Raw genomic sequence first — 60,948 nt, 5'->3', positions numbered from 1 at the left:
GAGAAGTTTCCGTCGCTGATTTCTTCAGTTTAACAAGAAACTTGATTTTAACTCGTTGTTCACTTTTGCAGTCAGACATTTTCGGGCCGAGGGTAAAAACACGTCTGCAGAAAAACACTCGTCCACTGCTACTCCGTGAAGCAAACAAGTTGAAACTTGCATCACTGGTAGAGGACAGATCAGGGTCGAATATGGTCTGCTTATTTCGCCCTCACCATAATTGTTTGCCTATTTACAACATCAGTCTCGTTATTTTTGTGGCAGACCTCGTATATAAGCTGCTCTTTAGTACAGTACAGTCAGACTTCGATAAGGTATTCCACGAGAAGTGTCAACATCAACATGTCCAGTAAGGGACCAGTGATAGTAATTGGAGCTGGACTTAGTGGTAAGGTTTTAGGGAAGTGTATCCTGGTAGCTTTTCTATTTGCAATATAACCCAACATTAAACATAGAATGTATTTTACCCAGACTGGGAGAATAGAATCATTAAACCGTGTTGTTGTTTTCAGTTGCAGCTCATATTGTTTAAGATCTGAGTTCCATAATGGATAAAGGCAGGCACGTGATTTTACCATTTCTAGTCAATGGTATCACCACCTTATCGAAGGCAATCTGCCGGGTGAGGAGGCTTGCGTGCTCAAATGACCCTTAGGACTATGCCGGCCGGAGCTTCGGCTCATGGTAGGGTCACCCAAGCCGGACAGGTCTAAGGAGATGCGCTAGACTAAGAGTGATACCCTGGTCCTCCAGGTTGGGGGTTGGGTGTAGGGCTAACAACCTTTCACCTTTAAAAAAATATGTGTTACGAAAAAATCAACCAAGCCTCGGATCAGGACTGACTCTTTGGCACGACCACGGCAATTGAAAAAGGACATGAGATTTGGTACTTGGAACATTAGGAGCCTCTAAAATCAGTGAGTAGGGAATTAGAGAATTATAAGTTAGAATTAGTGGCATTGCAGGAAGTGCGATGGGAGGGGGAGGGCACGATCCCAGTGGCCAATTTTACATTTTTCTATGGAAAGGGGAATGACAATCATCAGTTAGGGACGGGTTTTTTGTTCATAGCAGAATTAGAGCAGCAGTTAAGAGAGTAGAAATTGTTAGTGACCGGTTGTCTTACGTAATTTTGGAAGGACGTTGGTGCGACATAATTGTCCTTAATGTTCATGCCCCAAATGAGGACAAAAGCGATGATATCAAAGATAGCTTTTATGAAGAATTGGAATCAGTATTTGATACATTTGGCAAGTATCACATGAAAATTCTGCTAGGAGATTTCAATGCCAAAATTGGGAGGGAGGATATCTTCAAACCCACAATAGGCAGCGAGAGTCTCCATGCACTTAGTAATGATAACGGTGTTAGAGCAGTAACCTTCGCTACGTCAAAAGATTTAAATGTAAAAAGTACAAAATTTCCACACCGTAATATTCATAAATACACTTGGACTTCCCCAGATGGGAACACACACAATCAAATAGATCATGTTTTAGTAGATAAGAGAAGGCAGACAAATGTAATTGATGTGAGATCATTCAGAGGAGCAGATTGTGACACTGATCATTATCTGGTGGTAGCAAAAGTGAGGGAGCGACTTTCAGTAATTAGACGAACTAAGCAAAATTTTGACACAGAAAGATTTGATTTGAAAAAATTAAGTGAGGGAGAGGCGAAGGAACTATATCAAGTTGAAATTTCGAATAGGTTTCAAATTTTAGAGACAAATGAAGATAAAGAAAGTGTGGACATCAACAGGGAGTGGGAAAATGTCAGTAACTGCATCAAAATTTCAGCAAAAGAGAAACTAGGATACTACAGGAGAAAGCAAAATAAACCGTGGTTTGATGAAGAATGTTCAAAATTAATAGATCGAAGGAAGCAAACAAAATTTTAATGGTTGCTGGACCCAAACAAAACAAATGCGGATAATCTATGTAACGTGAGACGTGAGGCTAGTAGAACCTTTAGGACTAAGAAAAGGGAATACCTGAAGGGCAAAATTGCTGAACTTGAGACAAATAATAAGGAAAAAAACATCAGAGACCTGTACAGAGGCATTAATAACTTTAAGAAAGGATATCAACCCCAGACTAATTTGGTAAAGGATGATAGTGGCAATTTGCTTGCAGATCCAATAAAAATTGTGAATAGGTGGAAAAATTTCTTTAGCGAGCTCTTAAATGTTCATAATACTGGTGATATTAGACAGATTAAAATGCATACAGCTGAACTGTTGGTGCCAGAACCTAGCTTAGATGAAGTGGAACTAGCCATTGGGAAGTTGAAAAGTTATAAATCTCCAGGAATTGATCAGATTCCGGCCGAATTAATTAAAGCAGGTGGCAAAGGGTTGCATATGAGGATCCATAAGCTTATTCAGTTAATTAGGGACAAGGAAGAGATGCCACAACAATGGAAGGAATCCATAATTATTCCTATTCATAAGAAGGAGGACAAGACTGAGTGTGGTAATTACCGAGGAATTTCGCTGCTATCAACCTCATACAAAATTTTATCAAAATTCTTCTGGCGAAATTAACCTCATATGTGAATGAAATTATTGGGGATCATCAGTGTGGGTTCAGACGAAACAGATTAACGATTGATCAGATCTTTTGCATTCGTCAGATACTAGAGAAAAAATGGGAGTTCGGTGGGACTGTACATCAATTATTTATAGATTTCAAAAAAGCCTATGACTCTGTGAAGAGAGAAGTGTTATATAATATTCTTATTGAATTTGGTATACCAAAGAAGCTAGTGAGTCTAACAAAAATGAGCTTAAATGAAACCTGTAGCAAAATTCGAGTAGGTAAATATGTATCCGAGACATTCTTCATCAAGAACGGTCTGAAACAAGGAGATGCTTTGTCTCCCTTGCTCTTTAACTTTGCGCTAGAATACGCCATCAGGAAAGTCCAAGAAAGGCAGGAGGGTTTGCAATTGAATGGGACACATCAGCTATTGGCATATGCTGATGATGAACAAAGAGGAACGCAGAAGTTTTACTAGAGGCTGGTAGACAAGTGGGGCTAGAAGTAAATTCAGAAAAAACTAAGTACATGTTAGTATCTCGTCATCAGAAGACATGCGGGCAAAATTATCTTAGAGTAGCTAATAAGTCCTTTGAAAGGGTTACAAAGTTCAAATATCTGGGAACAACAATAACAAATCAAAATGACACTCATGAGGAAGTTAGGAGGAGATTAAATTCTGGAAATGCTGGCTACTTCTCAGTTCAAAATATTTTGTCTTCCCGTCTGATTTCTAAGAACCTGAAAATTAAAGTTTACAAAACAATAATCTTGATTGTTGTTTTGTATGGGTGAGAAACATGGTCTCTCACTCTGAGGGAGGAACACAGATTGCAGGTGTTTGAGAATCGGGTGTTGAGGAGGATATTTGGGCCTAAGAGGGAAGAAGATGGGGCGTGGAGAAAACTGCATAATGATGAGCTTAAGAATATGTACTCCTCCCCCAGTATTGTTAGGGTGATTAAGTCGAGAAGAATAAGGTGGGCTGGGCATGTAGCGCGCATGGATGGGACAAAAGGTGTGTACCAGGTACTGGTTGGGAAACCTGAAGGGAAGAGAACTCTGGGGAGACCTAGACGTAGATGGGAGGATAATGTCAGGCGGGATCTATGGGAGATGGAGTTGAAGGAAACTGGATTTCGTTGGCCCAGGACAGGGTCCGGTGGAGGGCTTTGGTTAAATCGGTGAAGAACCTTCGGGTTCGGTAAGCCATCTAGTTAGTTATAATTTATTTATTAATATTTCACGAAAAGTATAACTGTCTGTAGTCTGTACTAAGAAAGAAGGGAAATTTTTTATATTTTTTTCATTGGGCATTTTATATAAACAATCAAAATAAATGACAAATTAAATGTCTGGAATGAGAGTGATTTGCTTGGGACAAGTATAACCTTAGTGTTACTAGGACTGAGGTCTCGTAATACCTTAAAATAGTTTGCGGATGCTTCCCTCTGTATTCCTTCCATTTCATTTACAATCATCTTCAATATCTCAATCTGTGCTTCATAACCTCAGTAGTTGATACTGGACAAAAACTAAGTGATCTAAGAGACCTGAGTTTGAATATGGCTGTCTTCTGGGTTGTTGCAAGGTATAGTCTGGTAGAAGTTTACGAACGGTTCAGAGGTCCTTGCTGCCTCTATCATCAGGGCAATGAGTAAGCCACGCACTTCGAAACAGAGTTACGGGAAGAGCTTGGCCTAAGCAGTGGGGACTGGCCTGGGATACAATACGAGCGAGGGCATGCCACAGTCTGCCCAGCAGGAGGGATTAGGCTATGACAGAGAAAGAGAGGTCCGAAAATGCGACCCTTATCAGGGCACCTCTGGGTCCGGCCGGTAGTTCACCAGACAAATGGGACGTGTGGGAGGAGAATGGAGAGTGAAAATAAGGACTGGCCACTGCTGAATATTACCTGGAAATGCTGTATTTGTTCCTCCGTATGCCCTTTGAGAGTGGGTGAAGGGCTTTCATGACCAGGTCAGGTGAAGTCCTTCCTCCTTGTTCAAGTTGTTTGGATGTAGCTCGATCTTGATGGCCTTGCCGATCATCCGGTCCATGTATCTGGATTTGGTGGACAGGATAGTGGTGTCTTGTATTTGAATACGTTGGCCCAGGTTGACACTGTGTTTGGACATGGCAGATTTGTTTGGTTTCTTCAGCCAGATATGGTGCTGGTGTTCCTCGAGTGGTCTCTTAGGAGCGGCTGCTCTGCCCAATGTAGACTTTACCACATATACATACATTTATTAATTTTTTTCACAAGTAAATATTACCTACCTAACTAATATTACGGAAAATAATATATACTTCCCCATCACTCATGAGTAACCATAAAAAGGATTGTGATATTTCTTGGTATTAAAAGATGATTATGTTACATTAAAACTGAGCAAAACTTGTGTTTTACAAGTCATCAAACATAATGTGTATCAGGTTTAAGTTCCGCAAAACTGCTTAATGAGCGTGGCGTGGAGGTGGTGGTGCTGGAAGCCAATGACAGGGTGGGTGGTCGTACTCTGACACAAACACCATCAGCAGAGGCAGGAGACCCACATTATGGTTGGGTTGACCTTGGAGCCTCTTATGTTGGTCCCACTCAAAATCATGTCCTGCGATTGTGCAGGGAACTGGACTGTGAGACATATCTTTGCCGAGATAACCATGACAGCATATATTTTAGCAAGGTAACTAATGTAGCCTATTATATGTTATGGTTTCGTAGTCACACAGGATCATTTTTATGAGTATAAGTAATATTTTAATTTCTTATTTAAAATAGAGTTGATACCAGCTTTCTTTCTAAACAAATGCTATATTCTGCAAATGTTGGTTCATACTTTAAGGTTTGTGTGCTGCGCAATAAAGAAAATGAAACTATAGCACCTAAAACCAAATTTCAGCGATCAATTTTTGTGTATTTTTTTCACAAAGTACTTAAATTAATACATCATGTTTGTGTTTTATCTGAAAACAACCCAGGAGATTGTGATAAAATTTGATACTTTGGGTGAGAAGTCCACACAAATTTTTCATGCAAATTTATTGGTGCAAAAGTGGTCAAATATTTAACCAATATTTCATGTGCTTCACATACAAAATTGTATTAAAAGTTACAGACAGAATTTCTAGGCTGATATAATGGAAATAATACTGCACCTTTAGTAGGAGAAACACATATAATAGAAACAGTTAATTGAAAGTTAACAAATACAACAGCTCCTTATAATTGGTAAAAATTTGTATCAATGCAACCCACAAAATGAACTTTAAAAACGTGTTTTAATTTAGTCCCGCAAAAATCTGTTTATTTTAGGGAAAAAAATCTTGTTACTCAAATTTATGGCCCACATTCTGGTGGAGTAGCCCATTAGCAGCATGGGATCTACATTCTACTATTCGTAAGCTAGATAACATGGCACTCCAGGTACCTGTTGATTGTCCCTGGCGAGCTCCTCATGCTGTTGAATGGGATAATATCACATTAAAGGAGTTTCTGAAGAAACATTGCTGGACTAGGTAAGGAGACATTCCTGGAAAAATTTTCTGACTAGTGAATTTTAAAATTCTATATAAAGCAGTGTATCGAGGTGGGGTATGTGAACCATGTGTCTAAATAGTTTTTGTGCTGTGTGACAGCTTGCTGAATTGTGCTTTTATTAACTAAATGCCAAAACTTAATCAGGCTATGAACATCCAAAGGGGAGATATAATTCTTTTATGATAAGATTTAACAAAGAAATTTGTATAAAAATCTTATTAAAAGACATTAAAATGGATGTATAAACTTAAAGTGACACCTGTCATTTAAACACTATTTTTAATAATTTTTAAAATAAGATGAGATTATATCAATTCCATAGCAGAGATAACATTTTTTATAAGCCACCTAGAAATGTATCACCAATTTCTTCACTTATTTTTTGAATTTTATTAATGAATATATAATCTTTTGTCTGTTCATACTGACTGGTTTGCACTGTGACAGGGATGCAAGAGAATTTCTTGAAGGTATGGCTGTTACTAACAACACTGCTGAAGATCATGAGATGTCGTTACTATTCTTTTTGTGGTATTTACATCAGGCACAAGGTGTGAATCATATTTGGAAGGTTAGGGGTGGTGCACAGGAATGTAAAATTATTGGTGGTTCTCAGCAACTTAGCATCAAGATGGCAAAAAATCTTGGAGGTATACAGTTAATTTTCATTCCTTTAGTGAGTAGAATAAAGTGTTTCCTTAGTTATGGCTGATTGAAAATTTTATTTTTCATTTTTCAGATCGAATTCATCTGAAAAATGCAGTGGTACAAATAATTCACATGAACTATGGTGTGATGGTCAAAACACTGGATGGAACTGTTTTCAATGGCTCACATGTAATAATGGCTATTCCTCCATTTGCACATGTAAGTAACGTTTACAGCAGTAATTTATTTATCTGAAAATCCAGAAGCTGAGGGTGCAAATTAAGTGGGTTCCCCCCAGTGCAGTGTGTTGTTAGGACTAAAGGAGATAAAACCATCCATTAATATAGGAGACTGAATTTGTTCTCAGTATTCTAGGAGCATAAACAAGGATGTTTCTCCCATTGGAGTTACATTATGTAAACTGTAGATCATCTTGAATATATTCATGTAAAGGTATAGGTTGTTGTTGTTGTTGTTTCTCGGCTCTACAACCCTGTTGTGGGTTTTCGTCGCCTCCTTTCCGGAGGTTTCTTGGTCTTGGTCATGAAGTAGTGAGTGACCAGCCCACTGACTCTGCACAATTTCTACTCAATCCTGATTTGACTGCCAGAGCCATCTAGCAGTTAATCAGGAGACTTGTGTGAGGAAGGTGGTCGCTGAATTTTGCTTAAGAAACATCTTGTATGATACTCGTAAGGTTCTTTTGCATGCCGTATATCTACGACATGGGAACGCCGACTTTACTTGCCCTCTGAAGGAAGTTGTGCAACCGATTATTACCACCCTTAAAATTCCATTGACCTCAGCCAGGAATGAACCCACGAACATTGGGTCCAGTGGCGAGCACGCTAACCACTAGTCCACCAAGTGTGACAAAAGTTAAAAGTAAATGTAAATATAAAGTTGTCTCTGATGCTTAACCAAGCACCATATCAGACATACATATGTGGGAGTAGACATAAAGGTCCGTGTTTTATCTCAGCACTAGAAGTAGGTGAGAGATCAGCTTCAGCTTTCTGGAGGAATATGGTTCTTCGTATTCCTTCTTTGCACATGAAGGGTCCTCTAAAACAGTTATGTATCAGAGCAATGAGATTGTTCACACAAATTCTGTTCTGTTGGAAGGGAATTGGCTACATTATAAGTCTCTTTGAAAAATATAGCAGATGTAATAAACATAATCCTTTCAGAACCCCTGTACAGGGAATTTACAACTTTTATTTAATCTGTATATTGATTTTACACTACATCCATTCCCTACAAATCATTTAAAAGACATTTGGTGGCTCGACACACAAATATACACACAGAGGTAGAAGATAGAAGTGTCTGTTCAACTTTATCCTGGTTATATGCACTTATTTATTCATTTTTCCCTAAATGTATTAATTTTATTTCTGAGACCAACTGTATTATGCTATGTAACCAAGAACTTGAATTAGTTTCACATATTTTCTATTACATTTGTCTGTTTGCCATTTAACAAATGGCACTTAAATTGTTTAACATTCAAAATGTTAATTTTAATAATAATTAATTAATCATATTGACTTGTATATTTGCATAATTCACAGAAGTAAACTATTATTTCAATGTAGGATATGAGATTTTCATGGCAGTGAGTCTGAAGATGGCTGTCTTCTGGGCTGTCGTGCCATGTAGTCTGGTAGAAGTTTACCATCGTTCCAGAGGTCCTTGCTGCCTCCATCATCAGGGGCGATCGAATGACTTCATGTACTGATCTTTCTTTCAGCTCAAAATAAATTTTGATCCTCCACTGCCATCACTACGTCACGGACTAATTCAACGATGTCCTATGGGAATTGTTCTCAAATGCACTGTATTCTACAAGAGAGAATTCTGGGTAGAAAAAGGTGAAAGGATTAGCATACTTTAATGCATTATGATGAAACCATATTTCTGTGGACTCACATATGCATTGTTTATATTCTTGAACTAATATGCATGCTGTTGTTTATATGCTGATAAGGTTTAATTTATATCTATTTATATATATTTTTCATAAACGAGGAGGTTGTCAGGTGGTCACATTAATCTCACCAGAATATTTCTAATAATTTACAAATGACATCGAAAATTTGCAGAAATGAATATTCCTTTACTCTTACTTGAAGCTTAAAAATAGTTAAATCAGTCATGAAAAAATTGCTTAACACACAATCTGTAATAGACTAAAATTGTTCCTTCTTAAACCAGCACTGATTATCTTTTTTTAAAGGTAACCAAAGTGAGATTTGATCATTTGACTACCTGCACACAAGTCCATGAGATAAATTGCATGTTGCTTTTGGAATGTAACATTAAATACCTGAATATGATGTTAATACATTTTTAGAACATTAAATGTGTGAGCTATTGTTCTGATTTTTATTATTCATTGGAGATCAACTTACTGTTATCTAAATATGATCCACTTGCTTATATATATGTTTATTTCTTCATAATGTTTTCTGCTGCACGTCTAGGCCAAATTAATATTTTAATATCATTACGTATGTAGAGAAATATAAGTTAGTGTCCATAAAAAGGTCTTGAATAGTGACAAGGATTGAACCCACAAGTATTTTATATATTTAAATAAAGATATGCCCCACTTAATGGTACCTGCACCTTGTCGTGGTGGTGGGGCTTGAGTACCTCAGTGACCCCAAGAGCTACTGGTAGGGCCTCCCTAGCCAGATTGGTCGAGGGGGAGAGGTCAGACTAAGACAGGTACCCTGGTCCTCCAGGTTGGGAGTTGGTCGCAAGGCTAACAACCTTGCACCGTAAAAAGGAAGACGTTTTGAAACCCCAATCAAAGCCTCGGACAGACGGACCTAACAGAGGACTGAATGGAAGAGGAGAATTGAGGAGGCCATGGACCGAATATGTACCGGAGAGCCATAGAAGAAGAAGAAGAAATAACCATAGGATTATGTGTAACTGGAAAAGACCATGTCAAATTCATGGTCTTTCACTATCAGGCTTAATGTTAAGACACCTGCAGTTAATGTTAGGGATTTTTTTTTATAATGCAGTCTTTCTGAAATCAGTAGCAACTGCAGTTCAGAATTATACTTTGTGGATAACAGAAGTAAGCAGTAACATGAAACCTTTCCAACTTCTTCTGTGGGTATTGTTATCTGTTTAGGATATAATGGATTTGTGTCCTGTATGGATGGATTTGAGGTTGTTGGTAATGTCCATGAGGACCGAAAACCAGGTATATCTCTCTATGGACTGACTTGCTTCATTTATGGAAAGCATGCCATCCAACTTAAAGACATGGAACAGTCTGCTCGCAGAGATTCCATCTGCCATTCCCTTGCCAATTTTTATGACAGTCAAGAAGCTCTTGAGGTATGTGTGTTAACCAGACAAATATGAAAATATTTAGTAAAAATAATGCGCTGTTAAAGAGAACTCATCTTTTATTCTTTAATTGCAACTGTATCATACCTGAGGGTATCCAATGTTCTTGGCAGTGGCAACCCTGAGACAATTCAGTTGCCATTCTGTATATTATAATGAGGTGGCAGCCATATAATAACGTGGTTATTTGTTGATTTTTATTCTTACTGTGCTGCTGTTCATTCTTCCCATCTGTGAACATCAAATTCAGTGGGCTCTCTAAACTTTATTTGCCATCAAGGTGATGTTAAGATGTTTAAATGCTGCCATTAAAAATCTTCCTCTTCAATATGTGTTAATTATATATGATAATAACTTTGTGAGGACTACTCACTAATTTATTTTAAAATTCAGATATCTAAGTATATTTTTTGGGCTTTATCACCAAGTATTAACCTGAGAGAAAATTGTCCTTTACAAAAATTGTAAGGATCTATAAGATACAAATGTTATGGTTTATATTAACTTCCTGCTATTGCCCTGCTATAAAGCTCATCTATAAATTATTCAGGCTCTATTTTTGTTACTAATAAAGTGTGTTTTATTGCATTGTTGGTTCCAGTCAGTATATTATGTGGATAAGTTGTGGTTAGAAGAACCGTATATTGGTGGCGGTTACTCTAGCTACTGTCCACCAGGTGTCCTCACTAGATATGGGCCAGCAATACGAGAACCAATTGGAAACAGAATTTATATTGCTGGTACCGAGACTGCATTAGAGTGGACTGGCTACATGAATGGAGCTATCGAGGCAGGAGAGAGAGCTGCCAGAGAAGTATGTGGCTTATTTTGATGGTTTTATTAATATAATTTTAAACAAAGGAAATATTTTATTTATAAGTAATTTAGCCAAATTCAGTGTATAATGTATAGGCTGTTATATATAAATTCACAAAATATTTGGATGTATAATGTATTTAACACCATTTCTGCAAAATAATTATGGTTCTGCATGTCAATTTAATACCAAAACTTGATTGTTTGTTTTAGCTGGATTCTGAAATTTCTGTTCCCCAAGGATTTTGAATTGTTACAGGAAATGACATTGCAGTTCTAGTTACTTTCACTCCATTGAAGACTTTGACCCTGTCCTATGTAATTTAATGTGAAAAGTAAAGTAAAATAAAGGTGTCTCGCTACACGCTATGTACATTTGGGGGGGGGGGGGGGTGGAGTTATAGTTCCAACTCTTTCTTTACCTCGGCACTAGATGAGGGTGAATGGACAACATTACACCCTGGACATGCTTTACCCCCGGGAAAGGACCCCAGTATCCTCTGCCCCCGCCAGAGATCAAAACCCAGTCATCCAGCCCATAGCTAGTCACTATACTGACTGAGCTCTCCCGGTTCCTAATTTAATGTGAAAGTAAAATAATAAAATATCTATTAACATTTACAAATATACATTGCAGTTTCTATGATATTTTACTGTCCTCTTTCATGACCATAATACCCAGAGAAAGTGGAATACCTTTCTATTTCATACCTGTTCATGTCATAGTAACACTGATTTTATGTTTCTCACTTGACAGGTACTGCATGCACAAGGAAAAATCTCAAAGAGCGACATTTGGGTGAAAGAACCAGAATTCTCTGGAGTACCGTTAAGACCTCTGCAGCCATCATGTTTGGAGATATGTCAACTCAACTTTGAAACAATGTTGACAGTTACTGCCCTAATTATTGGTCTGCTTGTAGCACTATTAGAATGGATACAAAGTACCATATACTCTAGATAAATTCTTTGAGGTTGGATATGAATAATGGACACACATATTGTACTGAAGATGCAGCTTTCAAACTAACAGACAATGTGCTAAAATCTGTTAACCAAAAAATGCATGTTGGATGAATTTTCTGTGATTTAGCTAAAGCTTTTGACTGTGTAAATCATGAAATTTTGTTTTGATAAATTGCAAGGAATAGCAGCGCAATGGTTCAGATCCTATTTAACAGATAGAAAACAAAAGGTCAAAGTAAAAGCACTTAAAAACAAACAAATTTTTTTCTCAAACTGGGGAACAATAAAATATGGAGTTCCCCAAGGGTCAATTTTAGGGCCCTTGCTTTTTATAATATACATAAATGACCTGCTTCCAACAATAAAAACAATAAATACTTTAACAGACCCCATAACATTTGCTGATGACACAAGTGTCATAATTTCTAATAAAAATTTTGATGATTTCTTTTCAACATCAAACATAGTTCTGTCTCATATGAGTAAATGGTTTACTGCTAACAAGCTGGCCCTGAATCTAGATAAAACGAATATAATAAAATTTATAACAAATAACTCACCACAGCTTGCTTTAAGTATTGGTTATAATGGGAAGTATATAGAAGAGTCAAAAAACACAAAATTCTTGAGTTTGCAAATTGATAATCACCTAAATTGGACTAATCATATTGATATAATGATACCTAAGTTAAGTGGCGCATGTTATGCAGTTAGATCTCTGTTGCATGTCAGCAACACTGACACACTCAGATCAGTATATTTTGCCTATTTTCACTCTTTAATGAATTATGGAATAATTTTTTTGGGAAATTCATCAAACAATAAAAAAATATTCACTTTACAAAAGAAAATTATTAGATTATTGGCTGGTGTCAAACCTAGAAATTCATGTAGGAGTCTATTTAGGAGATTACAGATCTTAGCTCTTTCCTGTTAACACATATTCTCATTAATGAACTTTACTGTAAATAACCAAGAACTCTTTCAAACTAATTCTGCTGTACACAGTGTCAACACAAAGAATAAAAATCAGCTTCATAGACCAATTGCCAACCTCTCATGCTTTCAGAAGGGTGCATATTATGCAGGGATCAAAATTTTCAACAGTCTACCATCAAATCTCACAAGTCTTGTGAATAAGAAGGAGCAATTTAAGGTAGCATTAAAAAGATTAAATTACACACTCCTCTTAGTCTGTCAATGAATTTATGTTGTTTACAAATAAATGATAAATTTCTCTTGTGTGTAATGGGTAGATCTATTTGTGGCTTATCATATCTCTAGGTGAATACTTTGTTTTGTATTATGTGAAATTTATATAATAGTACGAGTTGTACTTTATAATATGTATTGTATTATTATTATTATTATTATTATTTTTATTATGACTTTTTCCACATTCTGTCGTTATCTGACTGTCTTATGGATCCACGGAATGTAAATAAATTATTATTATTATTATCCAAACAAACTTGATCACAAAATGAATCTAATGTGCCAGGTGCTATATGTAAAAATTACTGTGTGAAAATTTGTCAGCTTGTACTGATCTGTGTGTATCTTAACACTGTAACAGTTACAACCATAACTGAGAAGTGTGTCAGTACATCCATTTACTTAACAGAACGAGGGTTTATATCTTTTTTATTCTCTCTGGCCATACCACGAGAGTCAAGAGAAATTGACATACTTCAGAGGTATGAATTCGTCTCTTCCGTTCCTTACAAAGCTGCAATTCAGTCGGTTCTAGCTGAAGCTAATCTGAATCTGAAGTTCTTCAGCAAAAAATGTGAAGTACAAGTGGAGATTTCAAGTTCATTTTCCACTTTGATGAAATTCAAAAATGGACTACAAAATTCTTGTTGTAGTTTCCTAAGGGTATTATTGTACTTACTGGGAGTGTTAGACATGTGTATTTATTGTAGAACAGGAAAATATATGAATTTATCTTCCTCAACCGGATTTGAGAACAACGGGTAATGTCTTTTGACAGCCTGCACCATTTTATACAACTCATGATTATGGAGTTCGTTTCTTGCTTAGTTGGTCCACATTGGCACAAAGGAAAGTGAGATTAGTATTGAAACTTTCATCTTTCAGTTGTAGGAATATTTCTTCTTTTTATTGTGTGTCCATATTTTTTCAAGTAAATTCTGTAATCTCTTTATGACTGTATCAAACCTCATCAGTCAAGAACTGGAGTTCTATGGTGCATTATTATATTGGGAGTTCATATCTTCTAGCAGGGATATGAAATATGTGTGATTGAAAAATTTGCTATTAGAAAATTCACATGTTTTACACCTGTTCATATTACATGATGCCTAATCAAACTGCTTTGCAGTGTAACTGCGGGTAAACTGTATGTAAAAATAAATATTCTTCCTTCTACATCTTTAAAACCCTGAACTACCTACTTCTCATTTCTTTTTCATAATAATTTTATAAAGGGAGCATTTATCAATTGTCGTACCTATAAACTGAGTACAATAACTTCCGAGGTATCTCTCTTTTGTAAACATCATAAAAAATTTCATCGAATATTCTTCTGACGCCATTTATGAATGAAACTATCGGAGACGATGAATGTGGATTCCGCCGTAAAAGGTCAACTATTGATGAGATCTTTAGCGTTCGATAAATATTAGAGAAAAAGTGGGAATATAATGGGTCAGTACACCAAATATTTGTGGACTTTAGGAAGGCATATGACTCAAAAGAGAGGAACTGTATGGCATTTTGATTGAGTCTGGTATACCAAAGAAACTTATAAGGTCAAATACGATGTGTATGAATGGAGTATCTAGTAGATTTCTTATAGCTAACCTTCTGTCGGATCCCTTCCCAGTGCACAATGGCATAAAACAGGAGGATGCTTTATCCTCAATGCTTTTTAATTTTGCTCTAGAACATGTAGTCAGGAAGGTAAGATGGAATCAGGAAGGGCACGAATTGAATGGTTTGCACCAGGTACTTGCCTATGCTGATGACGTAAATTCGCTGGGGGAGGGTGTGGGTACCATAGCCAAGAATGCAGGAACTCTCCTGTAGACTAACAAGGAAATAGGCCTAGAAGTAAATGCAGACAAAACTTAATACATGGGCGTAATACGGGATGAACTTCACCTACAACATAATTTGAAAATGTTTTTTTAAAAAATTATATATCTGCTGAACAACAATAACAAATAGAAATGACGTCCATGATGAAATTAAGAGTACGAGGTGCGATCGGAAAGTTTCAAGACTGTGTCAATAGAGGGCGAACCGGATGTAGTACGAGCTTCAGCCGCTAGGGGGTGCAGCCTACATTCATAGTGAATCAGTGTGCCAGCCGGCATCATCGAATTAGCATTTGTTTCTTAGTTACAGGCGTTTTGGTAGTGCATTACACCGACCCTCCTGCGATTTCGGAATGGCGTGTGCATCAAATTTTGCCAAAGACTCGCCAAAACTGCTACGGAAACCTATGAAATGCTAAAGCAAGCATTTGGGAAGTCCGCAATGGGTCGTGCACAAACGTTTGTGTGGCATTCACGTTTTAAAAATGGCCGAACCTCTGTCGATGATGACGAGCGTTCTGGACGACCATCTTCGAGCACAACGCCCGAAAATGTTACGAAGATTCGGCAGGCCATTCAGGAAGATCGACGTCGTAACATCAACGAGTTGTGCGACATTGTTGGGATAGGCTATAGGTCCTGTAAGCTGATTCTAAAGGAAGAACTCCACATGCGACGTATCCTGTCTGAGGACCAGAAGCAGAATCGACTTCTCGTTTGTCAGGAGCTGAAGGATCATGCAAGAACCGACCCCAACTTCATTTCGAAGCTCCGTGTGACTTCTTCCTCTTCCCAGAGATGAAAATTCAGTTAAAGGGAAGGCGATTTGAGACGATAGAAGAGATTCAGGGAGAATTGCAGATGGTGCTTGACAGGCTGACAAAAAAGATTTCCAGGGATGCTTCCAGGCTTGGCAGCGGCGCTGGGATCGTTGTGTTCACTTCCAGGGGAAATACTTCGAGGGTGATGGATGAATTTAATACCTGAGATAAGTGTACGGGTTTTTATACGCGTAGTCTGGAAACATTTCGATCGCACTTCGTAGAATATACTCGGGGAACGTTTAATTTTTTTTGAATTCAAAATCTTTTATAATCTCGTTTGCTATCCAAAATCATTAGAGATTGAGATAACCTGTTCTTCATGTTACTTCTCCTTTCTGTTATAATGGGCTGATTGCTTGTTCTTTCCGGTCAAAGAGAATCCCTCCACCTCTTCGAGGGTCTACCTACGTCTTTCTTTCCTTGTGGCGACTTATCCCTTACAATTTTGTGGATTCTTTGTGGATCCATTCTGCTGATATGGTCGTTCCAGTATCTTCTATCATCCACGTGGTTACTGGCTGTACGTCACACACTTCTCTAATCTCCTCGCTGCCGCCTCTGTATTTAAAATCTTCCCTACTATCGTTCTCAAACTTTTCATTTCGATGGTTTCTAATATCTGTCTAGATTTGGCTGTTTCACATCTATTTTCAGCAGCATATGTCAAAGTTGATCGTACGACCCTTCGTTATCATTAATTCTTCTCTTGGGTAAACGACACACGAGACTCTTATCCTGGGTTTACATTAAGATCGCCTCAGCTGTGTTTTTAGGTCCCTATTGCTGGTGATTGTTAATTTAATTTCTCCGCTCGATACTGGCAGATGATGCAAATTTGTTTGTGAACAGAGTAAAGCGAATAGACGTATGCGTCCGTGATAACCGATTAATATTTTATAATGGAGCAATTCGAAAACGAACTCACGACTAACAACTGACGAATGGCAACTCGACTGGGCTAGGAAGAAGTTTGTCTCTCAAATATATCAATTTCTCTCACTCATTCCGAAATCTGAAATTTTGTAACGCCATTGGTTCGACTTCCCGGTTAGTTTTGTGATTGGTGGACTGATTTAAATTTAAGCCAAAATAACTTTTCTCTGAGTGGTCGGTTCTATACCCGAGCCAACTTTGATAGTTTGCATGGCGTGGTGACGCTAGGTCACTTAAGCCTACTTTTGCATAAACCCGACCACCTAGGGGGTGAAATACTCCAATGGCCTGTCAAAGTATCCGGTTAAAAGAGTTTTGAACTTCTCAAATGTGGATTTTTCGAAAGGACAGCTGACAGTGACAAATGTAGGTCTTTGATCCGCTGACAATTCGCGACATGTGCGGGTGTGAATGTATTGAAAACGGAAACATTGTTTCATATTTGTTTGGTTGTCTTAGTCAGAGCTCGTCCTCCTGACTAGACGATTACAACTGCTTGTATCCAAAACACTATCGTGTCATATCACGTCATTGAAGCAACCTGATATTCGGGATACTTTCATAACCTAAGTTTGTATCTTTTGCTGTTCACTCCCAGAGAGTTAAAATTAAATACTTCTTCGATTACGTTTCTTTCGACTTCAAGTTTACATCTAACGGGCCCCTTTACTGATTGCCATACACTTCGTCTTTTCAGTTAAAATAATCGTCTTTTACTGCTAACGTTTTTGATTACAAGCGCGAAAGAGTCTTTGTAAATCATCTTCTGATTTTGCTATTAGAACCGCGTAATCAACGTAGCATATTATCGTTATTTCATCTCTTTGCATTTTATATCCTCTACCCTTTTTAACTTCGTTTATGATTTCATCCACATTTAAACTATAAATTGCAGGGGGATTATCGAGTCTATTTGTCTAATTCCCTTATTTACTTTAATTGAACCCCGACATTCTCCGTTTACTGATATTTTAATTTGATTGTTCTTGTATATATCACTGTTTTGTGAGGTACTTATTTATGTCTAGGAAGTTGTAATACGTCCGGTAACATAATTCTATCGAACGCTTGTCAAAGAAACACAAGAATACAGTGTAACCGGAAGGACCTTGTTTCTGTTGTTCTTGATATCTAATATGTTTGCGAGTGTGTACTCGAGTTGTTCTGTTAATGAGGGCTGCGTGGGCAAACCGTGGTGGAGTTTCTCACGATCACTCCCTTCAAGGAAGGAGGCAATTTCTATTGGGCAGTCTCTTGAAGGAAGGAGACCAGTTTTATATTATTATAGAGTCTCTTCAGGTAGAGAGACCTGATTTACTATTATTATTACTGCTATTATTATTATTATCCCATTTATTCACCACTTTATGGGGTATGTACTTTCATGTACCCGAGCAAGGCCGTGGTCTAGGCAACACGGAGTTTTCCTCCGTGGCATCCCAACAATTACTAAATTCACACACAGAATAAGGCAATGGCAAAACACTTCTGGATCATCAGCCAAGAACGTATATAAACAGGTCCCCGTTCGAGAAAAGGATGGAAGGATCCTGTTCATATGGACCTGTCGTCAGACAGAACACTAAATAAATATAAACCCGACACAGACCTTGTCCCTAAGGTACATAGGGCAGCAGCTATTTCCGGGATACATTTTGTTTTTAGCAAGTGTTACATGTATTATATAATTTTTTTTTATGACAGCGTCTTTCGAATGATGTTTAAAGTTTCCAAAATGGCGGTCTTCTGCAGTTCCCTGATGTCGTGTTCGCCCGGGATGTTGGCCAAATATTTCCTGAGCGACCTGCAGACAGTTCCTGTTGCCCCTGTAACTATTGGGATTACTTTTGCTTGAACTTTCCACATTCTCTGTATTTCTCTGAGAAGGTTCTTGTATTTCAAGATCTTCTCCGGTTCCTCCTTAATCACATTCCTGTCAGTCGGCGTTGCTATGTCAATTAAGAGGCAAGTTCCGTTTTTGTTTCAGATTATAATATCTGGTTTATTATTTGGAATATTTCTATCTGTTCTGACTTGTTGGTTCCACAAAATAGTTATTTGGCTATCTTCACTTGTCTCCACTGTCTTCGGGATCTGTTCACACCAGTTCTTCTCTTCTAGCTTTCCCCAGCGTTCCTGCATATGTTAAAATGTGACTGAGTACACACACGATCATGTCGTATATACTGCTCTTTTGCCAGCACGGGGCATCCGGACATAACGTGATCTCTCGTATCATCAAATTGCTGACATAGTCTGCATTTGCTGTCTTTATCTGTTTTCAGTATTTTTGTTGCGTAATATTTTGTGTTTAGTGCCTGGTCTTGTGCTGCAATAATCTGCCTTTCAGTTTCCCCTTTCAGATCTCCTCTCGTTAACCACAGAAACGTGACTTCTTTGCTTATAATTTGTTACTCGTTTTGCGTTCGATCCCCGTTAGCGACCTTAAGTCCACCCTGAGCTAGATGGAGCAAACAAACTTAAAGTGTGGTGGACGGTTGTAACAGGCTTATTAAATTCCAATAATTTTTCTTATCTTGATTTAAAATTAAAACAGTCTATAGAATCTTAGGTCGTTATAAGTGTTTCGAAGGAAACTGTCGTGTTTGTATCAACTAATTTCAGTAAGAGCTTACATAATCCTTGAGTTGTAATTTACCCGCGGGCTAGCAATATCGATTTAGTAATTACTTGTTTATTTTATCAGTCAAATTGTAACGTCAACTTTATGTACTTTGCCTCTCCTCCTTCCCCTCGCCATTAATTTTCTTCATCCCTTCTCCCCCCACCCTAACCCTAATGTTCATTTCCGATTCAGCTCCATACCTCGGGGCATTTGACATTCAGGTCCTTGCGAGTTCGTGTCCATCTCAATCGGCCCAAAAATTTTGTGAAATTTTTGCCGCACTGGTAAGTAAGTCTGGCCGTTCCGCGATACTTGTAGATATTGACACTGTACAGGTTGCCTCATCGTCTGAATGACCGTCTTCAAGGTCACTGGTGTGACCGAAGGGCAGCTGCTTTGAGTTACTTATCTGTAATGACAGCATTTGACGCGTTCACTTCGGCCATATCTTGTTTTCTGGAATAATTTCTTTTCTTTTTCTGTCATGTATGTTACTATCAGTGAGATATTCTTCTTTTGGGTCTGGCGTTGAGATTTAATATTTTATTGAATGTCGGCCCTTTATTGATTCATGATTTTGGCTTTCCACTCCGGGAACTTTAATTTCATTACTGTGTTACGCGCTGAGCCAGTCGTGATTATATTTATATTCTTCATTTTACAAATAACAGGTCGATAATATTTTATTGTTTTAATTTCTGAGGTGACTTCTGAAAGACCACATATGGACGCATTTTTCAAGTGAAATGCGCACTTTTTCATTTTGAACCTTATCACTCTACGGACGTCATATCAGTTACTTTTTATTATTTGTGTAATTATGCATGGCATGGTGATCATAACTATTGAACGTGGGATAAAAAACATTTTCTGCTATTTCATTAAACAATCTCTGCATTCACATTATAAATTACAACATTCAAGAGAAGCATCACACAGTGGTGACAGCTGTCGGCCGAGATTGAATTCAGTATTATCTCGACTATAAATCAAACATATTTATTACACTCTGAAGAACTGTGACAGAACGTGAGCACGGGAAATGATGGAGAGATTTTCATATGACAAGATTTGGTGTGTCGCTGGTCGAGCTTTATCCTTGTACATGTGCAGGAATAAGGCACAGAAGGTTTTACGTACTGGATCGTTGAACAAGTCGTCTAGACGCGATTCGGCGTCCTTGCCTTTCTTGCTTCGGACCAGGAGGTAGACGCTGCTGAGATGCGGGCACGACCGGAGCAGTTTCTCCACCAGAACTTTGCCCATGAACCCCGTTTCACCCGTGATCAGAACACTGGCGCCCCGGTAGAACTCCTGGATCGTGGCGCCTCGCACTCCGATACTTTCCATGTCTGACACTGCAACACATTTAAGGCAAATTTTGTTCGATTTTATTTATATCCAATGCTTCAAATTAATTAAAACATAAATTTGAGGCTTCCTGAGCGGTGAGAATGTGGTTCGAGGTTTCATGTGTTTTGACGCCTTGCAATTTGTATGTGATTACCAAATTCATGGAGGTGGGGATAGCCTCTAAGGGGAATTCAGTTATACATTGCAGATGGAAGCGACATGTTCCTCCATTGTTGACAAATTTCGAAACTACATGGAAGGTACAGATGTCAACAAATTTTGAACTCGAAACTTTCCCATGGATTAAACATTAACCCTTTGCGGTTCTAAAATTTTGCATAACGTTTAGTATATTATAATATAAAATAAGCAAACAAACAACTATTAAAACTATAAAAAAGACATTATTGCCATACGCGTTTCAATCTCAAGAGGTCATCATCAGTGGCATCAAAATAAATTAATTAATTTAATCAAATGGTTTAAACTGGATTTAGAAATAAATAAGGAGTTTCAGAAAAGTATTTCAAAAGATAGTGCACTAGATGTTATTCACAGAATAGAACTATGCTCTTAGCTATTGATCCGATGGTTCGGTAGCCGTAGAAGTTCTGCGGCGATGTGTGGTTGCGTCGTCCTTACTTGTGAACACGATTCTAGACACTTGTCAGAATAAGAAGAATTTTCTCTCCTGCCTCCTTTCACTATTACAAGTGTAATACATTTGGAAGTACCTGAGGTAAAGTTGGTAATCGGCTTCCTAAGATGTTGGTAGTATTTCGTCGGATTGGCGGATAAGTTGAAATAGCTAAGTATTTCAAATGTAGAAGATTCTCAGTTTGTGGATACTAATATGAATATTTTTATTAATCTCAAGACAAGATAAATTAAAGTTGTATAGTAGGTTACTCAAAGTCACGCTATACTTTATGACCACCTTCTGATGATGTGCCTTGGGGTCATGAAGTTTATATATGATATCAAATAAGGTGGGGTGAATGATCAATAGTCACGAGGTGTGTCATTCTCCTTATGAGAACGACCCCACTCATGAGTGATCTCATTACAGGAAATCATAAAGGAAAGTTGTTCCATCACCACAAGAGGCACATACATAAGCTGTGAGCAATAGCATTGCCAGACCTAACATTAGCAACTACAACAAACAAATGTGAAGACGCTTTCATATTATATCTGCTTAATATTGTAACGTGGGTCGGCGTTTCTACCTGGATTGTCAACCCTGATTTATTCACGTAAAATTAAATCAGTTACAGAGGTGTGCACATACTGTCATCTCTCTACAGCGACAACAAAACACTTCGTGACTCTGTTCTCTGCACACACACACACACACACACACACTCTGTCCTCCGAGTCTATGTGGTCCCTCGAGTTCGGCGCTCTTCACAATCTTCGCTTACAGATCGGCCCGTTGCACCCCACTGGACACACGCTGGCTCCTCGACCGCCACGGCCCATGTACCCGGTGCCTGTTCACGCAGCCGACCTGTCCTTACCCAGCGTCGGCCCGTAGCACCCCAGTGGACACACTCTGGCTCCTCGGCCGCCACGGTCCACGTACCCGGTGCCTGCTCAAGGAGCCGACCTGTCCTTACTCAGCGCTACAACAGACCTAACGCTGGCTCCATTCTCTCGGCTCTCACGGCACACTTCTTTTACGCCCGATTCACAGCTCTGTTCTTTCCGCACTCCCTTTCCAAAAACTCTACTCTCAACACTCTCTCTTTCCAACCATACAACAATGTCATTAAACAGACACAACAATTATAAACGAATACACCAATTCGAAAAGTAACAATGTCTATAAATAGACACAACAATGCCAAATACGACAATGCGGAATACAACAATGTCTAAAAACGATTACAACAATGCCAAACCAAATAATGTTAATAAACAGACAACTAAACTGTTTATTGACATTGTTATGCTGCTCTCAAGGCAACACGTCACAATATCAATACGTGGAATTGGGATCTCTGTCGCACAAGGTTCACAAAGTATTTCTAGGACAACTAGGATAGAACTCGTGCAAAAGCGGCTTGAATGATAATACTGACTCAGTTTTCCAGAACCAGTTTCGCTCCAGATTATGTAAAAATGCAATAAATGCATGGCGGACTCGGTCCGATATTGGACCGCAAAGGGTTAATGGTCTGTGTCTGCTGCACTTGTTTTATTTGCGGTGAATACTACATAACTGGATTTATAACACGTGGAAATTTTTATTGTTATAGTTACAGTATTTTTTCCATGACAAAGGTTTGTGGTTAACTAGCCCGTGATGAGGCTAGAGTTTTTGTTTAATAAACAAAATGATGATATTAGCAGCAAATCATTGAAATGAACAGCTGGTTCCATTTCTTTCCACAGTTCATTTGCCTTTTGTGGGATATGTAATACGTCTTCTTTCAGTAATGTGTGTCATTGTCGTCCTCAACTCGTATGTCGCCTGTCAATATATATATAAGCTGCTCTTTAGTACAGTACAGTCAGACTTCGATAAGGTATTCCACGAGAAGTGTCAACATCAACATGTCCAGTAAGGGACCAGTGATAATAATTGGAGCTGGACTTAGTGGTAAGGTTTTACGGAAGTGTATCCTGGTAGCTTTTCTATTTGCAATATAACCCAACATTAAACATAGAATGTATTTTAGCCAGACTGGAAGAATAGAATCATTAAACCGTGTTGTTGTTATCAGTTGCAGCTCATATTGTTTAAGATCTCAGTTCCATAATGGATAAAGGCAGGCACGTGATTTTGCCATTTCTAGTCAATTAACATCAGAGTTATCCAGTACTCATCCCCAATTGAGATGAAAATCATTAGACTCACATTATTTAATAGTACTGCAATATCTTTAAAAGTTATTAAGTATATTCATGTTAATTGCTGCATGTTGTATGTGGTATGTCTGTCAGACTTGTGTTTACGAGGTGCGATCGGAAAGTTTCAAGACTGTGTCAATAGAGGGCGAACTGGATGTAGTACTAGCTTCTGTCGCTAGGGCGTGCGGCCTACATTCATAGTGAATCAGTGTGCCAGCCGGCATCATCGAATTAGCATTTGTTTCTTAGTTACGGGCTTTTTTTTAGTGCATTACACCGACCCTCGTGCGATTTCGGAATGGCGTGTGCATCAAATTTTGCCAAAGACTCGCCAAAACTGCTACGGAAACCTATGAAATGCTAAAACAAGCATTTGGGGGGTCCGCAATGGGTCGTGCACAAACTTTTGTGTGGCATTCACGTTTTAAAAATGGCCGAACCTCTGTCGATGATGACGAGCGTTCTGGACGACCTTCTTCGAGCACAACGCCCGAAAATGTTACAAATATTCGGCAGGCCATTCACGAAGATCGACGTCGTACCATCAACGACTTGTGCGACATTGTTGGGATAGGCTATGGGACCTGTCAGCTGATTCTAAAGGAAGAACTCCACATGCGACGCATCCTGTCGGAGGAACAGAAGCAGAATCGACTTCTCGTTTGTCAGGAGCTGAAAGATCTTGCAAGAACCGACCCCAACTTCCTTTCTAAGCTCCGTGTGACTTCTTCCTCTTCCCAAAGATGAAAATTCAGCTAAAGGGAAGGAGATTTGAGACGATAGAAGAGATTCAGGCAGAATCGCAGATGGTGCTTGACAGGCTGACAAAGAAAGATTTCCAGGGATGCTTCCAGGCTTGGCAGCGGCGCTGGGATCGTTGTTTTCACTCCCAGGGGAACTACTTCGAGGGTGATGGATGAATTTAATACCTGAGATAAGTGTACGGGTTTTTATACGCGCAGTCTGGAAACCTTTCGATCGCACCTCGTACTTCATGAGAGTTTAAATTTTAGCGCAAGACGCATAGTGGAAGAAACCAATATTAAACATTCATTTAAATTTTACTGTTAATTAAATCTGGTCTGACTAAGACATTGTTCTATTTAAATTTTAAGTTCAAAATAAATTGTCCTAAAAATAATCAGGCAGGATGGGGTTTAAAAAAATCCAAATATCATTAAGTTGTAACCGTCCACTGGTCGTAACCACGTCTCAGGGTGGGTGTTCAGTTGTTTCCCCTTCCAAGGGCCATATATGGTTGCTGGGTCCTAGCTCGTCGGAGGGTGGACTCTTATTTCGGGTAGTGTTAACGGCTTGGTTCATACCAGTCAATAATAATTAGGAAGTCACCACTATTTATTGACACTCGTTCATAATTAAGTTACAGATGTAAATGATAAGTTTATAAGATATCTTAGTCAACCTATTAATCACTTGCGTGCTTTCTGTACCTTCGGTATAGAGACTCGAACCAAGAATGATATAACATTAATTTCCATTGGTGTAAGTGTCCGGGTTCGGTGTGAAGAACCACCCCTTTCTCATGAAAGAGAGAGACTTACAATATCCGCACAACCCGGTTTCCCACGCTTGCTCATAAATGCAACTCTTTATCGATAATAAACAGAATTTACATGCGAGATCGAAGATTAAGTAAATCCTTAAATATGTTTTCTGCTCACGTAACGTAAAGCCTACCTTTAGCACTTGGGGCGGAAGTCCACTACCGTTTCAAACAAGTGGTGCTAAAATCCCAAGTAGTTATCAACACAATAAACATTTTGAGAAGTGTGATGCAGAAGCATGTGTTAAATTGAACAATTCGTGAGGTAACTAATGGTGAAATACAAAAGTGTTAAGCGTAGGCCTTCTGGCGACGTACCGGCTCATCCGGCATTTAAATCGAAAGTGGAGTTTTCGCCGTACATTCTCGCCCGGCTGTAAGCCTAATTTCAAAAGCCCATAATTATGTAAAGAATAACTAATTCTTAATGATGTTTGCAGTGTTCTCTCGTGAAAAAATTGTTCTTTCTATTCATGTAGTGGCAACGTCGCATTTCTTTGATCTGAGCTGGCAACTGTACGTATGATTGCGTGACCTTATGGTTTCTAAATATTGAATTCAACACTTTGTGTGTTTGTTTGTGAATAGACGATAAGCTTCGATGGAGTGTCAGAATAGGTTCAAATGTCAGCCATATCTCCTGTAACGAAAGAGAGGGGAACAGAGTCGAATGAGAGAGAGAAAAAAATCTGAAGTGATTGCAAAGGCTGCCCAATATAACAACGGTACTTATGCAGTGATCATGTATCGGTGTGTCCCAAATAACAAACTTTTAGGACCCCTATACTCTGAAGTATATCAGCAAAGGTATTAGTAAGAAAAGACGGCTGTGATTGTTTATGTGTGATGCATGCAGCTGACCTTCAGGCAGGTAGCTGACTTCTACTGTCCATAACTATGGAACGAATAACGCCTGCGCGATGACCTTGGTCTCTAACTGACGATGTTCCAACCCTGTTGCATCCCCTGGAGCAAGTGCCTGGGAGTCTAAATGTAAATGCGTGACATCTCAGTCACAATGGACCGGCCGTCGATCAGTCGTGTTTTGACAGACGCGGAGCAAATCCTGGTGCTAGATGAAGTTTTAGAAGATGAATCTTCAAGTTAATTTTCTTCTGAGTCTGAAAGTGTAGTAGACATTGACTACACTCAGTTGGTAACAACTGAACGTAATAATTCAGATAGTGACAGTGACAGTGGTAGTGCCGAGAGGGCTGAAGTGGGTGTTGTGTCCAGCAGGTTTGTGTGGAGTGACATACACTCATTTACTGCTTCAAGAGAAGCATTTTGCAATACATCTGGTCCCCAGTTCGACACTGCTGGACTAGATATCGTGAGTTCATTCGAAAACATTTTCGATATAGCTCTAGTACAGCTCATTGTAGATGAAACCAACAGATATGCTCAGCAGGAAATTTCTAAAAGTACCCATCCTCTCACATTTCGCTCTAGGATTAGGAAGTGGCAAGATGTCACAGTAGACGAAATTTACTTGGTTTTGGCTGTATTTATGGCGATGGGCATTATACAAAAGCCTACGCTTGCATCATACTATGCTAAGAGCCGGCTGCTGTTCACTCCCTTTTTTCTGAGACTTTACCTCTGGAAAGACTAGAGGTAATTACCAAATTTATGCATTTTGCAGACAACAGTAAGCAAAATGAATATCAAGGACCTTCCAAACTTTTAAAAATTTATCCAGTCATTCGTCACCTGAATAACAAGTTTCAAAATCTGTATCTTCCATCCCAGAACATTGCGATAGACGAGTCCTTGACTTTATCGAAAGGTCGTTTGTCTTTCAAACAATACATACCCCTCAAAGCTGCCAAATTTGGCATAAAAACGTATGAACTCTGCGAGTCTAGCTCTGGCTATGTGTGGTCTTTTCTCGTGTATACTGGAAAAGACATGGAACTGACGAATCAGTTTGTGACTGCAGAAACAAACAAAACTGCGGCAATTGTAGTCAAACTGCTAGAACAACTTCTTGGTCGTGGACACACAGTGTGGATGGACAATTTCTACAATTCTCCGGATTTGGCACGTTTCATAAAGTCCAAGAGAACAGACTGTGTTGGAACTTTACGTGCCAACAGGAAGAATGTCCCTCCTGCAGTGAAGAATAAGAAATTGAACAAAGGAGAGCACTGTGGCCAACACTCTGGAGATGTAGCAGTTCTCGCGTGGCAAGACAAGAAGAGAGTCACCATGATATCTACATACCACAAAGATGATATGCGTGTGACTGTCAACAGAGCCAAGCAAGAAGAGAAAAAGCCTCTGGTAGTTCTTGACTACAATAAACACATGCATGGAGTTGATCTGAAGAAACGATGCTCCAGCCGTACTTGCTGGAACGAAAACGAGGAACAAAGTGGTACATGAAACTATTCAAAAGATTGCTCAATGTATCAATACATAATGCCATGGTCATGTATCGGTCTGTTCCAAGTAACAAGAAAATAGACACCTTGAAATTCAGAATTCTTCTAGCCCAAGGCCTCGTAGAAAAACACGGTCCCAGTGTTCCGCGTCCTTTATCCGTCCGTCCGCCACTTGAGCCCCCACCTAAGAGACTCTCAGAACGACATTTCCAGGAGCGTATACCACCCACAGGCAAAAAGGCAAAACCTCAAAGGAGATGTGTGGTGTGTACGAAACACGGGAAGAGGAGAGACTCTCAATATTGGTGTATTGAGTGTGAGGCAGCGTTGTGTGTAGATGGGTGTTTCAAGATGTACCACACCAAACCCAACTTCTAATCCACCTGCTTCCATTGCTCACACACAGGGTGCTCATGTTATAAGGTAAGATTATAAAACCATCTATTAAGAGGATTTCAGTGAAATTTCATTATTGTCTCATATAGTTTAAAAGTTATGATAAAAAAGTGTTTTAGAGCAAAATTTAAATGGACATCGAAACAAAATTACCGCTGTACGAGCTCAACTGCGGTATTAAAATCTCCAGGAGAACGGGTTAATAAATCGATATAAATAATACATGTCCTTATAGAGAGATATGATTAAATATACAGAATTAATTAACGAAAACTAAACTAATGTCCGATGAGCGGTTACAAAGTATTAGTCTAATTTGTACACTATAATTTATTTATTAATATTTTATGAAACGTATAACTGTCTGTTGTCTGTACTAAGGAAGAAGGGAAATTTTTTATACTTTTTTCATTGGGCATTTTATATAAACAATCAAAATAAATGACAAATTAAATGTCTGGAATGAGAGTGATTTGCTTGGGACAAGTATAACCTTGGTGTTACTAGGACTGAGGTCTCATAATACCTTAAAATAGTTTGCGGATGCTTCCCTCTGTATTCCTTCCATTTCATTTACAATCATCTTCAATATCTCAATCTGTGCTTCATAACCTCAGTAGTTGATACTGGACAAAAACTAAGTGATCTAACAGACCTGAGTTTGAAGATGGCTGTCTTCTGGGTTGTTGGAAGGTATAGTCTGGTAGAAGTTTACGAACGGTTCACAGATCCTTGCTGCCTCTATCATCAGGGCAATGAGTAAGCCACGCACTTCGAAACAGAGTTACGGGAAGAGCTTGGCCTAAGCAGTGGGGACTGGCCTGGGATACAATACGAGCGAGAGCATGCCACAGTCTGCCCAGCAGGAGGGATAAGGCTATGACAGAGAAACAGAGGTCAGAGACGGCGACCCTTATCAGGGCACCTCTGGGTCCGGCCGGTAGTTCACCAGACAAATGGGAGGTGTGGGAGGAGAATGGAGAGTGAAAATAAGGACTGGCCACTGCTGAATATTACCTGGAAATGCTGTATTTGTTCCTCCTTATGCCCTTTGAGAGTGGGGGAAGGGCTTTCATGACCAGGTCAGGTGAAGTCCTTCCTCCTTGTTCAAGCTGTTTGGATGTAGCTCGATCTTGATGGACTTCGCTATCATCCGGTAGATGTATCTGGATTTGGTGGACAGGATAGTGGTGTCTTGTATTTGAATACGTTGGCCCAGGTTGACACTGTGTTTGGACATGGCAGTTTGTTTGGTTTCTTCAGCCAGATATGGTGCTGGTGTTCCTTGAGTGGTCTCTTAGGAGCGGCTGGTCTGCCCAATGTAGACTTTACCACATATACATACATTTATTAACTTTTTTCACAAGTAAATATTACCTACCTAACTAATATTACGGAAAATAATATATACTTTCCCATCAGCCATGAGTAACCATAAAAAGGATTGTGATATTTCTTGGTATTTAAAGATGATTATGTTACATTAAAACTGAGTGAAACTTGTGTTTTACAAGTCATCAAACATAATGTGTATCAGGTTTAAGTTCCGCAAAACTGCTTCATGAGCGTGGCGTGGAGGTGGTGGTGCTGGAAGCCAATGACAGGGTGGGTGGTCGTACTCTGACACAAACACCATCAGCAGAGGCAGGAGACCCACATTATGGTTGGGTTGACCTTGGAGCCTCTTATGTTGGTCCCACTCAAAATCATGTCCTGCGATTGTGCAGAGAACTGGACTGTGAGACATACCTTTGCCGAGATAACCATGACAGCATATATTTTAGCAAGGTAACTAATGTAGCCTATTATATGTTATGGTTTCGTAGTCACACAGGATCATTTTTATGAGTACAAGTAATATTTTAATTTCTTATTTAAAACAGAGTTGATACCAGATTTCTTTCTAAACAAATACTATATTCTGCAAATGTTGGTTCATGCTTTAAGGTTTGTGTGCTGTGCAATAAAGAAAATGAAACTACAGCACCTAAAACCAAATTTCAGCGATCAATTTTTGTGTATTTTTTTCACAAAGTACTTAAATTAATACATCATGTTTGTATTTTATCTGAAAACAACCCAGGAGATTGTGATAAAATTTGATACTTTGGGTGAGAAGTCCACACAAATTTTTCATGCAAATTTATTGGTGCAAATGTGGTAAAATATTTAACCAATATATCATGTGCTTCACATACAAAATTGTATTAAAAGTTACAGACAGAATTTCTAGGCTGATATAATGGAAATAATACTGCACTTTTAGTAGGAGAAACACATACAATAGAAACAGTTGATTGAAAGTTAATAAATACAACAGCTCCTTATAATTGGTAAAAATTTGTATCAATGCAACCCACAAAATTAACTTTAAAAACGTGTTTTAATTTAGTCCCGTAAAAATCTGTTTATTTTAGGGAAAAAAATCTTGTTACTCAAATTTATGGCCCACATTCTGGTGGAGTAGCCCATTAGCAGCATGGGATCTACATTCTACTATTCGTAAGCTAGATAACATGGCACTCCAGGTACCTGTTGATTGTCCCTGGCAAGCTCCTCATGCTGTTGAATGGGATAATATCACATTAGAGGAGTTTCTGAAGAAACATTGCTGGACTAGGTAAGGAGACATTCCTGGACAAATTTTCTGACTAGTGAATTTTAAAATTCTATATAAAGCAGTGTATCCAGGTGGGGTATGTGAACAACGTGTCTAAATAGTTTTTGTGCTGTGTGACGGCTTTCTGAATAGTGCTTTTATTAACTAAATGCCAAAATTTAATCAGGCTATGAACATCCAAAGGGGAGATTTAATTCTGGTATGATAAGATTTAACAAAGAAATTTATATAAAAGTACTATTAAAAGACATGAAAATGGATGTACATAAACTTAAAGTGACACATGTTATTTAAAAATTATTTTTAATAATTTTTACAATAAGATGAGATTATATCAATTCCATAGCAGAGATAAAAAATTTTACAAGCCATCTAGAAATGTATCACCAATTTCTTCACTTATTTTTTAAATTTTATTAATGAATATATAATCTTTTGTCTGTTCATACTAACTGGTTTGCACTGTTGACAGGGATGCAAGAGAATTTCTTGAAGGTATGGCTGTTACTACCAACACTGCTGAAGATCATGAGATGTCGTTACTCTTCTTTTTGTGGTATTTACATCAGGCACAAGGTGTGAATCATATTTGGCATGTTAAGGGTGGTGCACAGGAATGTAAAATTATTGGTGGTTCTCAGCAACTTAGCATCAAGATGGCAAAAAATCTTGGAGGTATACAGTTAATTTTCATTCCTTTAGTGAGTAGAATAAAATGTTTCCTTAGTTATGGCTGATTGAAAATTGTATTTTTCATTTTTCAGATCGAATTCATCTGAAAAATGCAGTGGTACAAATAATTCACATGAACGATGGTGTGATGGTCAAAACACTGGATGGAACTGTTTTCAATGGCTCACATGTAATAATGGCTATTCCTCCATTTGCACATGTAAGTAACATTTACAGCAGTAATTTATTTATCTGAAAATCCAGAAGCTGTGGGTGCAAATTAAGTGGGTTCCCCCCAGTGCTGTGTGTTGTTAGTACTAAAGGAGATAAAACCATCCATTAATATATGAGACTGAATTTGTTCTCAGTATTCTAGGAGCATAAACAAGGATATTTCTGCCATTGGAGTTACATTATGTAAACTGTAGATCATCTTGTATACATTAATTAAAAGGTATAGGTTGTTGTTGTTGTTTCTCGGCTCTACAACCCTGTTGTGGGTTTTCGACGCCTCCTTTCCGGAGGTTTCTTGTTCTTGGTCATGAAGTAGTGAGTGACCAGCCCACTGACTCTGCACAATTTCTACTCAATCCTGATTTGACTGCCAGAGCCATCTAGCAGTTAATCAGGAGACTTGTGTGAGGAAGGATGTCGCTGAATTTTGCTTAAGAAACATCTTGTATGATACTCGTAATGTTCTTTTACGTTCCGTATATCTACGACATGGGACCGCAGGCTTTACTTGCCCTCTGAAGGAAGTTGTGCAAACGATTATTACCACCCTTAAAAATCCATTGACCTCAGCCAGGAATGAACCCACGAACATTGGGTCCAGTGGCGAGCACGCTAACCACTAGTCCACCAAGTGTGACAAAAGTTAAAAGTAAATGTAAATATAAAGTTGTCTCTGATGCTTAACCAAGCACCATATCAGACATACATATGTGGGAGTAGTCATAAATCTCCGTGTTTTATCTCAGCACTAGAAGTAGGTGAGTGATCAGCTTCAGCATTCTGGAGGAATATGGTTCTTCTCATTCCTTCTTTGCACATGAAGGTTCCTTAAAACAGTTATGTATCAGAGCAGTGAGATTGTTCACACAAATTCAGTTCTGTTGGAAGGGAATTGGCTACATTATAAGTCTCTTTGATAAATGTAGCAGATGTAATAAACATAATCCTTTCAGAACCCCTGTACAGGGAATTTACAACTTTTATATAATCTGTATATTGATTTTACACTGCATCCATTCCCTACAAATCATTTAAAAGGCATTTGGTCGCTCGACACACAAATATACACACAGAGGTAGAAGCTAGGAGTGTCTGTTCAACTTTATCCTGGTCATATGCATTTATTTATTCATTTTTCCCTAAATGTATTAATTTTATTTCTGAGACCAACTGTATTATGCTATGTAACCAAGAACTTGAATTAGTTTCACATATTTTCTATTACATTTGTCCGTTTGCCATTTAACAAATGGCACTTACATTGTTTAACATTCAAAATGTTAATTTTACTAATAATTAATTAATCATATTGCCTTGTATATTTGCATAATTCACAGAAGGAAACTAATATTTCAATGTAGGATTTGAGGTTTTCATGGCAGTGAGTCTGAAGATGGCTGTCTTCTGGGCTGTCGTGCCATGTAGTTTGGTAGAAGTTTACCATCGTTCCAGAGGTCCTTGCAGCCTCCATTATCAGGGCGATCGAATGACTTCATGTACTGATCTTTCTTTCAGCTCAAAATATATTTTGATCCTCCACTGCCATCACTACGTCACGGACTAATTCAACGATGTCCTATGGGAATTGTTCTCAAATGCACTGTATTCTACAAGAGAGAATTCTGGGTAGAAAAAGGTGAAAGGATTAACATACTTTAATGCATTATGATGAACCCACATTTCTGTGGTCTCACATACGCATTTTTTATATTCGTGAACTAATATGCATGCTGTTGTTTATATACTGATGTGGTTTAATTTATATCGAAACTCATTTTTCATAAACGAGGAGGCTGTCAGGGGGTCACATTAATCTTACCAGAACATTTCAATAAGTTACAAATTACATCAAAAATTTGTAGATGTGATTATTCCTTTACTCTTACTTGAAGCTTAAAAATAGTTAAATCAGTCATGAAAATATTGCGTAACACACAATCTTTAATAGACTAAAATTGTTCCTTCTTAAACCAGCACTGATTATCTTTTTTGAAAGGTAACCAAAGTGAGATTTGATCATTTGACTACCTGCACACAAGTCCATGAGATAAATTGCATGTTGCTTTTGGAATGTAACATTAAATACCTGAATATGATGTTAATACATTTTTAGAACAGTAAATGAGTGAGCTAATGTGCTGATTTTTATTATTCATTGGAGATCAACTTACTGTTATCTAAATATGATCCACTTGCTTATATATATGTTTATTTCTTCATAATGTTTTCTGCTGCACGTCTATGCTAAATTAATATTTTAATATCATTACGTATGTAGAGAAATATAAGTTAGTGTCCATAAAAAGGTCTTGAATAGTGACAAGGATTGAACCCCCAAGTATTTTACATATTTAAATAAAGTTATGCCCCACTTAATGGTACCTGCACCTTGTCGTGGTGGTGGGGCTTGAGTACCTCAGTGACCCCAAGAACTACTGGTAGGGCCACCCTACCCAGATTGGTCGAGGGGGAGAAGTCAGACAAGAGACAGGTACCCTGGTCCTCCAGGTTGGGGGTTGGTCGCAAGGCTAACAACCTTGCACCGTAAAAAGGAAGATGTTTCGAAACCTCAATAAAAGCCTCGGACAGACAGACCTAACAGAGGACCGAATGGAAGAGGGAAATTGAGGAGGCCATGGACCGAATACGTACCGGAGAGCCATAGAAGAAGAAGAAGAAATAACCATAGGATTATGTGTAACTGGAAAAGACCATGTCAAATTCATGGTCTTTCACTATCAGGCTTAATGTTAAGACACCTGCAGTTAATGTTAGGGATTTTTTTTTATAATGCAGTCTTTCTGAAATCAGTAGCAACTGCAGTCCAGAATTATACTTTGTGGATAACAGAAGAAAGCAGTAACATGAAAACTTGCCAACTTCTTCTGTGGGTATTGTTATCTGTTTAGGATATAATGGATTTGTGTCCTGTATGGATGGATTTGAGGTTGTTGGTAATGTCCATGAGGACCGAAAACCAGGTATATCTCTCTATGGACTCACTTGCTTCATTTATGGAAAGCATGCCATCCAACTTAAAGACATGGAACAGTCTGCTCGCAGAGATTCCATCTGCCGTTCGCTTGCCAATTTTTATGACAGTCAAGAAGCTCTTGAGGTATGTGTGTAAACCAGACAAATATGGAAATATTTAGAAAAATAATGCGCTGTTAAAGAGAACTCATCTTTTATTCTTTAATTGCAACTGTATCATACCTGAAGGTATCCAATGTTCTTGGCATTGGCAACCCTGAGACAATTCAGTTGCCATTCTGTATATTATAATGAGGTGGCAGCCATATAATAATGTGGTTATTTGTTGATTATTATTCTTACTGTGTTGCTGTTCATTCTTCCCATCTGTGAATATCAAATTCAGTGGGCTCTCTAAACTTTATTTGCCATCAAGTTGATGTTAAGATGTTTAAATGCTGCCATTAAAAATCTTCCTCTTAAATATGTGTTAATTATATAGGATAATAACAGTTTGTGAGGATTACTCTCTAATTTATTTTAAAATTCAGATACCTAAGTATATTTTTTGGTCTTTATCACCAAGTATTAACCTGAGAGAAAACTGTCTTTTATAAAAATTGTAAGGATCTCTAAGATACAAATGTAATGGATATTAACTTCCTGCTATTGCCCTGCTATAAAGCTCATGTTTAAATTAACCAGGCTCTATTTTTGTTACTAATAAAGTGTGTTTTATTGCATTGTTGGTTTCAGTCAGTATATTATGTGGATAAGTTGTGGTTAGAAGAACCGTATATTGGTGGCGGTTACTCTAGCTACTGTCCACCAGGTGTCCTCACTAGATATGGGCCAGCAATACGAGAACCAATTGGAAACAGAATTTATATTGCTGGTTCTGAGACTGCATTAGAGTGGACTGGCTACATGAATGGAGCTATTGAGGCAGGAGAGAGAGCTGCCAGAGAAGTATGTGGCTTATTTTGATGGTTTAATTAATATAATTTAAAAAAAAAAAAAAATTATTTATAAGTAATTTAGCCAAATTCAGTGTATAATTTATAGGCTGTTGTATACAAATTCACAAAATATTTGGATGTACAATGTATTTAACATCATTTCTGCAAAATAATTATGATTCTGCATGTCAATTTAATACCAAAACTTGATTGTTTGCTTTAGCTGGATTCTGAAATTTCTGTTCCCCAAGGATTTTGAATTGTTACAGGAAATGACATTGCAGTTCTAGTTACTTTCACTCCATTGAAGACTTTGACCCTGTCCTATGTAATTTAATGTGAAGAGTAAAGTAAAATAAAGGTGTCTCACTACACGCTATGTACATTTGGGGGGGGGGGGATGGAGTTATAGTTCCCACTCTTTCTTAACCTCGGCACTAGATGAGGGTGAATGGTCAGCATTACAACCTTGACATGCTTTACCCCTGGGAAAGGACCATGGTACCCATTGGATATGAGGCTGAGTGGGCCCCAGAAAATCTTCTGCCCTCGCCAGGGATCAAATCCAGTCGTCCAGCCCATAGCTAGTCACTGTACTGACTGAGCTCTCCCAGCCCCTAATTTAATGTGAAAGTAAAATAATAAAATATCTATTAACATTTACAAATATACTTTGCAGATTCTATAATATTTTACTATCCTCTGTCTTGACCATAATACCCAGAGAAAGTGGAATACCTTTCTATTTCATACCTGTTCATGTCATAGTAACACTGATTTTATGTTTCTCACTTGACAGGTACTGCATGCACAAGGAAAAATCTCAAAGAGTGACATTTGGGTGAAAGAACCAGAATTCTCTGGAGTACCGTTAAGACCTCTGCAGCCATCATGTTTGGAGATATGTCAACTCAACTTTGAAACAATGTTGACAGTTACTGCCCTAATTATTGGTCTGCTTGTAGCACTATTTGAATGGATACAAAGTACCATATACTCTAGATAAATTCTTTGAGGTTGGATATGAATAATGGACACACATATTGTACTGAAGATGCAGCTTTCAAACTAACAGACAATGTGCTAAAATCTGTTAACCAAAAAATGCATGTTGGATGAATTTTCTGTGATTTAGCTAAAGCTTTTGACTGTGTAAATCATGAAATTTTGTTTTGATAAATTGCAAGGAATAGCAGCGCAATGGTTCAGATCCTATTTAACAGATAGAAAACAAAAGGTCAAAGTAAAAGCACTTAAAAACAAACAAATTTTTTTCTCAAACTGGGGAACAATAAAATATGGAGTTCCCCAAGGGTCAATTTTAGGGCCCTTGCTTTTTATAATATACATAAATGACGTGCTTCCAACAATAAAAACAATAAATACTTTAACAGACCCCATAACATTTGCTGATGACACAAGTGTCATAATTTCTAATAAAAATTTTGATGATTTCTGTTCAACATCAAACATAGTTCTGTCTCATATGAGTAAATGGTTTACTGCTAACAAGCTGGCCCTGAATCTAGATAAAACGAATATAATAAAATTTATAACAAATAACTCACCACAGCTTGCTTTAAGTATTGGTTATAATGGGAAGTATATAGAAGAGTCAATAAACACAAAATTCTTGAGTTTGCAAATTGATAATCACCTAAATTGGACTAATCATATTGATATAATGATACCTAAGTTAAGTGGCGCATGTTATGCAGTTAGATGTCTGTTGCATGTCAGCAACACTGACACACTCAGATCAGTATATTTTGCCTATTTTCACTCTTTAATGAAATATGGCATAATTTTTGGGGGAAATTCATCAAGCAGTAAAAAAAATATTCACTTTACAAAAGAAAATTATTAGATTATTGGCTGGTGTAAAACCTAGAAATTCATGTAGAAGTCTATTTAAGAGATTAGAGATCTTAGCTCTTTCCTGTTAATACATAATCTCATTAATGAACTTTACTGTAAATAACCAAGAACTCTTTTAAACTAATTCTGCTGTACACAGTGTCAACACAAGGAATAAAAATCAGCTTCATGGACCAATTGCCAACCTCTCATGCTTTCAGAGTGCATATTATGCAGGGATCAAAATTTTCAACAGTCTACCAATAAATCTCACAAGTCTTGTAAATAAGAAGGAACAATTTAAGGTAGCATTAAAAAGATTAAATTACACACTCCTCTTACTCTGTCAATGAATTTATGTTGTTTACAAATAAATGATAAATTTCTCTTGTGTGTAATGGGTAGATCTATATGTGCCTTATCATTTCTCTAGGTGAATACTTTGTTTTGTATTATGTGAAATTTATATAATAGTACGAATTGTACTTTATAATATGTTAAAATATATATTAAAAGTTTACAGTCACTCACAATTATAATAATAATAATAAAATAGTATTAAAAGATTTAAAACATAATTTAAATACACTACTAGTTTCGGCTACATTCAGCCATCGACGGGTGTATGCTGTATAAACCTATCACCATTTTACTGATTTATAACGTTATTCATATTTCACTGTCTTCATTCTTGATGGTGTTCTTGTTCTTTATCGTTTCTTGTTTTGTTGCACTATCATTAGTCCTTACTAGGTTTATATTTTGTATTTTGTGTTGGCATCGTTTTGTGACCAAGAAGCAATATCCCACTCGTAGTATGTGAACGGAGAACACTGAACTGTATATTTTATAATATGTATTGTATTATTATTATTATTATTATTATTATTATTATTATTATTATTATTTTTATTATGACTTTTTCCACATTCTATCGTCATCTGACTGTCTTATGGATCTATGGAATGTAAATAAATTATTATTATTATTATTATCAAAACAAACATGATCACAAAATGAATCTAATGTGCCAGGTGCTATATGTTAAAATTACTGTGTGAAAATTTGTCAGCTTGTACTGATCTGTGTGTATCTTAACACTGTAACAGTTACAACCATAACTGAGAAGTGTGTCAGTACATCCATTTACTTAACAGAACGAGGGTTTATATCTTTTTTATTCTCTCTGGCCATACCCCGAGAGTCAAGAGAAATTGACATACTTCAGAGGTATGAATTTGTCTCTTCAGATCTTAACCAATCTGTAAAACAGTCAGTTCTAGCTAATTTGGAGTTCTTCAGCGACAAATAAGTCCAAGTAAACATTTTAATTTCATTTTCCACTTTGATGAAATTAAAAAATAGACTACAAAATTCTTGTTGTAGTTTCCTAAGAGTATTATTGTACTTACTGGGAGTGGTAGACATGTGTATTTATTGTAGAACAGGAAAATATATAAATATATTTTCCTCAACCGGACTTGAGAACGGGAAATGCCTTTTAACAGCCTGCACCATTTTATACAACTCATGAATATGGAGTTCGTTTCTTGCTTAGTTGGTCTACATTGTCACAAAGGAAAGTGAGATTAGTATTGAAACTTTCATCTTTCAGTTGTAGGAATATTTCTTCTTTTTATTGTGTGTCCATATTTTTTCAAATAAATTCTGTAATCTCTTTATGACTGTATCAAACCTCATCAGTCAAGAACTGGAGTTCTATGGTGCATTATTATATTGGTAGTTCATATCTTCTAGCAGGGAAATGAAATATGTGTGATTGAAACATTTTGCTAATACAAAATTCACATGTTTTACACCTGTTCATATTACATGATGCCTAATCAAACTGCTTTGAAGTGTAACTGCGGGTAAACTGTATGTAAAAATAAATATTCCTCCTTCTACACCTTAAAAACTCTGAACTACCTACTTGTCATTTATTTTTCATAATAATGTTATAAAGGGAGAATTTATCAATTGTCGTCCCTATAAACTGAGTACAATAACTTCCGAGGTATCTCTCTTTTGTAAATATCATACAAAATTTCATCAAATATTCTTCTGACGCCATTATGAATGCAACTATCGGAGACGATCAATGTGGATTCCGCAGTAAAAGGTCAACTATTGATGAGATCTTTAGCGTTCGATAAATATTAGAGAAAAAGTGGGAGTATAATGGGTCAGTACACCAAATATTTGTGGACTTTAGGAAGGCATTTGACTCAGATTGAGTCTGGTATACCAAAGAAACTTGTAAGGTCAAATACTATGTGAATGAATGGGGTATCTAGTACTTTTCTTATAGCTAACCTTCTGTCGGATCCCTTCCCAGTGCACAATGGCATAAAACAGGAGGATGCTTTATCCCCAATGCTTTTTAATTTTGCTCTAGAACATGTAGTCAGGAAGGAAAGATGGAATTAGGAAGGGCTCGAATTGAATGGTCTGCACCAGGTACTTGCCTATGCTGATGACGTCAATTCGCTGGGGGAGGGTGTGGGTACCATAGCCAAGAATGCGGGAACTCTCCTGTAGACTAACAAGGAAATAGGCCTAGAAGTAAATGCAGACAAAACTAAATACATGAGCGTAATACAGGATGAACTTCAGCTACAACATAATTTGAAAATGTTTTTTTAAAAAATTATATATCTGGGAACAATAATAACAAATAGAAATGACGTCCATGATGAAGTTAAGAGTACGAGGTGCGATCGGAAAGTTTCAGGACTGTGTAAATAGAGGGCGAACCGGATGTAGTACGAGCTTCTGCCGCTAGAGGTTGCGGCCTACATTTATAGTGAATCAGTGTACCAGCCGGCATCATCGAATTAGCATTTGTTTCTTAGTTACAGGCGTTTTGGTAGTGCATTACACCGACCCTCCTGCGATTTCGGAATGGCGTGTGCATCAAATTTTGCCAAAGACTCGCCAAAACGGCTACGGAAACCTATGAAATGCTAAAGCAAGCATTTGGGGAGTCCAAAATGGGTCGTGCACAAACGTTTGTGTGGCATTCACGTTTTAAGAATGGCCGAACCTCTGTCGATGATAACGAGCGTTCTGGACGACCATCTTCGAGCACAACGCCCGAAAATGTTATGAAGATTCGGCAGGCCATTCACGAAGATCGACGTCGTACAATCAACAACTTGTGCGACATTGTTGGGATAGGCTATGGGACCAGTCAGCTGATTCTAAAGGAAGAACTCCACATGCGACGCATCATGACATCGCGCCAGCGCACACCGCCCTCAAAGTTCGGCAGTTTTTGGCCTCAAACACCATGGCCGTCATCCCGCACCCTCCATATTCGCCGGATTTAGCTCCGTGTGACTTCTTCCTCTTCACAAAGATGAAAATTCAGTTAAAGGGAAGGCGATTTGAGACGATAGAAGAGATTCAGGCAGAATCGCAGATGGTGCTTAACAGGCTGACAAAGAAAGATTTCCAGGGATGCTTCCAGGCTTGGCAGCGGCGCTGGGATCGTTGTGTTCACTCCCAGGGGAACTACTTCGAGGGTGACGGATGAATTTAATACCTGAGATAAGTGTACGGGTTTTTATACGCGCAGTCTGGAAACCTTTCGATCGCACTTCGTAGAAGATAAATTCGGGGAACGTTTAATTTTTTTTCAATTCGAAACCTTTTATAATCTCGTTTGCTATCCAAAATCATTAGAGATTGAGATAACTTGTTCTTCATCTTACTTCTCCTTTCTGTTATAATGGGCTGATTGCTTGTTCTTTCCGATCAAAGAGAATCCCTCCACCTCTTCGAGGGTCTTCCTACGTCTTTCTTTCCTTGTGGCGACTTATCCCTTACAATTCGGTAGATTCTTTGTGGATCCATTCTGCTGATATGGTCGTTCCAGTATCTTCTATCACCCACGTAGATACTGGCTGTACGGCACACACTTCTCCAATCTCCTCGCTGCCGCCTCTGTATTTAAAATCTTCCCTACTATCGTTCTCAAACTTTTCATTTCGATGGTTTCTAATATCTGTCTACATTTGGCTGTTTCACATCTATATTCAGCAGCATATGTCAAAGTTGATCGTACGACCCTTCGTTATCATTAATTCTTCTCTTGGGTAAACGACACACGAGACTCTTATCCTGGGTTTACATTAAGATCGCCTCAGCTGTGTTTTTAGGTCCCTATTGCTGGTGATTGTTAATTTAATTTCTCCGCTCTATACTATCAGATGATGCAAATTTGTTTGTGAACAGAGTAAAGCGAATAGACGTATGCGTCCGTGAAAACCGATTAATATTTTATAATGGAGCAATTCGAAAACGAACTCACGACTAACAACTGACAAATGGCAACTCGACTGGGCTAGGAAGAAGTTTGTCTCTCAAATATATCAATTTCTCTCACTCATTCCGAAATCTGAAATTTTGTAACGCCATTGGTTCGACTTCCCGGTTAGTTTTGTGATTGGTGGACTAATTTAAATTTAAGCCAAAATAACTTTCCTCTGAGTGGTCGGTTCTATACCCGAGGCCAACTTTGATAGTTTGCATCGCGTGGTGACGCTAGGTCACTTAAGCCTACTTTTGCATAAACCCGACCGCCTAGGGGGTGAAATACTGCAATGGCCTGTCAAAGTATCCGGTTAAAAGAGTTTTGAACTTCTCAAATGTGGATTTTTCGAAAGGACAGCTGACAGTGACAAATGTAGGTCTTTGATCCGCTGACAATTCGCGACACGTGCGGGTGTGAATGTATTGAAAACGGAAACATTGCTTTATGTTTGATCGGTTGTCTTAGTCAGAGCTCGTCCTCCTGACTAGACGATTACAACTGCTTGTATCCAAGACCCTATAGTGTCATATCACGTCATTGAAGCAACCTGATATTCGGGATACTTTCATAACCTAAGTTTGTATCTTTTGCTGTTCACTCCCAGAGAGTTAAAATTAAATACTTCTTCGATTACGTTTCTTTCGACTTCAAGTTTACATCTAACGGGCCCCTTTACTGATTGCCATACACTTCGTCTTTTCAGTTAAAATAATCGTCTTTTACTGCTAACTTTTTTGATTACAAGCGCGAAAGAGTCTTTGTAAATCATCATCTGATTTTGCTATTAGAACCGCGTAATCTACGTAGCATATTATCGTTATTTCATCTCTTTGCATTTTATATCCTCTACTCTTTTTAACTTCGTTTATGATTTCATCCACATTAAAACTATGAATTGTAGGGGGATTATCGAGTCTATTTGTCTAATTCCACTATTTACTTTAATTGAACCCCGACATTCTCCGTTTACTGATATTTTAATTTGATTGTTTTGGTATATGTCCTGAACTGAAATCACTGTTTTGTGAGGTACATATTTATGTCTAGGAAGTTGTAATACGTCCGGTAACATAATTCTATCGAACGCTTGTCAAAGAAACACAAGAATACAGTGTAACCGGAAGGACCTTGTTTCTATTGTTCTTGAAGTCTAATATGTTTGCGAGTGTGTACTCGAGTTGTTCTGTTAATGAGGGCTGCGTGGGCAAACCGTGGTGGAGTTTCTCACGATCACTCCCTTCAAGGAGTGAGGCAATTTCTATTGGGTAGTCTCTTGAAGGAAGGAGACCATATTTATTATTATTATTATTATTATTATAATTATGAATTGTTTAATTGGTCCACAAGCAGCCAAAAACTTCAGGCGTGTTGCCGTCATAACTCGGATGCTTGCAGGCCAGATGAAACTGTAGTCACGGCTCGAACCACGAGATAGGCGGCTACAGTGAGTTGGGGTCGTGCGCACGCGCAGTAGTCGGAGCGACCCAAGAAGCACGGCCTTTTGCATCCGGCTGAGTAATGCTTCAGCGTTACGCTGGCATGCCGGAATGAGCTTGATGTTAGCCAGCAGTTACGACTTGACTCCTCCAAGAACTCCAATTATAATGACGATTCATTTGACAGTGAATCCTGGGTACAGCTGTCTTAGCTCAAACACAAGGTCTTGATAATTGGTTCGTTTTTCAGCCTCCTTCACAACTATGTTGGTTTCAGCCGGGGCCGAAAACTCGATGACATACATGGTGCATCCAGAGGTATTATTATTATTATTATTACTGCTATTATTATTATCCCATCTATTCACCACTTTATGGGGTATGTACTTCCATGTACCCGAGACAGACCTTGCCCCTAAGGTACATAGCTAGTTCCAAAATACATTTTGTTTTTAGTACGTGTTACATGTATTATATAATTTTATCTTATGACAGCGTCTTTCTAATGATGTATGAAGTTCCCAAAATGGCAGTCTTCTGCAGTTCCCTGATGTCGTGTTCGCCCGGGATGTTGGCCAAATATTTCCTGAGCGACCTGCAGACAGTTCCTGTTGCCCCTCTAACTATTAGGATTACTTAACTTGAACCTTCCACATTCTCTGTATTTCTCTGAGAAGTTTCTTGTATTTCAAGATCTTCTCCGGTTCCTCCTTAATCACATTCCTGTCAGTCGGCGTTGCTATGTCAATTAAGAGGCAAGTTCCGTTATTGTTTCAGATTATAATATCTGGTTTATTATTAGTGATGGTTCTATCTGTTCTGACTTGTTGGTTCCACAAAATAGTTATTTGGCTATCTTCACTTGTCTCCACTGTCTTCGGGATCTGTTCACACCAGTTCTTCTCTTCTAGCTTTCCCCAGCGTTCATGCATATGTTAAAATGTGACTGAGTACACACACGTTCATGTCGTTGTATATACTGCTTTTTTGCCAGCACGGGGCATCCGGACATAACGTGACCTCTCGTCTCATCAAATTGCTGGCATAGTCTGCATTTGCTGTCTTTATCTGTTTTCAGTATTTTTGTTGCGTAATATTTTGTGTTTAGTGCCTGGTCTTGTGCTGCTATAATCTGGCTTTCAGTTTCCCCTTTCAGATCTCCTCTCGTTAACCACAGAAACGTGACTTCTTTGCTTATAATTTGTTACTCCTTTTGCGTTCGATCCCCGTTATCGACCTTAAGTCTACCCTGAGCTAGATGGAGCAAACAAACTTAAAGTGTGGTGGACGGTTGTAACAGGCTTATTAAATTCCAATAATTTTTCTTAACTTGATTTAAAATTAAAACAGTCTATAGAATCTTAGGTCGTTATAAGTGTTTCGAAGGAAACTGTCGTGTTCGTATCAACTAATTTCAGTAAGAGCTTACATAATCCATGAGTTGTAAGTTACCTGCGGGCTAGCAATATCAATTAGTAATTACTTGTTTAATTTATCAAATGAAAGCACCTCCTTTCAGTCACCTTGTAACGTCAACTTTATGTAATTTGCCTTTCCTCCTTCCCCTCGTCATTAATTTTATTCATCCTTTCCCCCCCCCCCCGCCCCAACACTAATGTTAATTTCCGCTGCAGATCCATACCTCGGGGCATTTGACATTCAGGTCCTTGCGAGTTCGTGTCCATCTCAATCGGCCCAGAAATTTTGTAAAATTTTTGCCGCACTGGTAAGTAAGTCTGGCCGTTCCGCGATACTTGTAGATATTGTCACTCTACAGGTTGCCTCATCGTCTGATTGACCGACTTCAAGGTCACTGGTGTGATCGAGGGGCAGCTGATTTGAGTTACTTATCTGTAATGACAGCATTTGACGGGTTCACATCGGCCATATCTTGTTTTCTGGAATAATTTCTTTTCTTTTTCTGTCATGTATGTTACTATCAGTGAGATATTCTTCTTTTGGGTCTGGCGTTGAGATTTAATATTTTATTGAATGTCGGCCCTTTATTGATTCATGATTTTGGCTTTCCACTCCGGGAACTTTAATTTCATTACTGTGTTACGCGCTGAGCCAGTCGTGATTACATTTATATTCTTCATTTTACAAATAACAGGTCGATAATATTTTATTGTTTTAATTTCTGAGGTGACTTCTGAAAGACCACATATGGACGCATTTTTCAAGTGAAATGCGCACTTTTTCCTTTTGAACCTTATCACTCTACGGACGTCATATCAGTTACTTTTTATTATTTGTGTAATTATGCATGGCATGGTAATCATAACTAATGAAGGTGGGATAAAAAACATTTTCTGCTATGTCATTAATCAATCTCTGCATTCACATTGGAAATTACAACATTCAAGAGAAGCATCACACAGTGGTGACAGCTGTCGGCCGAGATTGAATTCAGTATTATCTCGACTACAAATCAAAAATATTTATTACACTCTGAAGAACTGTGACAGAACGTGAGCACGGGAAATGATGGAGAGATTTTCATATGACAAGATTTGGTGTGTCGCTGGTCGAGCTTTATCCTTGTACATGTGCAGGAATAAGGCACAGAAGGTTTTACGTACTGGATCGTTGAACAAGTCGTCTAGACGCGATTCGGCGTCCTTGCCTTTCTTGCTTCGGACCAGGAGGTAGACGCTGCTGAGATGCGGGCACGACCGGAGCAGTTTCTCCACCAGAACTTTGCCCATGAACCCCGTTTCACCCGTGATCAGAACACTGGCGCCCCGGTAGAACTCCTGGATCGTGGTGCCTCGCTCTCCGATACTTTCCATGTCTGACACTGCAACACATTTAAGGCCAACTTTGTTCGATTTTATTTATGTCCAATGCTTCAAATTAATTAAAACATAAATTTGAGGTTTCCTGAGCGGTGAGAATGTGGTTCGAGGTTTCATGTATTGTGACGCCTTGCAATTTGTACGTGATTACCAAATTCATGGAGGTGGGGATAGCCTCTAAGGGGAATTCAGTTATACATTGCAGATGGAAGCGACATGTTCCTCCATTGTTGACAAATTTCGAAACTACATGGAAGGTACAGATGTCAACAAATTTTGAACTTGAAACTTTCCCATGGATTAAACATTAACCCTTTGCGGTCCTAAAACTTTGCATACCGTGTAGTGTATTATAATATAAAATAAGTAAACAAACAACTATTAACACTACAAAAAAGACATTATTGTCATACGCGTTTCAACCTCAAGAGGACATCATCAAGGAAATTAATTCATTTAATCAAATGGTTTAAACTGGATTTAGAAAGAAATAAGGAGTTTCACAAAAGTATTTCAAACGATAGTGCACTAGATGTTATTCACAGAGTAGAACTATGCTCTTAGCTATTGATCCGATGGTTCGGTAGCCGTAGAAGATCTGCAGCGAGCTGTGGTTGCGTCGTCCGTACTTGTGAACACTTGTGGACACTTGTCAGAATAAGAAGAATTTTCTCTCCTGCCTCCTTTCACTATTACAAGTGTAATACATTTGGAAGTACCTGAGGTAAAATTGCTAATCGGCTTCCTTAGATGTTGGTAGTATTTCGTCGGATTGGAGGATAAGTTGAAATAGCTAAGTATTTCAAATGTTGAAGGTTCTCAGTTTGTGGATACTAATATGAATATTTTTATTAATCTCAAGACAAGATAAAGTAAAGTTGAACAGTAAGTTACTCAAAGTCACGCTATACGTCATGACCACCTTCTGATGATGTGCCTTGGGGTCATGAAGTTTATATATGATATCAAATAAGGTGGGGTGAATGATCAATAGTCACGAGGTATGTCATTCTCCTTATGAGAGCGACCCCACTCATGAGTGATCTCATTACAGGAAATCATAAAGGAAAGTTGTTCCATCACCACAAGAGGCACATACATAAGCTGTGAGCAATAGCATTGCCAGACCTAACATTAGCAACTACAACAAACACATGTGAAGACGCTTTCATATTACATCTGCTTAATATTGTAACGTGGGTCGGCGTTTCTACCTGGATTGTCAACCCTGATTTATTCACGTAAAATTAAATCAGTTACAGAGGTCTGCACATACAGTCATCTCTCTACAACAACAACAACACACTTCGTGTCTCTGTTCTCTGCACACACACACACACACACACACACACACACTCTGTCCTCCGAGCCTATCTGGTCCCTCGAGTTCGGCGCTCTTCACAATCTTCGCTTGCACATCGGCCCGTTGCACCCCACTGGACACACGCTGGCTCCCCGGCCGGCACGGTCCACGTACCCGGTGCCTGTTCACGCAGCCGACCTGTCCTTACTCAGCGCCGGCCCGTAGCACCCCACTGGACACACTCTGGCTCCTCGGCCGCCACGGTCCACGTACCCGGTGCTTGCTCACGCAGCCGACCTGTCCATACTCAGCGTCGCATCAGACCTCCCTGAGCTGTTCCAGCAGGTGCGGAAGCAGATCCTGGACGCCATCGCCGGGGAAAAGAAGAGACAGCGGGCAGCAGCAGCAGCAGTAACTACAGCAGCAACAGCAGCTACAGCCGTGGTCGGAGAGCCTACTCGATCCAACGCTGGCAAGAGGAAAGCCAACGAGTTGGACTTGTCCAACTCGGGCGGTTCGTTGGAACCCGCATCCAGGCGCCCGGCGCCCTTGCCACTGTTCGGAGCCGAGTCCCCTCCACTGCCGGCACCGGCAAAAGTTCATCGGCCCGATGGCCAGGCGGTAGCAGCAACAGCCTCCACGAGCGAACAAGCCACCTCGCGTGGCTGTCAACTTGGCAGCTATGCCGAGGTCAGCGCGGCGTTCACCGGGATAGTTGCCGGGCGACCAGTTAAAGGGGCGAGTGCTGGGGTGTATTCCTCGGTACCGCTCCCCACTAAAGCCGGGGCCTCGCAAGAGGTTAAAGGAGTGAGGGACGTGAAGTCGTCCCACGGACCTTCCCCCGCTCACACCGCCGCGCTGAAACCGCCAAGCTGGACAGTGAAGCCCTCAGCCAAGGGACCCGGCTCCCAGCCGGGACCCGCTTCCTCGATGGAGGAGTCACGTGGGCGCATGTCTCACCGGGTTTCTGTTACCAACCAACCAAAGAAGCTAACTGAGGGCGGAGGCCTGCGCAAGCGCAAGCATCGTCCCTACCTAGGTGAAACCATTCCTTCGCACAAGACGCATTGCTGGAAATGGTAAACGGTCTTAATATAAGAACGGAAATTTTGCTAACGCTAACGGGGTTTCGTCGTGGCGGGAGCCTCGACCATTCAAACTGGGATCTGTTGCTGCTGATGGGAGGTTATCCCGTCAGGCAAGTTGTCGAAAGGAATTTGGTTGGTTGGGTCTCTGGGGTATGAACCCAGAGAGGGAGGGGCCGTTTCGGCTGAAGGCCTCTGCGGCATGGGGGGAAGATCACTTCAGCTGATGGCCTCAATGATCGGGGGGGAGGGTGGCGGGCCGTGCCCCTATTAAGTTATACCCTGGCATTCGCCTTACAACTGAGGAAAGCACGGAAAACCTCAGTCAGGGTAGCCGAGTAGTCTAACCACTCGTTGTGCTGACTTGACCGTCTTTTGGGGACGGCCTCGGCTGGCCTGCTGAACATCAGTCGCCCTCGGTTGCCCTTATGCGACCTCTGGCAGCCCTCATTCGGCACGAGTGCCTTCCTAGTTGCCGAACTAAGGGGTTCCCCACACCAGCTAACCTCGAGTCAAACCTCTCAGTTAGTGCTCTGATGTGGTCGGCAAAGAAAGGTCAGCGAGGTAGGAAGAGATGGTTTTTACCAAGTACGACGGGAAGTTGAGGACGATCAGTTTGTATAGGAGGCCTTGGACCCAGACTGTGTCGAAGGCTTTGGCCACGTCCAGGAAAACCGCGCCGGTTAGCCGCTTCTCATCAAGGTTTCTGTTGACCCGTTCGACGAGGCGAGCCAGCTGCAACGATGTGCTGTGTCTGGGTCGAAACTCAAACTGCTCGTCGCGCAGCAGCCCGCGTTCGCTGACCTCGTGTAGGACCCTCGTTAGTAGGATTTTCTCGCAGAGTTTGCCGACCGTGTCGAGAAGACTGGTGGGTCTATAGGAAGAAGGTAGCGTGGGGTCCTTCCCCGGTTTCAGTATGGACACCACTCGAGCGTGTTTTCATGCCGAGGGGAAGTGTTGCCTGCGAAGGACCGCGTTGAACACTTTCGTGAGAAAGGTTACCGCGCGTCGTGGGAGATGTCTCAGGACCCTGTTCGGTATACCGTTGGGGCCCGGAGCCTTGCCAAGCTTGAGTCCCTTGATGGCCTGGGCGACCTCCGAGGGACTGGTTAATTTTGGTTTATTTGCGGGGGCATACTCGTATGCTCGCATCGCCTCGTTAACCATGTCAATTGCAGCCAGGTCCGACGGGTTGTCTACCGGCTGGAACTGGACCTCAAGGCTGTCGGTCAGGGCTTCTGCCTTCTCGGGGTTCGAGAGAGCCAGTCCTCCCGGCACTAAGAAGGGGGGCGACGGAGTGGGGACTCGCATCACCCGCTTGGTCATTTTCCAAAGCGACTGGTCCTCGCAGTCCAAGGATTCGAGCGTGTCGCTCCACTGTTCGTTCCGCCACTCGTTGAGACGATAGGTCACCGACCTTTGGAGTCGATTGACCTGGGTCTTAAGAGCGGGGTCTCTCGTGACCTGCCATCGCCTCCTCAACCGGTTTTTCAGGCGTATTTCATCTCGAATACTAGCGGGCAGAAGCGGTCGCCTGTCAATGCGGGGTCGAAGCTTGGGAGCGGACGCTGCTGTGGCTTCCAGGATAGCACTGGTCAGCTCCTCGACGCACTTGTCGATTTCCTCCTCGTCGTTTACCACGGGGTTCCCCGGGAGTCTGCTTTCGAGGCAAGCCTGGAATGCAGCCCAGTCCATTCTCGCGAAGTCCGGGCGATCAGGCAGGACGGGCAGGTGATCTGAGCTGAGTGCGGGGCAGACAGTCAGGTGCACCGGTAGGACGAAGTCCTTGATGAGGACAATATCAAGGACGTCGGGTGTAGCGTTGTGCGTGTAGGGAGCCGTGGTTGGATAATCCGGCCCGTAGATGAAGCAGGAATTTCTGTTGGCGTAATCACGCAGGAGCGAGCCCCTAGCAGAGATAAGGCTAGAATTCCAGTCCGTGTGTTTCGCGTTGAGGTCACCAGCCAAGAGGACCGGGAAACCCCCGCTCAAGCACTCGGTCAGGTCCGACTCAATCCATGGCCGGGTGGGTGCGAGGTATGCCGCCACAAGCTTGACTTTCCTGGTTGCCAGTACCAGGTGAATGGCGGTAGCTTCTAGTTGCTGTAGACTCGATACCGGCACAGGGTAATGATCAATGCCCCTGCGGACAAAGATCGCTGTGCCACCCCCTAGCGTCGGGCGGTCCGTACGGTGGCAAACGTAGTTCGCGAACCTCAAGGCCCGACCCGACGTGAGGTGCGTCTCGTTCAGGAGGCAAACATCGTCTCCGTAGTCACCGAGGAACTGCTCCAGCTCCAGCTTCCTGTCGCGAACACCGTCGGCGTTCCAGTAAGGCAGCCGCAAGGCCTTGCTACCGTGTCCTCTAGGCCGTGCAGTCATTGTCGGCCATGAAGAGGAGAACGGTTTGGAGGAGGGCTCGCGGACGAGACCCCCCGGGTGGGAGTGAATGGATCGCGGCCAGGAGACGGCGTGTCAACTCGATTCAGACCCGTGGCGAGAGGGTTTCCAGGACATCTGAGATGTCCTGGAGCGGTGACTGACCCTTGGGTGGGGTGGGGTGGGGTCAGTCTTCTTGGGAGCAGGTGCAGTGGGATTTGCCACCGGCGCCACAGGACGAGCGGGCTTGGCACGGCCGCCCTTGGGGACAGTCTGCCGCTCAGTACGTGCAATGGCGCCAGTTGGCGTTGGGGCGGGGTTCTTCATAGCCGCAGCCTTGACGACGCGGCCACCACGGACCACGTGGTTCCACCCAGGGCCCAAGTTCTCCTGCTCGAGGGAAGGCTTAGCTGGCGCCGATTTGGGCGCTGGCAGGCGCGTGGAGACGTCGTCCTTTCGGCCGCGATCCCCTTTCGCACGCTGTGCAGCGGCCGCCTTGGCTTCCTTCCATTTACTGCAACCTCTATAGTTCGCAGTGTGGTTGCCCCCGCAGCTGCAGCACTTAAGCTGCTGCTTGGGGTGGCACACGACCCGGATAGGTGAGCGTCCCCGCAGGCCACGCACCTGGGTGCATAACCGCAGTTCCGCTGCGTGTGCCCGAAGCGTTGGCACCGTTTACACTGCATGGGCCCCTTCGGTGCGACATATGTTTCTACCTTGACCCGCAGACCCCAGATCTCGGTAAGGGAACGCACTTTCGCCACGTCGGGGCCCCGTGCTACCGACACTATAAAGTGTGGCGTAAGGGGACGGTCACCGTCATGGTCCATGGCCCGGCGCGTTGATCGGAGTTGCAGGACACCCTGCACAGCAATGTGCATGGCGGCCAGCTCCTCGCGTACCTCGGCCTCGGGCATGCGCACGCCCAGGTTTTTAATCACCAGGCACACGCACCGATCCTCAGGGAGGGAGAATGTGTGAAAACTCACACCCTCGCCCTTACCGAGGGACCGCAGGACCCTGACGGTGGCCCGGAACCCGTCGGCGGTCTCAGGCACAAGAGTCAGGAGGTCTCCCTTCATCTGCGCCACGATCCCGCAGGCCAACTCCGCGCGAATCCTATGCAGGAAGCCGCGTACGTCCTTCACCCAAGAGACGTACACCGGGGTTTTGTTACGGCGCTCCCCCGGAGCCGTTTTGTCCACTTGAGCGTTGGAAGAAGAAGCGGCGTCAGATGACACGCCAGTGAGCGGCCCGGACAGGTCCCCGGAAACCTCCATCGAGGAAGAGGGTCCCGGCTGGGAGCCGGGTCCCTTGGCTGAGGGCTGCACTGTCCCGCTTGACGGTTTCAGCGCGGCGGGGTGAGCGGGGGAAGGTCCGCGGGACGATTTCACGTCCTTCACTCCTTTAACCTCTCGCGAGGCCCCGGTGTACGCCGCGCTGACCTCAGCATAGCTGCCGAGTTGCCGGCCACGCGAGGTGGCTTGTTCGCTCGTGGAAGCGGTGGTGGATGATGCTGCTACCGACGGGCCATCGGGCCGATGAACTTTTGCCGGTGCCGGCAGAGGAGGGGACTTGGCTCCGGACAGTGGCCCGGGCGCCGGGCGCCTGGATGCGGGTTCCAACGAACCGCCCGAATTGGACAAGTCCAACTCTTTGGCTTTCCTCTTGCCAGTGTTGGCTCGAGTAGGCCCTTCGACCACGGCTGTAGCTGCTGTTGCTGCTGTAGTTTTGTTTTGTTTCTGTTTTGTTGTCAATCGGCTTTTATGCAAATACCACAATGTCATTAAACAGAAACAACAATTATAAACGAATACACCAATTCCAAAAGCAACAATATCTTTAAATAGACACAACAATGCCGAATACGACAATGAAAATACATCAATGTCTAAAAACGATTACAACAATGCCAAACCCAATAATGTTAATAAACAGACAAAAATTCCAGACACGACAATGTCAATAACCAGACAACTAAACAATTTATTGACATTTTTATGCTGCTCTCAAGGCAACACGTCTCAATATCAATATGTGGAATTGGGACCTCTATCGCACAAGGTTCACAAAGTATTACTAGGACAACTAGGATAGAACTCGTGCAAAAGCGGCTTGAATGATAATACTGACACAGTTTGGCAGAACCAGTTTTGCTCCAGATTATGTAAAAATGCGTTAAATGCATGGTGGACTCGGTGCGACATTGGACAGCAAAGGGTTAATGGTCTGTGTCTGCTGCACTTGTTTTATTTGCGATGAATACTACATAACTGGATTTATAACACGTGGAAATTTTTATTGTTATAGTTACAGTATTTATTTGCATGACAAAGGTTTGTGGTTAACTACCCCGTGATGAGGCTAGAGTTTTTGGTATGATGATGATATTAGCAGCAAATCATTGAAATGAACAGCTGGTTCCATTTCTTTCCACACTTCATTTGCCTTTTGTGGGATATGTAATACGTATTCTTTCAGTAATATATGTCATTGTCGTCCTCAACTCGTATGTCTTCAGTCAATATATATATAAGCTGCTCTTTAGTACAGTACATTCAGACTTCGATACGGTATTCCACGAGAAGTATCAACATCAACATGTCCAGTAAGGGACCAGTGATAGTAATTGGAGCTGGACTTAGTGGTAAGGTTTTACGGAAGTGTATCCTGGTAGCTTTTCTATTTGCAATATAACCCAACATTAAACATAGAATGTATTTTAGCCAGACTGGAAGAATAGAATCATTAAACCGTGTTGTTGTTTTCAGTTGCAGCTCATATTGTTTAAGATCTGAGTTCCATAATGGATAAAGGCAGGCACGTGGTTTTACCATTTCTAGTCAATTAACATCAGAGTTATCCAGTACTCATCCCCAATTGAGATGAAAATCAGTAGACACATTATTTAATAGTACTGCAATAACGTTAAAAGTTATTAAGTATATTCATGTTAATTGCTGCATGTTGTATGTGGTAGGTCTGTCAGACTTGAGTTTACGAGGTGCGATCGGGAAGTTTCGAGACTGTGTCAATAGAGGGCGAACCGGATGTAGTACGAGCTTCTGCCGCTAGGGGGTGCGGCCTACATTCATAGTGAATCAGTGTGCCAGCCGGCATCATCGAATTAGCATTTGTTTCTTAGTTACGGGCGTTTTGGTAGTGCATTACACCGACCCTCCTGCGATTTCGGAATGGCGTTTACATCAAATTTTGCCAAAGACTCGCCAAAACGGCTACGGAAACCTATGAAATGCTAAAGCAAGAACTCCACATGCGACGCATCATGACGACGCGCCAGAGCACACCGCCTTCAAAGTTCGACAGTTTTTGGCCTCAAACACCATGGCCGTCATCCCGCACCCTCCTTATTCGCCGTGTGACTTCTTCCTCTTCCCAAAGATGAAAATTCAGCTAAAGGGAAGGAGATTTGAGACGATAGAAGAGATTCAGGCAGAATCGCAGATGGTGCTTGACAGGCTGACAAAGAAAGATTTCCAGGGATGCTTCCAGGCTTGGCAGCGACGTTGGGATCGTTGTGTTCACTCCCAGTGGAACTACTTCGAGGGTGATGGATAAATTTAATTCCTGAGATAAGTGTACGGGTTTTTATACGCGCAGTCTGGAAACCTTTCGATCGCACCTCGTACTTCATGAGATTTTAGATTTTAGCGCAAGACGCATAGTGGAAGAAACCAAAATTGAACATTCATTTGAATCTGTTGTGACCAAGGCATTGTTCTATTTAAATTTTAAGTTCAATATAATTTGTCCTAAAAATAATCAGGCAGGATGGGGTTTAAAAGTATCCAAATATGATTAAGTTGTAACCGTCCACTGGTCGTAACCACGTCTCAGGGTGGGTGTTCGGTTGTTCCTCCTTCCAAGGGCCATATATGATTGCTGGGTCCTAGCTCGTCGGAGGGTGGACTCTTATTTCGGGTGGTGTTAACGGCTTGGTTCATACCATTCAATAATAATTAGGAAGTCACCACTATTTATTGACACTCGTTTATAATTAAGTTACAGAAGTAAATGATAAGTTTATAAGATATCTTATTCAACCTATTAATCACTTGCGTGCTTTCTGTACCTTCGGTATAGAGACTCGAACCAAGAATGATATAACATTAGTTCCCATTGGCGAAAGGCCCGGGTTCGGTGTGAAGATCCACCCCTTTCTCATGAAAGAGAGAGACTTACAATATCCGCACAACCCGGTTTCCCACGCTTGCTCATAAATGCAACTCTTTGTCGATAATAAACAGAATTTACATGCGAGATTAAAGATTAAGTAAATCCTTAAATGTGTTTTCTGCTCACGTAACGTAAAGCCTACCTTTAGCACTTGGGGCGGAAGTCCACTACCGTTTCAAGCAAGTGGTGCTTAAATCCCAAGTAGTTATCAATACAATAAACATTTTGAGATGTGTGATGCAGAAGCATGTGTTAAATTGAACAATTCGTGAGGTAACTAATGGTGAAATACAAAACTGTTAATAAACCGATATAAATAACACATGTCCTTATAGAGAGATATGATTAAATATACAGAATTAATTAACGAAAACTAAACTAATGTCCGATGAGCGGTTACAAAGTAGTAGTCTAATTTGTACTCTAGAATTTATTTATTAATATTTCATGAAAAGTATAACTGTCTGTAGTCTGTATTAAGAAAGAAGGGAATTTATATTTTCTTTCATTGGGGATTTTATATAACCAATCAAAATAAACGACAAATTAAATGTCTGTAATGAGAGTGATTTGCTTGGGACAAGTATAACCTTGGTTTTACTAGGACTGAGGTCTCGTAATACCTTAAAATAGTTTGCGGATGCTTCCCTCTGCATTGCTTAAATTTCATTTACAACCATCTTCAATATCTCAATCTGTGCTTCATAACGTCAGTAGTTGATAAAGTTTGTCCCGCTACGTGCCATACAGGCGTTAGGGGGGAGTGGAGGTATAGCTCCTCCATTTCTTGACCTCGGCACTAGATGGGGGTGAGTGGTCAGCATCACGCCTCGGCCGATTTTACCCCCGGGAAAGGACTCCGGTACCCATTGTAGAGGAGTCTGGGTGGGCCCCAGAGAAGGTCTAGACGCAGAGGCTAGAGGAAAAATCCTCTGCCAACGTCGGGGATCGAACCCCGGTCGTCCAGCCCGTAGCTAGTCACTCTACTGACTGAGCAATCCCGGCTCATCCTTAGTAGTTTATACTGGACAAAAACTAAGTGATCTAACAGTCCTGAGTTTGAATATGGCTGTCTTCTGGGTTGTTGCAAGGTATAGTCTGGTAGAAGTTTACGAACGGTTCAGAGGTCCTTGCTGCCTCTATCATCAGGGCAATGAGTAAGCCACACACTTCGAAACAAAGTTACGGGAAGAGCTTGGCCTAAGCAGTGGGGAATGGCCTGAAATACAATAGGAGCGAGATCATGCCACAGTCTGCCCAGAAGGAGGATAAGGCTATTACAGAGAAACAGAGACCCGAGAAAGCGACCCTTATCAGGGCACCTCTGGGTCCGGCCGGTAGAACACCAGACAAATGGGAGGTGTGGGAGGAGAATGGAGAGTGAAAATGAGGACTGGCCACTGCCGAATATGACCTGGAAATGCTGTATGGGCTCCTCCCTATGCCCTTTGAGAGTGGGTGAAGGGCTTTCATGACCAGCTCAGGTGAAGTCCTTCCTCCTTGTTCAAGTTGTTTGGATGTAGCTCGATCTTGATGGACTTCCCGATCATCCGGTCCATGTATCTGGATTTGGTGGACAGGATAGTGGTGTCTTGTATTTGAATACGTTGGCCCAGGTTGACACTGTGTTTGGACATGGCTGATTTGTTTCGTTTCTTCAGCCAGATATGGTGCTGGTGTTCCTTGACTGGTCACTTAAGAGCGGCTGCTCTACCCTATGTAGACTTTACCACACATCCACACATTTATTAACTTTTTTTACAAGTAAATATTACCTACCTAACTAATATTACGGAAAATAATATATACTTCCCCATCAGTCATGAGTAACCATAAAAAGGATTGTGATATTTCTTGGTATTTAAAGATGATTATGTTACATTAAAACTGAGTGGAACTTGTGTTTTACAAGTCATCAAACATAATGTGTGTCAGGTTTAAGTGCCGCAAAACTGCTTCATGAGCGAGGCGTGGAGGTGGTGGTGCTGGAAGCCAATGACAGGGTGGGTGGTCGTACTCTGACACAAACACCATCAGCAGAGGCAGGAGACCCACATTATGGTTGGGTTGACCTTGGAGCCTCTTATGTTGGTCCCACTCAAAATCATGTCCTGCGATTGTGCAGAGAACTGGACTGTGAGACATATCTTTGCCGAGATAACCATGACAGCATATATTTTAGCAAGGTAACTAATGTAGCCTATTATATGTTATGGTTTCGTAGTCACACAGGATCATTTTTATGAGTACAAGTAATATTTTAATTTCTTATTTAAAACAGAGTTGATACCAGCTTTCTTTCTAAACAAATGCTATATTCTGCAAATGTTGGTTCATGCTTTAAGGTTTGTGTGCTGCGGAATAAAGAAAATGAAACTACAGCACCTAAAACCAAATTTCAGCGATCAATTTTTGTGTATTTTTTTCACAATGTACACAGACGTTATGTCTGTTGATGTTTGTGTTTCATCTGAAATCAACCCAGGAGATTGTGATAAAATTTGATACTTTGGATGAGAAGTCCACACAAATTTTTCATGCAAATTGATTGTTGCAAATGTTGTCAAAAATTTAGCCAATATTTCATGTGCTTCACATACAAAATTGTATTAAAAGTTACAGACAGAATTTCTAGGCTGATATAATGGAAATAATACGGCACCTTTAGTAGGAGAAACACATACAATAGAAACAGTTGATTGAAAGTTAATAAATACAACAGCTCCTTATAATTGGTAAACATTTGTATCACTGCAACCCACAAAATTAACTTTAAAAACGTGTTTTAATTTAGTCCCATAAAAATCTGTTTATTTTAGGGAAAAAAATGTTGTTACTCAAATTTATGGCCCACATTCTGGTGGAGTAGCCCATTAGCAGCATGGGATCTACATTCTACTATTCGTAAGCTAGATAACATGGCACTCCAGGTACCTGTTGATTGTCCCTGGCAAGCTCCTCATGCTGTTGAATGGGATAATATCACATTAAAGGAGTTTCTGAAGAAACATTGCTGGACTAGGTAAGCAGACATTCCTGGACAAATTTTCTGTCTAGTGAATTTTAAAATTCTATATAAAGCAGTGTATCCAGGTGGGGTATGTGAACCAAGTGTCTAAATAGTTTTTGCGCAGTGTGACAGCTTGCTGAATTGTGCTTTTATTAACTAAATGCCGAAATTTAATCAGGCTATGAACATCCGAAGGGGAGATTTAATTCTGGTATGATAAGATATAACATAGAAATTTGTATAAAAGTACTATTAAAAGACATGAAAATGGATTATATCTTAATTGCATCATGCTTGTGTTCCTCAATACAATACTTTTATTTTCCGTCGTTACACAAGCTTATTGTTAAAATCATATAAAATTTCACATAAAATTGTTACATTTTAAAATTGACGACATGTTTCGATATACAATTCTATCATCGTCAGGTCTATCAAAATTAAAATTAAAATCTGGTGTTGCTGTCTGCCATTCAATAACAACGGACACGCACCTCACACACAACCCGATATAGGCACCCAGGCGCGTCTCCAAAATTAAATGGAAGAAGCCTGGAGATGTAATAAAAACGGGTACAAACAAAAGCAATATAAGCAGAGCAACAGATACACCAGATTTTAATTTTAATTTTGATAGACCTGACGATGATAGAATTGTATATCGAAACATGTCGTCAATTTTAAAATGTAACAATTTTATGTGAAATTTTATATGATTTTAACAATAAGCTTGTGTAACGACGGAAAATAAAAGTATTGTAATGAAAATGGATGTACATATACTTAAAGTGACAGATGTCATTTAAACACTATTTTTAATAATTTTTACAATAAGATGAGATTATATCAATTACATAGCAGAGATAAAAATGTTTATAAGCCATCTAGAAATGTATCACCAATTTCTTCACTTATTTTTTAAATTTTATTAATGTATATATAATATTTTTTCTGTTAATACTGACTGGTTTGCACTGTTGACAGGGATGCAAGAGAATTTCTTGAAGTTATGGCTGTTGCTAACAACACTGCTGAAGATCATGAGATGTCGTTACTATTCTTTTTGTGGTATTTACATCAGGCACAAGGTGTGAATCATATTTGGCAGATTAAGGGTGGTGCACAGGAATGTAAAATTATTGGTGGATCTCAGCAACTTAGCATCAAGATGGCAAAAAATCTTGGAGGTATACAGTTAATTTTCATTCCTTTAGTGAGTAAAATAAAATGTTTCCTTAGTTATGGCTGATTGAAAATTGTATTTTTCATTTTTCAGATCGAATTCATCTGAAAAATGCAGTGGTACAAATAATTCACATGAACGATGGTGTGATGGTCAAAACACTGGATGGAACTGTTTTCAATGGCTCACATGTAATAATGGCTATTCCTCCATTTGCACATGTAAGTAACGTTTACAGCAGTAATTTATTTATCTGAAAATCCAGAAGCTGAGGGTGCAAATTAAGTGGGTTCCCCCCAGTGCAGGGTGTTGTTAGGACTAAAGGAGATAAAACCATCCATTAATATAGGAGACTGAATTTGTTCTCAGTATTCTAGGAGCATAAACAAGGATGTTTCTCCCATTGGAGTTACATTATGTAAACTGTAGATCATCTTTAATATATTCATGTAAAGGTATAGGTTGTTGTTGTTGTTGTTTCTCGGCTCTACAACCCTGTTGTGGGTTTTTGTCGCCTCCTTTCCGGAGGTTTCTTGGTCTTGGTCATGAAGTAGTGAGTGACCAGCCCACTGACTCTGCACAATTTCTACTCAATCCTGATTTGACTGCCAGAGCCATCTAGCAGTTAATCAGGAGACTTGTGTGAGGAAGGTGGTCGCTGAATTTTGCTTAGAAACTTCTTGTATTATACTCGTAAGGTCCTTTTGCATGTCGTATATCTACGACATGGGACCGCCGACTTTACTTGCCCTCTGAAGGAAGTTGTGCAACCGATTATTACCACCCTTAAAAATCCATCGACCTCAGCCAGGAATGAACCCACGAACATTGGGTCCAGTGGCGAGCACGCTAACCACTAGTCCACCAAGTGTGACAAAAGTTAAAAGTAAATGTAAATATAAAGTTGTCTCTGATGCTTAACCAAGCACCATATCAGACATACATATGTGGGAGTAGTCATAAAGCTTCATGTTTTATCTCAGCACTAGAAGTAGGTGAGAGATCAGCTTCAGCTTTCTGGAGGAATATGGTTCTTCTCATTCCTTCTTTGCACATGAAGGGTCCGCTAAAACAGTTATGTATCAGAGCAATGAGATTGTTCACACAAATTCAGTTCTGTTGGAAGGGAATTGGCTACATTATAAGTCTCTTTGATAAATGTAGCAGATGTAATAAAGATAATCCTTTCAGAACCTCTGTACAGGGAATTTACAACTTTTATATAATCTGTATATTGATTTTACACTGCATCCATTCCCTACAAATCATTTAAAAGACATTTGGTGGCTCGACACACAAATATACACACAGAGGTAGAAGCTAGAAATGTCTGTTCGACTTTATCCTGGTCATATGCACTTCTTTATTCATTTTTCCCTAAATGTATTAATTTTATTTCTGAGACCAACTGTATTATGCTATGTAACCAAGAACTTGAATTAGTTTCACATATTTTCTATTACATTTGTCTGTTTGCCATTTAACAAATGGCACTTAAATTGTTTAACATTCAAAATGTTAATTTTAATAATAATTAATTAATCATATTGACTTGTATAATTGCATAATTTACAGAAATAAACTAATATTTCAATGTAGGATTTGAGGTTTTCATGGCAGTGAGTCTGAAGATGGCTGTCTTCTGGGCTGTCGTGCCATGTAGTTTGGTAGAAGTTTACCATCGTTCCAGAGGTCCTTGCTGCCTCCATTATCAGGGCGATCGAATGACTTCATGTACTGATCTTTGTTTCAGCTCAAAATAAATTTTGATCCTCCACTGCCATCACTACGTCACGGACTAATTCAACGATGTCCTATGGGAATTGTTCTCAAATGCACTGTATTCTACAAGAGAGAATTCTGGGTAGAAAAAGGTGAAAGGATTAACATACTTTAATGCATTAAGATGAAACCATATTTCTGTGGACTCACATACGCATTGTTTATATTCTTGAACTAATATGCATGCTGTTGTTTATATGCTGATAAGGTTTAATTTATATCTATTTATATATATTTTTCATAAACGAGGAGGTTGTC

At 40.1% G+C, this 60,948-nt stretch overlaps 4 protein-coding genes across 8 annotated transcripts in view; 3 read left to right on the top strand and 1 right to left on the bottom strand.

Moving 5' to 3' along the window:
- The first annotated feature begins 304 nt into the window (after nt 1-304).
- On the top strand, nt 305-13,509 carry LOC147872203 (amine oxidase [flavin-containing] A-like). The gene is made up of 9 exons (XM_087359171.1): nt 305-388; nt 4,977-5,227; nt 5,857-6,059; nt 6,529-6,731; nt 6,821-6,948; nt 8,483-8,603; nt 9,881-10,089; nt 10,703-10,915; nt 11,675-13,509. Exons 1-9 carry the CDS (start codon nt 343-345, stop codon nt 11,879-11,881), a joined length of 1,581 nt encoding a protein of 526 aa, XP_087215297.1. The 5' UTR covers nt 305-342; the 3' UTR covers nt 11,882-13,509.
- Nucleotides 7,914-28,691, bottom strand: LOC110840868 (putative fatty acyl-CoA reductase CG5065). Of its 5 annotated transcripts, none has more exons than XR_015537981.1 (4): nt 21,973-22,449; nt 20,469-20,686; nt 10,189-10,332; nt 7,914-8,589 (listed from the first exon to the last, which is right to left on the bottom strand). XR_015537981.1 is itself a non-coding variant. In XM_087359172.1 (3 exons), coding segments are annotated over exons 1-3 (267 nt in total). In that variant the 5' UTR covers nt 21,974-22,449; the 3' UTR covers nt 7,914-10,284. The 5 variants fall into 5 exon arrangements, 1 of the variants encoding a protein (XP_087215298.1); XR_015537982.1 differs by having other exon boundaries at nt 7,914-8,574; XR_015537984.1 differs by lacking the exon at nt 21,973-22,449 and adding an exon at nt 28,540-28,691 and having other exon boundaries at nt 7,914-10,332.
- Nucleotides 23,184-39,117, top strand: LOC147872202 (amine oxidase [flavin-containing] A-like). Its single transcript, XM_087359170.1, has 9 exons — nt 23,184-23,286; nt 29,422-29,672; nt 30,302-30,504; nt 30,977-31,179; nt 31,269-31,396; nt 32,926-33,046; nt 34,320-34,528; nt 35,140-35,352; nt 36,142-39,117. The coding sequence occupies exons 1-9, from the start codon at nt 23,241-23,243 to the stop codon at nt 36,346-36,348; spliced, it is 1,581 nt and encodes a 526-aa protein (XP_087215296.1). The 5' UTR covers nt 23,184-23,240; the 3' UTR covers nt 36,349-39,117.
- Nucleotides 39,118-53,087: 13,970 nt separating this feature from the next.
- Nucleotides 53,088-60,948, top strand: part of LOC110837756 (amine oxidase [flavin-containing] A) — an 11,614-nt gene continuing 3,753 nt past the window's right edge. Inside the window, 6 exon segments of the mRNA XM_087359173.1 lie at nt 53,088-53,165; nt 56,651-56,901; nt 57,535-57,737; nt 58,710-58,912; nt 59,002-59,129; nt 60,662-60,782. Coding sequence (XP_087215299.1) covers nt 53,120-53,165; nt 56,651-56,901; nt 57,535-57,737; nt 58,710-58,912; nt 59,002-59,129; nt 60,662-60,782 — 952 coding nt within the window. The 5' untranslated portion in view covers nt 53,088-53,119.

This window comes from Zootermopsis nevadensis, unplaced genomic scaffold (genome assembly GCF_977971745.1).
Source record: "Zootermopsis nevadensis isolate Lab colony 2312 unplaced genomic scaffold, Znev_1.0 Znev_ptg000030l, whole genome shotgun sequence".
NCBI lineage: Eukaryota > Metazoa > Arthropoda > Insecta > Blattodea > Termopsidae > Zootermopsis > Zootermopsis nevadensis.
The sequence above is the reverse complement of the archived record's forward strand: the minus strand, read 5'-3'. Positions and strand labels throughout refer to the sequence as shown.

What these genes read in the sequence shown, in the direction of transcription:
- LOC147872203 (XM_087359171.1), top strand. Translation starts at nt 343, where the DNA reads ATGTCCAGTAAGGGACCAGTGATAGTAATTGGAGCTGGACTTAGTG. An exon ending in AAGAAACATTGCTGGACTAG is followed by an intron (nt 6,060 to 6,528) that starts GTAAGGAGACAT and finishes GCACTGTGACAG; the next exon opens with GGATGCAAGAGAATTTCTTG. An exon ending in CTATTCCTCCATTTGCACAT is followed by an intron (nt 6,949 to 8,482) that starts GTAAGTAACGTT and finishes TCTTTCTTTCAG; the next exon opens with CTCAAAATAAATTTTGATCC.
- LOC110840868 (XM_087359172.1), bottom strand. An exon ending in ACGACTTGTTCAACGATCCA is followed by an intron (nt 10,333 to 20,468) that starts GTACGTAAAACC and finishes TGATGTTCACAG; the next exon opens with ATGGGAAGAATGAACAGCAG.
- LOC147872202 (XM_087359170.1), top strand. Translation starts at nt 23,241, where the DNA reads ATGTCCAGTAAGGGACCAGTGATAATAATTGGAGCTGGACTTAGTG. An exon ending in AATTGGAGCTGGACTTAGTG is followed by an intron (nt 23,287 to 29,421) that starts GTAAGGTTTTAC and finishes AATGTGTATCAG; the next exon opens with GTTTAAGTTCCGCAAAACTG. An exon ending in AGAATTCTGGGTAGAAAAAG is followed by an intron (nt 33,047 to 34,319) that starts GTGAAAGGATTA and finishes TTATCTGTTTAG; the next exon opens with GATATAATGGATTTGTGTCC.